This window comes from Hydra vulgaris, chromosome 08, assembly GCF_038396675.1.
Source record: "Hydra vulgaris chromosome 08, alternate assembly HydraT2T_AEP".
Lineage (NCBI taxonomy): Eukaryota > Metazoa > Cnidaria > Hydrozoa > Anthoathecata > Hydridae > Hydra > Hydra vulgaris.
In genome coordinates this window covers 19,408,820-19,460,000 of record NC_088927.1, presented here as the reverse complement: position 1 = coordinate 19,460,000, position 51,181 = coordinate 19,408,820, and the positions used below count along the sequence as shown (strand labels likewise).

Here is a 51,181-nt window from a genome sequence, read left to right as displayed (position 1 = left end):
AGCAGCTAATGTCTAACATTGATAAACTTTGTGACGTTTTTACAGTGATTATTTGCGTACTTTTATTCAACGTTGAATAAACGGGATTTTTTGAGAAGATAATATACGTTGAAATTTATACGCTTATTTAACGTTGAAAATGTGACGTTTAAAAGGAAGTTTATTTTTAACGTTGATAAAGCGTAGATTTTGAATCGTCTTTAAAGTGGCTTTTTGCGTAAGTTGATTCCGCGTTGAATAAACGTTTTTTTTTGAGACGCTTAAAATACGTTACAATTTCAACGCTTATTCAACGTTTAAATTTACCGCGATATAGTATACAAAAACAAACATTGATTCAACGTTGAAAGCGCGTTGTTTTTGTGACTGCAACGCTTTTTCTACGCTGCGACCGGTTTTCAACGTTGATTCAACGCTGGCATGTTTGCTGGGTAGTGAAGTAGTTGCAATTGTTTCGCCAATAGTTCGACCTTTAGCGTGGTATGCTTTCTCTGAATCCATTACACAGACCATGCTCTGCTCAGAAAATATAGAGGAAAGACAGAACGGTATAGAGTTAATTGACGAAAAACTTCTAACTGATAAAAATGTAAGAGCTGGAGTAACTTTATAAATAAAACCTGGTGCAAAAACACTAATAGAACTAATCAACTGGACTATCTCCTATGAGATAGTCCAGTTGATGTCTAGTAATCGGTCAGAGAGATATTTGATCATAATGACAAAAATAAAAAAAAGTGTAAATTTTACTTTTTTAAAACAATTCCAGCAAACATGATAACGTTGAATTAACGTTGAAAACTTGTATACTACTATTTTGCATTTGCTTTCAGACTACTAATGGTACAAAACTTGTACCATAAGTAGTCTGAAAGCAAATGCAAAAAAAAAATGTTATTAAATTGGTATAATTATTAATAAAATTTAAAAAATAAAATAAATATATATATATATATATATATATATATATATATATATATATACATATACTTATACATATATATATATATATATATATATATATATATATATATATATATATATATATATATATATATATATATATATATATATATATAAATATATATATATATATATATACACATTTGTATATATATATAACTTATTTATATATAAATTATAATTATGTTATCCAGGTTATCCCATCACAGTTATTTATTTACCCATGTTATTATGTCTCACCTTTCATCTATCACCAAATCACTGCCAGATCTTGACACTTAATCATGTAATACAAAATGTATTTATTTTTATATATATAAAAACATACATAAATAAATTACATATATATATATATATATATATATATATATATATATATATATTTATATATATATATATATATATATATATATATATATATATATATATATATATATATATATATATATATATATATAAATTATATATAAGGTAAGTATGGGTATTAAGGCCCGGCGGGTAATAAGGCCCACTAATCCAAACTTAGGAAAAAAATAAATTGTGAAACTTTTTTTCGACATTAAAATATTAAAGTTATCTGGTTTTATCACTGGCAGCAAAAAAAAAGTCTGCCTTGGTGGACTTTATCATCAGACTTGGTGGGCCTTAATACCCATACTTACCTTATATATATATAAATTATATATATATATAAATTATATATATATATATATTAATATATATATATAAATTATATATATATATATATATAAATTATATATATATATATATAAATTATATATATATATATATATATATATATATATATATATATATATATATATAAATATTTATTTATTTATTATACAGTAAACTCCCGGTTATTCGAAAAGGCACTTATTAAAATTTTCTCCTTATTCGAAGCAATTTTCATTTCCTGTGAATTTTTTTTAACAAACTCATGCAAATGCTGTTATGAAAAAATGCAGTTATTCGAACCTGCAGTTGTTCGAAATTTTGGTTATTTGAAACAATTTTTGCTTCCCTTGAAGATAAAAAAACACATTTTAGGATCGAAAAAAAAATAAAAAATGGACTATATTTTCAATGAATTGTAAAATATTTATTATTTTACAAGGATAAAACTAAAGTAGAACCAAATTCCAAGGGTCCTTTCCTTTTTTTACTTTCTAGTTGTATTAAAATTTGAAAGAAACTTAAAGTAGGTCATTTTAAAGAGCATATTCAGTTATTTGAGTTTTGGGTTACTCGAAATAAATTCTTATACCCCTTGGAGGTTCGAATAATCGGGAGTTTACTGTATATATATATATATATATATATATATATATATATATATATATATATATATATATATATATATATATATATATATAAATATATATAAATATATATATATATATATATATATATATATATATATATATATATAAATATATATATATATAAATATATTTATATATATATATATATATAAATATATATATATATATATATATATATATATATATATATATATATATATATATATATATATATATATATATATATATATATATATATATATATATATATATATATATATATATATATATATATATATATATATATATATATATATATATATATATATATATATATATATATATATATATATATATATATATATATATATATATATATGTATGTATATACAGTCACAGGCAAAATTAAGTAACATTAATGATGAAATCGAAACTCATACAATAGAAACAAAATTATTTACGTCAGAATCTATATAACTGCAAAAATTGAAAAGAGAAAAAAAAACATATATAAATCTTTTTAACTCAATGCAAAAGTAACTCTATTAAATGAACTTTGCTAACTTGCAGTTTTTCTGTCTAAAATAAATGTGACAAAAGTAAGAAACATCTACATTTTTTATATGAAATATAATGCTTTGTCAAAAACTATTTACTTAAAACTACTAACATCAAAAATATTGTGTTAAAGTTATTAACAATAAGCATTTTAAACTATATTTTTTGGAATTTATTTTTAAAAAAAGTTAAAATAATAATAATGGTTTATCATCAAAATTATTCATTGGACTTCAGATCTCGGGCATTTTTGATTGAAAAAAGGGCCTAACCTACAAGCAATGTGATGAAAAATATCAATTATCAGTAATTGGTGTTAGGAAGATGTGTATAAAGTATGAAACAACTGGTTCTGCTGAAAATCAGAAAAGACTTGGTTGCCCAATTAAGACTTCAATAATAACCGATATCCTAATTGCACTGATAAAAAAAAAAAATTCAACAGTAACCTAAAGGCAGATTTGTTGAAAATCTTAAATTAAATGTTTCCCATCGAACTGTACAGAGAAGACTTAATTTTAGTGGTTTGATAATTTAGGTGATTTAAATAAACCTTCTCCAGGAAAGAAAACCCCTCATTAGTCGTAAAAACAAAAAAAAACTTTTAGCATTTGCAAAACTGCATTTTAACAAGTGTGAGGCATTTTGGAACTTAGTGTTATGGTCTGATAAGAATAAATGCCGAATACTTGGCTTAAAAAACGACAAAGAGTTTGGCGCAGACCTTGTGATGCACACTTAGATAGAAATCTTACAAAAACAGTCGATGTATTGACAGAGATGTTTTAATTCAAATAGTGTGGGGCGACTGGTGAATGTTGAATAAAAAATGACAGGGAAAAAAATAAAACGGATTGACATAAATTTCAAAAAATTTATGTCAATCCGTTTAAGAATTGATCGCAAATTTTTTTTTCACCCTGACAACGACCCTAAACACACATGCAAAGCGGCACAACAGTTCCTCAAAAAAAAGTAAAGCTAACATCCTTAAATGGCTGCCGCAAAGCCCAGACCTTAACCCTGTTGAAAATATATGGGCTATTTTGAAATCTAAAATAATTGTAAGATAGCTCATTTCATTTAATAGAGTTACTTTTACAATGATTTAAAAAAAATTGATAATATTTTTTTTCTTTGTTTACAATCAAATTGTAGAAAAACATCAAATTTTTGCAGTTATGTGGATTCCAACGTAAATAATTTTGTTTTTATTGTTAGAGATCTGAATTTATTAACAATGTTAATGCTATACATGTATATATATATATATATATATATATATATATATATATATATATATATATATATATATATATATATATATATATATATATATCTAAATATATATATATACAAATATCTAAATATATATATATACATATACCTAAATATATATATATATACATATATCTAAATATATATATATATATATATATATATATGTATATATCTATATACATATCTATCTATCTTTATATATATATATATATATATATATATATATATATATATATATATATATACATATATATATATATATATTATATATACATATATATATGTATATATTTATATATATATATTATGATATATGAATGTTGGAAAAAAGTTTTACGAGTTCAGTATATTTTTTTTACGAGTTCAGTATGCTTTTTCTGGTTGTCGAGCAGGGATAAAGAAAAATAAAAAATGGTTTAGGTGTAAAAAAATTTATTTGTAATAAATAATTCGTATAAAAAATTTTTATTCATATAAATAATTAGAAGTCTAATTTAAAAGCTGAAGCGTTACACAACCATTCTTCTTCAGCTTCTTTTTTTGCCTTCTTCTCTTTTGTTTCTTTTATTTCATATAAATAATTAGAGTCTAATTCAAAAGGTGGAGCGTTACACAACCACTCTTCTTCAGCTTCTTTTTCTTCTTCTGCTTTTTCTTTTGTTTCTTTTATTTCTTTTATTTCTAGTTGTAAACATTTTTTAAAGTCTAAGCCTCGGAGAGGTCTTTTTAATTTCAAATTCTGCTTGTTGAAATTCAAATGGAGGACTGTCGAGTTCCATCTCCCAGTTGTTATTATTCATTTTTTATAACTAAAAAAAAGATAAAATATTAGTATAAAGTTGTATACAAATTTTGTTAAATAAAGTAAAAAAGATGGAATAAAAAAGAGTCAAAAAAATGTAATAAAAAATATATATTTCTGAAAATAAAAATACAAAAAAGTTATTATTTTTGTAGCTCGCAGCTTTGACATAATCCGCATTTCTTTGCACAAAAATATCGTTTGTTGAATAATTGTGATTGTAACAGCGCTTGTTTTTTCATTTTGAAAAAATAAGGGTACATAGCTGAAAAAAAGAGAATAAAAATAAGTTAAATAAAAAATTTTTTTTTAATTTATAAAAATAAAAGAATATACCTTTCATTTGTTGTCGTATTTTTTTTGGTGTTTTTGTTTTTTTAGCGTAACCATATTTTTTCATTTCTTCATTATTCTAGCTATAAATATAAAATAACATCATTTTTATGTACAGTTTGATGAGAATTAATATAATAATATTGCTTTAAAGCCCAATGAATATATTTTTTTAATAAAATATAAAAATGATCATTATTGTGTATTATTTAAAAAAGGTTGAATATAATGCGAGTTAAAAATTTCAACGGTTATATATATAAAAAAAGCTTGATCAAAAAAAAATTCTAAATGTTTTCTGTATAAAAATCGAGGTCCAATTTCAGTTGTCTTGTAAAAAGTTTGAGTCCAAATAATATATTTATCGGAATCGTAATATTCAATAGGAATGACTTTGGCAAGTTCTTTTAAAAATATGTCCATTTCAACTTGTATTCTTGCTATCCCATTTTTCTTTTGCATATTTGTTCTAACGTTGGCACTTTTTCGTATTTATACTTCAGTCTTGTTTGTGGACAAAACCATACCCATTCGTGATAATGCATGTTGTATTCTTCAAAACTTTTTCTTATTAGTTGCATTTTTTATTAGTTTAGCTATAAATATAAAACAAAATCTTTTACATGTATAAAATCAACATTAGTAATAAAATAATATTGATCTTGTGCCCATTGCACATATTTTAAAATACAATTATAAAAAAAATCAAGTTGACTATCATTAATACAAGGATTATTATAATGAAATATTAACATGTTGAATAAATAATGTATAATTTTACTTTGAATCCAAAAAAATTGAGTATGATTTGAAAAAATTTCACAAGTATAAAAAAAATCATCAGTACTATTGTCTGGATAATAATAATATAAAAATCCAAGTTCGTCTTTCAACAATTCGAGTTTGATTGCAATTTTTCTGATGGCTAATTTTCTTTTTATTAGTTCTTTTAACGATTTCATATCTCGTCCAATGTTGTTTTTTGATTCTTGCATAAACCAATAGACAATGTGAATAATAATGCCATATGATGTGTGAAAGTCTTTGTTTCTTTTGATATTATATTTTTGCATTTTTTATTTATCTAAAAAGAATATTAAAAAAATTGTTTTACAATAGTATTATGAATAAAACAGTGCTCTGTAATATGAAAATATTGATTTTTTGCCCAATTTACATATTCTAATATTACGTAATATAACTCTTTTATTAAATGTATTTCTAATTGTTTTTTTGGATCTGCTAAATACGAAATTTCTGTAAAAAGTAAATGAAAAAGACTATGTAGATAACGTCTTTGAAGATGATAAAATAATAAATGTTTATTTTTTTCGACTATCCATTCGTAAAAGATGTATTTTTTATAATTCTGAAATAATACTCTAATAAAAACTCCATTTGTCCATTTTGTGTTTCGCATTTTGGTTCCAACAAATATAGAGATGATTTTATTTTGTAATTGCTCAAATTCATAAATGATTCTTTGATGAGCCAAGGTTCTTTTACATAAATCTTTCAAGGTAAGTTGTGATTGAATTTCATTGGTAAATTTGTTCATGTTATCTAATGTTTCATCGTCATAATGAAATAGATAATAGGAAAAATGTCGTTCATCTGGAAAAAACCAAATTAGAGTTTCTTGTTCAAAGTTTTCAATACGAGAATAAATGTTTTCCAAATATTCAAACTTTTCTTCCTCGTCTGACATTTTAATTCTTTTTGCTCGTTTCTGTTTTTTTACACGATTGTGTACAAGGTAATGTAATGATGTAAATTCAAAATCTATTAATCTGCTAATATTGCCCCAGTTGCTTCCCATTTTTTTTTAATTACTAATCTAAAAAAATTACAAATATAAAAAAAATACAAAAAAATAAAGTAAATGTTTTGGAAATAAATCATACTTTTACTATACAAGTAAAAAAGTATGACTTATTCCCAAAAAAGTTTTTAGTAGAAATCAGGTTCTTGAACACATTCAGGTGCTTCTGGTGCTTCAGGTAAAGGATTGTAAAAATTGAAAAGTTCTTGTTGCTTGGCTTCAATGACATCACTTGGATATACTGCGTTTGGTGGAGAATAAATAGGTGGTAAATGTTTAACTAGGCTTTCTTCGTACGTTGGCAAACTCTATTTTATTTTTATATTTAGTGATAATATCCATTCGATGAATCGTTTTACACAATACAAGTAAATATTCTAATTTGCTTTCTAATGATTCGTAAGTATGTCCTTGTTCGTCTTGTATAATATTATCTTTGAAGTACTCTATAATATCCAATCCGTTTTTTAAATTTTCTTTGATTCCAAACGGTATTCTGAGCACTAATTTGATAGATTTTACGTTGGCAATGGTTAGTTCTAGACTGATTTGACTGAAAATGTCTATTGCATTCATTTTATTAGTTAATCTAAAAAAATATTTCAATGTATAAAAAAAGTTACATAAAATTACATAAAAAATCATTAGATAAAATTAAAAAAAAATGACAAAAAGTTTTTTATAAAAAAATATATTATTGAATAGTAATTGTTATATATAAGTTATTGTTAATAATAAATTGTTTTAGTTCTTGGTGTGAAATGAAATTAGGAAATCCAACTGCTACATTAAATTCTTCAGTAGGTTTATCAAAAGAACTCGCGTTTAAACTTTGAATATAATTTTCTGGCATGATAGTATGAGCGAAAAATTTTTCATTATTTCTCAGAGTAAAAATTATTTTTTTACTAAAGGGCCATTTCAAAGCATCATCTAGTTCTCCTCGAATAAGTTGAAAGAAAATGGCTACATTCTTTTCATTGGTGCTGCGAGTATAAATTTTTATTCGATAATAATATCCTTCGGGTGAGTAAACAGCTTCAAAATATAAGCTTCGTCAGAAAGTAATCTTAGATTCATTTGATCAAGTTTGATGATGTGTTTGTCTTTAAAGAGGTGTTGCATAACTTGTGGTTGTTGAGTTGTTTTTTTTAAAGCCAAGAACTCTGTAGCGTTTTCTTCAACAACTTGATTGAGTTTTATAATTTCTTTATTGAGATTTTGTATTTCCTCTTGATTTGCTAAAGCTGTTATGTTTTCATATACAACATTTTTCAATTCTGTTATTTCTTTGTTCATGTCTTCCAAGGTTTGTTGTAGTTTAGTATTTTCTTGTTTTAGTTTTTTAATTTCTTGTTTGTCTTCTTTTTGATTGAACATCATTTCTTTACTATCTGTAATTAGTTTTATTATAATTTCGTTGCAATTTTTTGCTCCAGCTAAGATATGGTTAACAGAAAGATTCAAATAATTTAAATTTTTCTTTTCATCTTGTACAATTTGATCAAAATATTTATTTTGTCGATCTTTATAATCTTGAAAACATATTACAGAGTGCTCATCATAATCTTCGTTGTTTACAGCAGTATTGCAAAAATAGCATGTTTTTTGAAATTCATATTCACATTCGTGGTTTAATAAATCTGCTACCTTTTTCTTACATGTAAAACATTCGTAAGATAATTGATTTGTAGAGCATTCCATTTAGTGTTTCATGAGTTGTTCCATAGTAAATTCCATATCACAAAAACAGCATAGATATGTTGTCTGCCATTTTTTATTAGTTGCTAAAAAAACATTTATTTATATAAAAAATTGTTAATAAAAAAATACACTCGTTCTTTTTTAACATAAAACATTTAACAAATATAAAAAATTTATAATGACAACAAGAAAATTAAAGTATAAGAAAAAAAAAGTCTATTTCAATGTCCAATTCGTTTATATTTTCGTCGAATGTAGCATGAAATGTAATATTTTTTATTTCTTCAAATACGTCCTCAAAACCAGGAAATATATCATCGTAATTTTCGTTGAATGCATCATGAAATGTAATATTTTCTACTTCTTCAAATACGTCCCCAAAACCAGTAAACATATCATCGTAGTTTTCATTATTATTAGTCATTATTATGTTTGCTAAAACAAAATGTATATTTAATTAATAAAAAAATTTATAAATACAGTTCAGGTAATTCGTCCATTTTTTTAATAACTTCATTGATATATTGTTCAATGTCCATTTCATTAAACAACTCGTCTATGTCGTTTTGTATTTCTTTTTCCATTTCTTCTTCCATCATTTGATTTTTTAATTCTTCAATATATTCATTTTCATCTGTTTCATCATTTTCAACTGTTTCATCTGTTGCAAGTAAATCTTCCAAGTATTTTTCGTAATCTTCTTCTGACATTTCTTCATCGTCCATTATTTCTTTGATAAAGATCTCTTCTTTTTCAGTTAAACATAAATCATGATAGCAAAATTCTTCATGACATTTGCAAGTTTTGATATATTGTTTCATTTTTTTTATATTAGTTAGCTAAAAAAATAAAATAAATTTACAAAAAAATGTTATTGTAATATAAAATTTTGTATCATTTCCATACTCTCTTTTATGTTGTTTATAAGGTCGGGATTGCTTGCTTTTTGTTGAAATGTCTAATGACCAACACCATAATGCATCATATAGAGCACGTGCTGCATCGATTTCTGTTCCTTTTTTTTGGTATATTAAAGTTAAAACTCTCATCATTCTTTCGTTAGTGTTGTGGTAATCGTATTGTATGCATTCAATTTCTCGTTTTTTGTAGCCAAGGTATTCTGCTAAAGTTTCCCATTGTGTTTGTAAAAGTGATGTTATTTTGAGTTTAATTCGTATAAAATTCATTTTTTTATTTGCTAAAAAAATTACAAAAAAAATTTAATAATTTATTATAACAAATTTACATTGTAATAATTTAAATAAAAGTTCTTTATTATCTGTTTTGTTTTGCCATTTTGATATTATCGAATATATATGATTTATCAATCTTTTTTTATTTAAGTGTTGCAATATGTAGATAAATAAAATTATTTTTATTTTATCATAGTTTTTTTTGTAATTTTTATCGATTTTTTAATATGATTTCTTGTGAAATTTAAATATATAGCTAATTGTTTCCAATGATAATTAAGTTCTTTTGCAATATTATTTATTATTTTATTCATTTTTTCTATTATATATTAAAAAAAGTAAAAAATATAAAAAAAGATAATATAAAATTCAAATAAACAAACAAAAAAAATAAATATATAAAAAGACTAAAAAATGATTTTTTCTTTAAAAAAATATATTTACAAAAAAATTTTTTTTATGAATCTTGCGGTTCTGGGTCTGGCTCTCAAAAAGGGAAAAGAAAAATATTAAAAAATATTTTATATTACTTTATTAATAAAAAAAGTAGTAAAGTTAAAACTTACGTGGCGAGTAGTCCCAGTGAGAGGGACCGACTTCTCTAGTTGTGGCTAGTGGATAAGGATTATCTAAAAAAAGGGAGAATATTAAAAAATGTATTTATTTTTTATTACTAAAAAAGTAGTAAAGTTAAACTTACGACGGGTCTGGGAATGTCTTGCTTTTCTAATCTCATGTACATAGTTTTCTACAAAGTTTCTAAAATTTCGCAGTCTTAATATTTCTTCATCTATAAGAAAAAATAGTATTATAAAAAATAATTTTTTTTATTTTATATGCAAACCATAAATTAATTACCTTTTTTTGGATTGTACGCAAACACTTGATTGATGGGGCGTTTTTTACCATCTTGAATAATATAAAGCTGGTCACTCAGACTGTCATTGAAAATTTCATATTGAGTTTTATTTATGGTAATATATCTCATTGTTATAACTAGTAAAATAAATAGGTTTATTTAAATATTAATACTGTATTATTTTTGTAATAAATAAAATATATATAAATAAAAAATATCATTTTTTATAAAATGCCTAAAATAAAGGTATACTCCTAGATCATTAAACACTGTAAACATGGCACGTACAAAAACAACTGTTCCTAGAACAAAAAAAGCAGTTCAAACACAAACGAGTACAAAACAGAGTTCAACATCGACACAGACTGAAAGTCAGTATTTACCGAGTAATTGTAAAAGAATATTATCATGTTTACGAAGAACAAATAATAGATATAAAGATAATAAAACAAATCGCAAACTTGGAAGAGTCGGTAAAAGAATAAAACGTTGGGTTCATACTGCTGAATCATATGTCGATGTTAAACATCAATTAAAAGAAGCAAATATAAGACGAAAAAATAGAACCAAATAATAATGTATTTTATAAATTTAAATAAAAAACTCTCTTTATATCATATTTTAATTTACGAATTTGTTTTCTTCTCAAATGGTATTCGCTTTTTTTTTTCTAAAATTTAAAAAAATAAAATTCTTAAAAAAAATTTATTACTTTTTAAAAAATTTTTTTTTTAAAAAACAACTTACTTTTTTTTTCAAAATAATGTTTTCTTGCAGCGGTTGAGTGTTTTGTTGGTTAGTTGGTATTTCTTGGTTAGTTGGTATTTCTTGGTTAGTTGGTATTTCTTGGTTAGTTGGTATTTCTTGATTAGTTGGGAGTTGTTTAGTTGGTATTTCTTGTTTAGTTGGGAGTTGGTTAGTTGGTATTTCTTGTGTATTTACTTTCGGTGTTTTTTTGTTTTTATTAATTGTAAAGTCTATATCTGTGTTTGTTTCGTTAAAAATTTCATAGTCGATATCGATATCTTCGTAATCATCTATGACGATGATTTCTTTCATCGTCTATTTCATCGTCGCTTATAACAGTTATATCATTATCGCTAAATTCTAGTTCTTGTTCGGCTTATTCTATATTACCTGAAATAATTTCATCATTCTTCATAATTTTAGTCATTGTAAGTGTTAGCTTAGTAAAGCGTGCTTTTGCCATTTGGTTTTGATAATAAAAAACGCGCTTTTTATGTATAAAATTTAATCTCTACAGATTAGTTTGTATAAAAGACAAAGTGATGCAACTTTATTCAATGAAAAGAAAATGCTGTGTCATGATAGTTAAATTTAGAAAGTTTTAATAAGGCTTTTATGAAACAAGATTAAAACAGATTAAAAAACGAAGTAAACAACTTTTTAAAAAAAAACTCTACGAAGAAAAAACTCTGCGATAAGTGTTAAAACAACATGTTAAATAAATTCAAAACATTATGAACCAACACGTCGACGTAGCATAGTGCATTCGCTCGCCGCACTATGTTTCAATCGTCATGTCATTAGACCGTTGTGGGTTCGACTCTCGGTGAAGGTAGTAGAAAGTTTAGAAAGTTTAGAAAGTTTAGAAAGTTATATGTAAAAGCGTTGGGTAGAAATACCTGATGAGTGATGTCTAGAAAGTTATATGTAAAAGCGTTGGGTAGAAATACCTGATGAGTGATGTCTAGAAAGTTATATGTAAAAGCGTTGGGTAGAAATACCTGATGAGTGATGTCTAGAAAGTTATATGTAAAAGCGTTGGGTAGAAATACCTGATGAGTGATGTCTAGAAAGTTATATGTAAAAGCGTTGGGTAGAAATACCTGATGAGTGATGTCTAGAAAGTTATATGTAAAAGCGTTGGGTAGAAATACCTGATGAGTGATGTCTAGAAAGTTATATGTAAAAGCGTTGGGTAGAAATACCTGATGAGTGATGTCTAGAAAGTTATATGTAAAAGCGTTGGGTAGAAATACCTGATGAGTGATGTCTAGAAAGTTATATGTAAAAGCGTTGGGTAGAAATACCTGATGAGTGATGTCTGAGCGTGTGAGAACGAGTGAGCGCACGAGTGTGTGAGTAAGCAGGGTTAGGAAAACAGGCAGGACTAAGTAAGTTAAGTAAGGAATAAGTAAGTAAGTAAGTAAGTAAGATAAAAAACGGCCGTAAAAAATAAACACTATAAGAAAAATATAAGTAAGTAGGCCTACTAAGATAAAATAAAGACAGAATAAGTAAGGCAGTGTCAGGGTGACACAAAGTTTTTTAAGTTGTAAAAAAACATATAAAAAAAAAAACGAAGTCAAAAAAAAAAAGTTGAAAAAAATACAAGTCAAAAAAAAAAGTTTTAAAAAAAATACAAGTCCGAAAAAAAAATGGCTGCAGATGATGTTGATTTTTCGCGCATGATTGTAAGACGAATTTTATTTTCAAAACCGTCACTTCATAAAAGTAATTTAAGACCGAAATATTCGACTAAATTACCAAAATTTACAGTAGATGGGAAATATCCTTTTCATAGAGATGCTTTTTTTGAATTTTTTGATAGAAAATCTTTTGATGAAAATGAGTTAACAGATCCTAATAATACGGAATTAAGAACTTTAAGACGTAGAAGAAATAAAAAAAATTTAAAAAAATAAAGCGTCAAATTTGTAGAAAAGCACTGATGTGTTATCGAAAAACAAAAAGCAAGTATATAAATAATAAACAAAATCGAGAAATGAATCGAGTAGGAAAACCGATATATCGTTTTGTTATAACAAAAGTTGATCAAAATAAACAAAGAAACGAAATATTTTAAAAAAAATGAGACATAAAAAACCTAGGAGACATAGAACGGCTAAAAGATATATTTTTATTCATCGAAAACATTTACTTCATCCTAGACCTTATCATTCTTTAGTTGGTAGAGGGCGAAAACGTATATTGAGAAAACGTGGTAAAGGTCTCTTTGGTAACTTATTAGGCGGTATACCCATACTTGGTGATGTTTTTAAAACTGTATTTTAAGCGGATTAAAAAATAACTATAAAAAAGCAAAAACTTTGTAAACGTTTATTTCAAAAAATGAATTCACTGCAAGCGTGCAAACATGTACATAGAAGAACGCACAATAAAAAGTATTGTAAAAGATGTTTTATGAAAACGTTTCATAAACACGTAAAAGAGAATTTGAAAGATTATCTTCTAATATTAACAGAAGTAAAAAAGACAAAGAGAAACGTAGTTCAAAATTTAAGAACAGATACAAGTGATTATGGCGATTACATTTTAACTTTACAATATAAAGATGGAACGGCTGAAATTATTAGCGGTGAAAAGAAAAAAGGACATACAAAAATATCTACTTTTTTAGGTGGATTAGTTTTGGATTATGATGTTTTAAATAATTTATATACAATTTCACATGTAAAAAACGGTGTATTTTATGTTGGTAAAGAAATACCAAAAATAAAATGTTAAAAAATTTAATTTAACAGTGTTTTTTTTCTGTTGTTTTTTTAAAAAAACTATAAATTTAGTTTTTTTAATTTTTTTATTTAGTATTTTTTTTCATTCTAAAAAAATGGAGTTTAAAACTTGTTTACAAGAATTTTATAAATCAATTGTTAATCTAGAAACTTCTAGTTTAACAGGGAATGATAGTTTAAAACAAGTTCATGGAAATTTTAAATTATTTTTTCGTTTGGATGGTAGTAAACAAATCAAAATAACTCGAGTTGATAATAAAGCCCATATTGATTTTATTTATGATGAAAAGAAACACGAATTTGAAATGGTATATGAGGACTTTATTGAAGTTAACAAAGAATCATTTGATATTTGGCTACTCGAAGAAGAGGTCGTAAAAAATTGAATCTTTGTAAAGATTATCTAGAAAGTTTTTATTTTGCTATCTAAAAATGGATTTTGAAACTTATGTGACAGATTTTTATACTTATGCGCAATTGAATAAATTTTATGGTGTTGTGTTTAACGCTTGTAACTCAAAGGAGGATTTTTCAATATTATGCGCTTCAAAACATGGTTATTTTATTAAAGTAACACGATCAAATAATAAACTCAATATAGTTTTTATATATGAAGACGGTCAAGAAGATAGTTTTGAAATAACCGAAAAAAAGTTTCTAAAATTTGTTATTAAATCTTGGGGAGGATGGCTTATCGACGAAGAAGGACAAGACGTTATAGACGTAAGATACGACGAAAAGTTCGACGAGGAAGAGGATTAGCTGATTTTATTACTCCTAAAAATGTGACCAACGCATTACAAGTGGGTTCATTGTTATACAGTATAAGAAAAGCGTGGAAAGGCAAAAAAACAAAAACTGTTGTTCCAAATCCTGTTGTTATAAAACCCGTTAACCCTTATATGGCGTCAGACAAAGTGTTTGAAGTATATTAAAAAAGACATTTTTTGTAAAAAAAATATTATTTAAAATCTTCTAAAGAATAAACATGTATAAATCAAATATTGTGTTGTTTTTCTTCCATTTTTTTCTTTTTAAAACGTTTTATGATAATTGATTTTTTTCCTTTACAAGTTAAGCATGTCGTTTTGTGTAAGAAACTTTTTACACCTTTTTTTGTCGTTTTGTTGAATATCCAAACTTCTTTATTTGCAACATGTAAAGTGCAGTCTTTTAACATCGATATGTTTTTTTTATCTCTGAAAATCATAAAATATAATTCTCCGTATCCATTGCAAGTCGCACATTTTTCTTCAACGATTTCTTCAAGTAGTGTGTGTGTTGATCTCTTCATGATTTTGTTTATATTAAATTCAGAGCTAGCTGCCTTTTTATTTCGTTTTTAGTCATGATGTCATCGATAGGATTATCTAAAAATAGATTAGCAGTCTTTAAACGAGTATAATTGTTTGCATAAATTTTATCCCTTTCATCTTGTATCATATAATAAATATTTTCCTCGTTCATTACAGATGGAACAGCTTTAATATCTAATATGGACAATTTATCCCATGTAGCTTCGTAATTGGTTCTCAAGAACCCAGAGTCTTTTAAAAATCTTTTAATAGCATTTTGAGCTAATAATTGTTTTTCGTAAATATCATGATTCAAAGGAAATTGTTTTGTTTTCATAGACAATAGTTCAGGTTCCAGATTTTCCTGTTTTCTCATATATAAATGTAATTTCATGTCTTTTTCAAACAGTTGTTTAGCAGTAACGTCAAGATATTGAAAAAGCTCTTTTTTGATAAATTGAAAAAATGGATGAAGATTTAGTTGAATTAGTTGGGATGTATGAAGAGTTGTTACTTCGGAAAAATAATAATTTAACAATCTGCACAGTAAAGGTAAATAAATTTGATCAGTTAATAAAACATTTTCGTTGCGAAATACTAAAGCTACAAAATAAGCAGCAAACGCACCACACAAACTGCTATCATTCCATTGAAAAGGAAATTTGTTGTATGAAAAAAATACGTTTTGATTATTAGTCATTTCGCTATATTTTAAAATAAATTTTGTAAACCAATAAAATTCATGATTATCTGCTGTCCATTCTGTAGGAAAATGATTTGTTTGTCGTATATAAGAATTGATATCCATTTCGTTATAGTTAATATTAATAGTATTGATTTGTATATTGCTGCTTATTTCTTCTACTGCTTCAAACAAATGTGTATTAAATCTTAAATATTTTGGAATTTGTTGTAATACGCTTTCTTCTCCTAAACTATCAAAACAAAAAAAATGAGCTTTGTCTATTTTCATCAATACTCTCCAATGTTGACCTGCTTCTTTTGTGGTTTCATTGTTGTAAATAATAAAAGAACCATTTTTTTTCATATTATTAATAATATGAATATGAGTGCGAGTTTGACTCAATTGATCAAAAGCATAAATTCCTATAAAATAATCTTTAAATTCAGAATTTTTAAAAAAACGAAATAAAGAATCATCAGTAGCCATTTTGTTTATTCTTCTTTTTCTAAACTAAAAAACTCGTAATAAATATAGTTACAATAGCGTGTAATATATTAACAAATAAAGTTTTTTTATCGCTGGTTCCTTCTTTTATAATTCCTTCAATGTTTCTTTTAACAGATTTCTTTTTTAACGCTCCATCTAGTTTTTCTATCAAAGAAGAGACAGTAGGTAATATTTTCGTAGTAAACGTATCTACAAAACCATCTGTTTGATCGCCATCTGTTTGATCTAAAGTAGGTTTGATATCTTTTTCAACCAACAAAATAGTGAGTTTAGATTTATAATATTCAGTTATTTTGTTATCACCAAGAGGTTGTTCTTTCAAATTATCAAAGCGTTCGAGATGTTTTGAACAAAGTTGTGGATTTTCGAGCAAATGTTTAAATTCACTATTTTTAAAACATTTTTCAATACTGTAGGAATTTAATGTTATTCTTTTAGAATCGAGTACATTTTGTAAAAAATCGAATGATTTTTTATCTGTATAATGTTCTTCTTCTTGAATATCAGACGAGGGTGAAGAGTTTCCAGATTTGATTTCTTGATATCTTTTAGATACTTCATCAAGAGCGCACACTGCGCAATTGTTATGAATTTTTTTAATAATGCTATCAACGCGATTCATTTTTTTAATAAAAATGTATAAATTTTTTTAAAAAACTTTTTTTTATACTTTTTATTCATTTTATTAAAATAATACGCTTATTTTTTAATAAAAAAAGCTATTTTTTTAGTTATGGATGTTAGATTTTGAATTTATTGGCAATCAAGAGATTCATATATGGGGAAAAAATTGTATTAGAGAGTTATGTCTACGCTCAATTAGCGATAAGCAGTTTTATCACACGCAAGTAATACCTTGTGTAAAGTTTGAAGAGTTGGAAGAAAAAGATAGAAAAGTATATTTATATTGTCTAAATAATATTCATGGATTAGAATATTATCCTACTTTTAAACACACTGACGAAATCATATTTTGTAGCTCTGTTTTAGATTATTTAAAAGCAATATTTTCAAAATTTGAATATAATCTCGTTTTTTATAAAGGTGGCAATATGGAGAAAGATGTGTTATGTGGAATAAAAGAGCAAAAAATATTTAAGTTTGATTTAAATAGATTGTTATTCCCAAAAATAAGTAAATTACCTACATATTTTAACAACGAAAGTTTGTGCTTAGAACATTACCAACACAATCAGACAAAAGAACATACACACGAACATTGTCCAAAATATGAAACATTTATGTTCGCTCTTTATTTAGAAGATTTTGTAAATGGTTTTATAAAACATGATGATATACAACAGTATACAGAATTTAATGTTCAAGAATATTCGAATTTTATTAAATTAATAAAAGACAATATCATTTGTATTTACATATTAAAAAAAGAGAAATGTGAATGTTTTAATAATATATTTCAACTAAACAAACTTGTGTATCAACTTTTCGAAATGGAAAAAAAAATAAAAAATAAAAAGTGTCTTGTTTAAAATCCTTCCTTCGCAGTCACATAATATTTGGTGTAGTGAATGTTTGCGTGAATAGGTTGTTTTGATACTATTTTGTTGTTTTCGTAATTATAAACATCGTCTTCTTTTCTGTATAAAATCTTTGAAATGTTAAAATTTCTTTTAAAGAAAAAAAACCATTGAGCTGTAGGAAACATTTCTATCAAACTTTTATCGTGAAAATTGCAGCGATCAAAAGCTTTATAAATATAAACTTTATCATCTTCTATACGGACTTTTTCAAATATAAAATATTTATAAATAGGAACAGGTGTATAAATGCTGTAATAACCATTTTGAAAAACTTTATCGTTGTATGAATAATAAAGTGGTTTTTCTATGCAAGCAGGATACTCATTTTGTAATATTTTACAATTTTTCTTCAATTCGTCATATTCCCATTTGTTAGTTATATAAGGAAATAAAAAATAATATTTTAAGGTTTGTTTAAGTTTACTTTTCCACGAAGTGCATTTCTTTTCTGTATTTTTTGTTTTGCAATAAAGTTTATATACTTTAATAAATTCATCCAATTTTTTTCTTTGTTCTTCGTATTGCTTTTCTACTGTTGTTTTTGTTATATTTAAAAAATCATCGTTAATCAGACGACAAACTTCAAACATACTAATTCTCCATGATGGTGATTGTTCTTCAAAAGTCATATCGCAACGAGAAGCTTTTTCAAATAAATGTAGAGAATTTTCATAGTCTTTTGCTATGAAAATGTAGTATAAATCAATCCATTTTTCTTCTTCCAAATTTAATTCCAAATTAAATTTTTTTAAATATGATAATATAATATCCTGCCATTCTTCATACGTGTTATTTAAATGATGAAATTCAAATAACAAAGGATGTAATTCATTATCAGGATAAAAAAGTAAAACAGCTTTGATTAGATTTTCGTCTAGTTGTTTGCTAGTCATTTTCTCTTTCAAAAATGAACTAGAATATTATTTTTTCAACCTTTTATATAGGAAAAAGAATAAGAAAAAACAAGTTTTTTGATTATAAAACAGGTTTTTTTAATTCAATTAAAAAATTACAAAAAAATAATTATTCTTCATCTTCTTCTGGTACTTCAGTTTCGGCTTTTACTTTTTTTGCAGGCGTTTCGTTTGTTTCTTTTTCAGCTAACTCAGCGCAGACTTTTTTCAAATTTTGATTTAAATTTCTAGGAACACCATTTTTATTTATTGTGTTGTGAAAAGAAGGTTCTATAGCCATTAATCTTTCATATTCAGTAATATAAATTTGATCGTCTTCTTTTCCTAATCGTATCGAATAATTGGTAAAATCAGCTGTTTTTAATACGTGAGTTTTAGGGTAAGCTATTGACACATAAGCTTTGTGTTGAGCAGCTTGCATATTATCCATTAAACTTTCCAATACTTTTTTGGTCATTTTGTTGTGATTAAATTTAAAAATTGCATTATAAGTAACTTCGCCATTGGGCAATTTAAAATTGTTGTCGTCTTTTGATAATTTCAATAAATCTGAATAAATAATTTGTTTTGTTGAGATCACACAGATCTCTGTATTTCCATGGTAATAAAATTTCACAGCCTTCATTTTTTGGTTTGTAGATTAATTCTTTTTTATGATAGATAAATTGAGCCAACGGTTTAAGAGGAACAGTTGAATATTGTTTATCTTTTATATTTTTTTCTTCTTTAAAATCAATAAGCCACAAAGTAGCTGCGGCTAAATCTGCAAATTTAACATAGGCGTTATCGTTGCAATAAACAATTTCAAACTCTGACATTTTTTGTTTAGTTGTGTTTTGAATAAATTTTTAAATGAAAATGAGCTCCTTTTATACTGTTTGAGTTGAAAAGAGAGATTAAAAAAACAAGAACTAAACAAGTTTTTTAAAGAATGTAAAATATGTTACAAAAGTTCAAAGTTTAAAGTGTGGTGTGATAAAAAACTTTAAACTCTGTACTTTGATACTTTAATTCTATTTTAATCGATTAGATTAAGTTGTCATGACTCCATTTTTATATAAAAAGGGGAAAAAATATCTTGTTCAAACATCTTCTGTCAAAGTAAGCACTAGTGTAAAAAAAAGATGGATAAATGCGATCAATGGTCTTCTGATGAAGTAAAAAAGATTGAAATAAATGATACTATAGAATGGTCTTTTTATGAAACAAAAAATAGTGCTTGTTTTGATCTAAGAAGTAAACTTGAATATACACTTCAATCTAATCAACGTGTTTTAGTACGTACTGGAGTATATATCGATACAATAGATTCAGATTTAGTAGGTTGCATATTTTCAAAATCAGGTATAGCTTTTAAATATGGTGTTGTTGTGTTGAACGCTCCAGGAATAATAGATCCTGATTATAGAGGTGAAATTAAAGTGATACTAATTAATCATTCAAATGAAGAATATATTGTTAAATCTGGAGATGCTATTGCTCAAATGGGATTTGTGAAAATGTATAAAGCTGTAAAAAAAGTAATAGAGTTTGATGGTTGTGCTTGTCGTCAAGTAACAATGCCAATGATTAAAAACGTTGAAAGAAAAGGCGGTTTTGGTTCTACTGGAAAATAATATTTTGTATATTTTTTTGTAAAAAATGATTAAATTTGATTCTTCATTTTCTACATGAGATGTAGAATATGTGGAACATATTTAAACATGAATTGTAAAATATTTTTTGTAATTTTTTTTAGATTAGTAAAAAAATTATGGAAGATAGAATTGAATTTGATGGTATTTACGTAAAAGAAAATACACAAAAAGAAAATGTATCACCTGCTTTTACAGTTTTTACTAACAATTCGAATTTTTTAATGAATGGATTTTGTAATAAAATAAATGATTTAGAAATTCGTCTGTCCATTTTAGAAGAAATGCACAACAATGATGGTCATGGTAACAAGATATGGATTTTTGAAAATTTTTATAAACAATTTAAAAACGAGAGCAAAGATTATTACAGTGTACCATTTTATTTTAAAAATTATCAATTTTTAATGAAATTATCACTTAATATAAAATGTGATCATCATAATAAAGAAGAAATAGGTTTGTATATCATATTGAGATCTACACCTTATGATGCTGTTTTAAAATGGCCTTTTTTAAATCACAAAGTATCATTGAAATTATGTGGTCCAAATGGTAAACAAATTAAAAAATTTTTTCTTACAGAAAACAATATAGCTTTTCAAAGACCTCCAAAAGATGGACAGAATTGCGGTTATGGTTTTTGTGACTTTGTAAAAAAATCAGATATTGATGAATATTTAGTAGAAAATAATTTGTATATCAAGTGTAAAATTCGATAATTTTTTTATTATAATAATTTTTATATCAAGTGTATAATTTGTAAATTTTTTTAGACAACTAATTAAAATGATTCAACATCATTGGGATACTCTTCTTGAACAACTCGTAAAGAAAATAAAATCAAACAAGATTTGGATAATGCTTGGGAAAGTATTTTTAAACTTGATTATAAACAACATTCTCGTTTACAAAAGATAGTTGGATATGTAGAAAATAAACCAATTATTTCATTTAATGACGCTCACGATAAACTCGATAATGTGAAAATGATTTTTAAACAAACTATTGGTAATATTTCGTTGGATAATCTAAATGCGTATTTGATTGTTTTTGTTTGTATTCGAGAACAATGTGAATGTTCAAAAAAATATGCAAAAGAAATTTTTGACAATGAATATATGGATCAAAACTTAAGTTTTTTTGAAGAAAATTTTTTAGAATTATTAAGTTTTGCTTATAAGTTTATTGTAGAAAAACATTTAGAAGATCATTTTAAAAATTTATCCATTTTTAACTGTTTTTAATAAATGTTCTGTTTAATTTGTAAATATTTTTTAGATCAATTAAAAAAACATGGAAACTGTTGTTAAAAAAAATAGTTGGGACAAATATGAAATCGAACACATTAACAAATTTGGAGCAATACATCATTCTGAAAAAGAATTATGGGATTCTTTGAAAAAATTATCTCAAGAATTTTATTTTCATTTTGTTATCTTGCATGATTTTATAACTATTGATGTACATCAAGACGGAATATTGAAGGAGATTGAAAAAATAATAGAAGCAATAAATGAAAACATCACATTTATAAAAGAAAATGTAAATTTGAGAAATTTGTTAACAGAAGTGTTATGTTATATGATTGCAATTTCCAATGTTGGAATTGAAGAAGATAATTTTATTGTATCAAGAGAAAGAGAAGAATTTAACAGACGAGATCAAGCTATGTTTTCACATATAAAAACTAATATTGATATGAAAGATTTTAATTATTTATCCATTCACGAAGAACGATTATTGTTAAAAAAAACAATTCAAAATTATTTTATCACTACTTTTATAAACGTTATTAAAGAGTAAAATTTTTTTGTATATGTAAACTTTGTCTTTTTAAAACTTTGTACTTTAAATTTTTTTGTATTTTTTAGATTAACTAAAAAACTTGGATTTAATTGAAAAATATAGATTTATATCTGGAAAATACAACAGTGATAAATATAGAAAGATGGATAAACTGAATGCTGATGTTGCTGTTCAATATAAAATAGTAAAATATTTTGTTGATTATGGTGAAGATTTTAAACACTTTGTTAATAATTTCCATGACGACATTTTAAATGAAGCTATAGATGAAATGAATAAATTAATACGAGAAGATGCTGATAAAGATTGTTTTATAAACAGATTGAAAACTTTACAAGTGTATATGCAAACCATGTACAAATTATTTACGACAAATCGAGAACATATTGAATGGCTTAAAAGTGAAATAGAAGAAGATAAAGAAAAACAAGAAGAAAGAGAAACGGCTATGATTGAGTATATTGAAAAAAATGTTCCTGAATTTCGCAAAGAAATAATGAATCATTTTTCTTTTGAACATAAGAATGAAAAAATAATACGAATTCGCGAAGAATTACAACGTTTATTTATAAAAACAATGGAATATTTGAGCACTTTTTTTGCAGAATAAGTAAGTTTTTTTTAATTTGTTAGATTAAATAAAATTTTTTTATTGTTTTTTTAGATTATATAATAAAAAATGGAAAATGAAATAATTACAAAAGAAATTGAAAATGTGAAGATATCTGAAAATAATTGCAAATGTGAAGCTCTTTGTACAGAATGTCAAAAACGAATTCGGGAAATAATTGACGTGATATCAGATGTTAAAACACTAACCAACTCTTCTTCCTAAATTTTTTTTATTGTAATTTTTTTATATTAAATTTTTTTTTCAGATTACATAATAAAAAATGGTAAAAATAACAATACGAGCAAACAATAGTTTAATGACACCTGCTGTAATAACATCTCGAAATATAGAACTATGTCCAAATTGTGAAAAGACAATTGTTTATGCAACAAATAAACATTCCAAGACTAAAATTGATTATGCAATGAATGAACATTCGAAGAAATTTTTTCATAAATAAAAATATTTTTTAATTAATTTTTATTGTAATTTTTTTTAGTTTTCATAATAAAATGTCATTTAAATATCATGTTGAAAATTTAATTACAAAGCTTTTGATAGACGTGGCTGTTCTTCACGATGATAGTCCAACGATAAAAGAAATGAGAGAAAGTGTGGATTCTTGTAACGAAGAAAATTGTTCTGGTTTAAAACCTTGTGATTTTTGTAAAAGAAATTTGGATTTAATTCGACAATATATCGAAGAAGAAAAAATTAAACAATACGTACTTAAAATATTTAAAAAATATACTAAAAAATATAAAGAAGTATTGGGAGTTAATAGAGATTTAAATAGTAAAGAAATGTCTCAAGAAGAATTTGATAATTTTGTAAAACAAGTGCGACAAATCAAACCGAAAAAACTACGAGTGAAAAAATATTCAGAATATTCTTTAAAACTTTTATTACAAGGTTTTGCGGAATTGTCACTTTCAGGATGGTGTTTAGGTCAACGTGATTCGGAAATATGTGAAAAAGTTTCAAAAAAAATAAACTGTATGGAAACATTGCTCCATGTTATTTGTAAACAACGTGATTTTGTATACGAAGCTCTATGTAAAATTGCACAATGTGATTGTTCTCCTATTTGTGTATTTTGTAATTTGAATGCTTGTCATATTTATGTTAGATTAAGAAGTATTTTTGGATATAGTTTTTTTGGTAGAATTTTTTAAATACATATTTTTTTTAGATTACATAATAAAAAAATGGAAATGGAAATGGAAGAAACGATATTGAAAGCTTTGAATAAAATCAATTTAACTAAAGAACAACTTTTGGAAATTTATAATAATCAAAAGAAAAAGATTGATTTTTTGGTCGACTGTGAATGTAAAGAATATGACGAATATAACAATCTTTGTTTAAGTTGTGATTATTTAGTGGATACAGTGAAAGAATATTATGATATGATATTAAAAGTTTCTAACAAGAGTGGTTTTTCAAAGTATTTTTTGAACATGGCTTTTCCTATTCATAAATATGAAATAAAAGAAATGTTTAAATGTAAATGTCTAGAGCAATTATGTTTTGAATGTGCAAATAAAAAGAATTTTATTTATAAAAATAAAGAAAGTTTTTATAATGTCAATTATGAATATTATTGATTTATTTTGTATTTTTTTTAGATTACATAATAAAAAATGCCTCAAACAAGTTTTGCAGACTTTGATGTATATAAAGAAATAAGGGATGCAGATATTGATTTTGATGACTTTTTGGATTATGTCGCGAAATCGGATACAAGTGGTCAAATAGAAAAACTTATGTTAACTATGGATGCATGTGAAAATAAGTGTAATGCTGAAAAACCGTGTGAATCTTGTTTTGATATTTTTAATAAAGTAAATATGTATATATACGAAAACGAACTCGCAAAAAAATTTCAAATGGAATGCTTACAATCTTCAGACTAATCATCAAACTAATTTTTTTGTATTTTTTAATTTTGTAATTTTTAATTTTTGAATAAATTTTTTTTAGATTACATAGTAAAAAAATGTCTAAAACGAGCTTTGAAGATTTTGATTTATATGCAGAAGTATTCAAGAAACATCTTGATTTTGATGATTTTTTAGAATTTGTTGCAAAATCAGATGCGGGTGGTGAATTAGAAAAAAGTATATTTTCTATAAAAGATTGTGAATTTTGTAGTCTCATTCAATGTGGTATCGAACGATATTTTTGCAAGACTTGTCAAGAAATTATTTTAAAACTAAAAAAATATATATACGACAATAAACTGGTGAACAAATATCAAATGGAAACAAAAAAATAAAAATTTTTTTATATTTTTTTTTAATATAATTTTTTTTAGATTACATAAAAAAAATGGAAAGTAATATTAAATTGAGTGCTAAAAAAATTGGTTTATCAGAAGATTTGCTACGGAAAACTTATAAATATCATAAAGACGAAATTCTTTGTTTGGGTTCTTGTACATGTTTAGTGAACAATATATGTTGTAATTGTGAAAAAAACGAGTTAAAGATTCTACGTTCAGAATATAATAATTCCAAAAAGAAAGACTATAAATTAGTGAATGGATTATATATGGAATAATTTTTTTTTACTTTATTGTAATTTTATATTTTAATAAAATTTTTTTTAGATTACATAATAAAATGGAACTAACAGAAAATGATTTGGATTTTTTGATGGAAAGCATATACAAATTCAATCAAATTTGTCCAGCAACTTTGGAAGAGATTCGAGAGAACGCGATTGCTTCAAGACAAATTTTATGTCGTCGTTGTAAATGGTATTTGAAATACAAGTGGGATGGGTTTTTCAATGAAGAAATGAAAAGAATACCTTCTATATTGATTTTGATGGTGTTTCAATATATTAAAATTCATCATCATGTTTATTTGAATTTGAATTTTGAAAGTTTTTATAATTTTTTTAAAATGTTATCTAAAGAAGATTTATTAAATCATGTAAAAGAAAAATGTTTAGAAATTGATAAATGTAAACATTATTTGAACGAATGTGAAGATTGTGATGAATATAGATGCTCTGATGGAGAAAGTTGTTCATTTATATATTGTGAAAAATGTTTTGATCAAGTGTATTAAAAATTTTTTTTTAGATGAATAAAATAAATGATATTAAAAAGTTGGAGTTGTTAAACGAACAAAAAAATGTATTGAATGACGACGAAGTATTAGCTATGAAATTTTTATTACTTGTTAATGGCAACAAAAACAATTTTTCAAATCAAGTGGAAAAAGTCATTGATAGGAACATTATATATATGATGTTTTTTGTAAAATATGCTGTAATGTATTTATATTCAAAATAAATTTTTTTTAGCAAAATAATAAAATGTTATCTTTACAACAACAAAAAGCGCTTCAATGGCTTGATGATGGAATCAATTTTTTTATTACTGGTGGTGCTGGTTGTGGAAAAAGTTATATTGTCAAAGAAATTGCTCAAAGTATACAAATTTATAAAACAATACATGTTACTGCAAGTACAGGAAAAGCAGCTCATTTGTTAAATGGTGTCACTATACATGCTTTTGCTGGTATAGAAACTGGTGTTAAAAGTGTAGCTTATTATAAACGACATATGCATCCAGATATTAAAAAAATGTGGTTGGAAACTGATGTTTTAATCATTGATGAAATTTCGATGATTAATGCTCAAACCTTTGATTTGTTGCATTTAATTGCTTGTGAAATTAAACAATGTTATGATGAATTATTTGGTGGTATACAAGTTATTGCTTGTGGTGATTTTTTTCAATTGCCACCTATTAAAGGAGAATTTGTTTTTAAATCTAAAATATGGCTACAATACATGACAGAAGTTTTGGTTTTAACTGAATGCTTTAGACAAAAAGAAGATGCGCAATTTTTTGCAGCTTTAAATGAAATACGTTTTGGTCGAGTTTCAGAACAAACTATTGATTATTTTATGACACGTTGTTTTGAAAAAGATGAAAATTTGAATAATAAATATACAAGATTATTTTTTAAAAATGTGGAAGTTGATTTTTATGATAATGATAAAATGAATAGTATAAAGAACGAAGGTTATTGGTTTTACGCAAAAGATGTAATTAAAAATCAAAATATTCAATATTCCTTTCAAATACCAGCTGCCGTTTATCTTAAAATTGGTGCTATTGTTATGCTGGTAAAAAATATCAACGTTGAAGAAGGCTTGTGTAATGGCACTGTTGGAACAGTTATTTTAATTGAAAATAATGCTGTTTGGGTTAATATGAATGGAAAAGAAGTTAAAATTGAATGTGTTAAAGAAGAAATTTTAGATTGTTCTCATGCTGTTGTAGGCTCAAGATTGGGTTTACCTTTAAAATTGGCTTTTTCTTTTACTGTTCATAAAGCGCAAGGATCTACAATGAATAAAGCAGTTGTTAATTTTAATTCAAAGGCTTTTAATAATAGTCTATATTACGTTTCTTTGTCACGTGTTTGTAATATTAATGATATTTTTATAATTATTAATAATAAATTAGAATTACGAAAAATATTTGAAAGTTTAACTGTTGATTCAGATGTATTGGAATTTTATAAAAAATACATGTAATTTTTTTTAGATATAAAAAATGAAATTTGAATATCAAACTGAGGAAAGTAAATTTAGTAACAACAGTATATACACTGAACATTTGTTTTACATTAAAGATGATTATAAAGATGAAGATATTGTAGAAGAATCACAACTTTATTCAGAAACTCAAACTCCAGATGAAATTGTTTATGATATAGAACAAAAAACAATGGAAGGCTTTGAAACGCAAATGAAAAATAGTATTCTTTTTGCTGATTTGTTTCAAAATTTTTTAATTGGTTATAATATTGTTACTTTGTGTTGCAAATCTATTGAAAATGTTTATTGTAAAATAATGAAACGATGTTACAATTCGCCTGTTTATTTTATAAAACCTTTAGAAGGATCAACTAATTTACGTTTTATTCAAGATGCCAATGTACGAGCTGTTTTTAATATTTTAGAAAACGATAGCGGATAGAAATTAATACGTTTATGTAATTTTAAAATTAAAACTCTATCCAATTTAACAGAAAGGTCAATGATGAAATTACGAGATTTTGAATTGTCAGGTTTTAAAAGAAAATTGCTCACGACAGATGAACATAATCAAAAAAAGAAAAAACATAATAAAGTATATTACGAAAAAAATAAAAAAAATCTTTTGGCTAAAAAAAAAGAAGCAAATAAAATAAAAAAGAGAGAAAAACACGACAAAATTTATTACGAAAAAAACAAAAAAAGAATTTTATATAAAAGTCTACAAAAGAGGAATAAAGAAATTGATGCAAAGGAATGGTTTGGTGAGTGGTATAGACCTCATTCTATAACACAATGGCAAAAATCGCTAAAAGCACAAACTTTTACAAAACTCTCTTATGACCAAAAAAGAAAAATGTTTTTAGATTACAGTATTTTATTTGAACCAGGTTTATGTTTTTATTCTGCTTTTTTAATCTCTTTGTTAATTCGTCAATGGAATGTGAGCACAATTAAAGAATGGAATAAAAAAGTTTTGGAAAAAAATACAACTGACTTGTATTCAGAAGAAAATATTTTTCAACTCCTTTTTGAAGATCAAGATGAACAAAATATTTTGGCTTGGAAAAATGTTTTACAAAATTTAAAACAAAAATCTAAAAATATGTCATTTCAAACTTTGATTGATTTGTGTCACTGTTTTGCTTATGAAAATACTTTTGATCGTATTAACATTAAAATTTTCGCTGTTAACAAAAGTAATACCAAAATTCGTTTGTTACATTCTAAATTAAAATCTCAATATAAAAGCACTCTAACAGAATTATTAAAAGTGGTCTACGAAAGCGCAAACATTACCAAAGACGATCAAGATTCTCAAAGAGTTTTTATTAATGACGAGGAAAAAAATATAGCTAATCAACGGAAAAAAACAAAAAACACTATAAAAATTTGTATTTTTCAAAAAAACAATTCTTTTCATGCTATAAGTATGTTGAATTAAAAATTTTCTACTCTACATTTTTCTTCTAACAAGCCACGTGTTCTTTTTCAATGTTCAGAATGTGGAAAAAAATTTACTACAGAGACACACGAATGTGAAGGTTTTTATAAACCTGACAAATTTACATACAACGATTGCATTAGTCACTATCGTCCACAAAATTCATTCATGTGTACAAGTAGAAACTTATTTCCTTTTTTAATGACGTTTGACTGCGAAACAAATATTACAAAGTCTGAAGAAAATTCCACTTCAAAAGTTAAACCTTTATCTGAGTTGAGTTATCATTGTCATTCCATCGTTATTCAATGCATTCATGAAACATTAGCAAGAGAATGTTTTGGTTTGGATGAAAAAGGACACGTGATTACTCAATGGATTTTTTATTATGAAAATACTATTGAAAGTTTAGAAAGAAATCCTTTAATGTGTTTACCTGTCTATTTTCAACCGGGAGTTTCTTTACTTCACAAAACACACAGACGTATATTATGGGAAAAGTTAAATTCAACTCAAGAAAATACTGAAAATTTAAAAATGGAATTACGAGTTTATGATTTGATAGCTTTAGCAGACACTTTGGTTCGATGTGCTTACAAAATATGTTTACCGCGTTTTCAAAACTTAAATATAACATCTGAAGAAAGAAATTTAATATGGCAAGAAGAAAATCTTTTATGTTCTATTTGTAGATATCCTGTAGATAAAATACATCAATCTGATATTTATAAAAATAAATTTTTTCACATGACTCCCCAAGAAATAGAAAGATTAAATCATAACGAATTTCGTATTTACAACGACAAACGAATTCAAGTTGTTAATATCATGTTTCAAAGAGTAGGTCGTTTAGAATTGTTCATGTTACCTTTAAATGTTCAAAATTATTTAATCAATAACGATGCAGAAAAAATAAAACAAGATTTATTTCAAGTATCGAGTTTGTTTTATATTTGTTGTAGATGGTGGGAAAAATTTCAATACCTACCTGCCACTAACGGTTTGTTAAGTGATTATGTGAGAATAACCACTGAAGAACTTGTAGATTATATGAAACAACTGGCTTCCCTCATCATGACAGATCATCAGCTGGAAATCTATTTTGATCAAGAGTATATGGAGTTGTTAGATGATCCCTACTTTTTAATCAAAATCTTTCGCAAATGTATCAACGAAATAGGTGGTCAAAATACAGATAATCTCTATTTTTTGTTTCTTATAAGAAAGTTAAAACAACCCGTCTACGAATTATGGTATCATTGCATGTTGGTTTCTTTTAATAATCAATTTGAAAAAAAATTTAGTTTATCTGATTTTATTCAAGATGAAAAAAATAGAGAAAAAGTTTTAAATAAATGCAATTTTTTTCTCAACGCTTTTGAAGATTATCTTGTTGTTGATCACGATCATTTTTCAGGACAAGTTTACGGATTGGCTCACGATTATTGCAACAAAAATTTAGGCAGATATAATCCACATTTATCTTGTCCTATTTTTGCTCACAATGCTTCTTTTGATAACCGTATTATGATTGTAGAAGGTTTAAAAAAAATATTGGATATTCCTTTATACGGTCATTTGGCAGAATCTGAAACATCACCTTTTAACGCTTTTATCAAATATAGCAACATGGAAGATGTTTTTGTTATATCGAAAAATGTGAGCAAAGTCAATATTATTTGCATTGGTAAACATATTAAAATTGTGGACAGTTTGAAAATTTTAAATTGTTCCTTAGAACAAGCCAGTAGTATGTTATCACAAAAAGCTCAAAATCAAATTATCAACACTATGTTGCATTATTTACGTCCTTTTCATCCTGAAATTAATCATTTAACTGACAATATAGAGTTTAAAAACTGTTTTATTAAAAAAACATTATTTCCTTATTCACAAATAACTGATGAACTATTAAACATTGAATATAAAACAATACCACCTATTGAATTATTTGCTCAAAACGATTTGATGAAATCTAAAAATTTAGAAGAAGAAATTAAAAAAATCAAAGAAGCTTATGAAAGTGTTAAAAAATTATGGAAATTTTTAAATTTAAAAAATTTAAAATCTTTATTACATATATATACTATACTCGACACAGTAGTATTGGGTTCTGTTATGATTGACTTTGATGAAAGAACATTTGAATTTACAAAATTTCATATACTTAATCACGTTAGTATTTTTAGTTATACAAGCAAATTAAATTCTACAATCAGTTTAATTCCTATTCAATTTCCTCCAACCAACGAACATCAAAAAATGATTGAAAAGAGTATTCGGGGCGGCATGTCAACTAACGGCACACAAAAATTCGCCATTGATACTGATCATTTTGAACCTAAAATAAAAGAACTCAAATTAAATAGTGTATTAAGAGGTTGCTTAATTTTTATGGACTAAAATGGACAATATAGAGGAGCTCAATTAAAACCCTTACCTTTTCACATGAAATATTCTTTCGATTTGGAATGTGTTACTTTAGAGGATGTGATTCAAAAATATCATCGTGTTAATTTAAACGGATTTTCAACTAGTGCTTTAGTCCATTGTCAAATTGCTATGAAACCAGAGTATCAAGATCAAGTAGGAGGTTTTTCGCCTATGGTAGAAAAGGAAATTATATCGTTACAAGATTATTCTCCAACTGAAATTGTATCTAAACGCTATCTCAAAAACAATGGAAAATATACTATAGAAAAAGACAAAACTATTAAATTAGTCATGAAATTAAGTTCACATGAAACGTGTGAATTTTTAGACACTTTAATATGGTTGACTACGTGTTGTGGATGTGTTGTTGAAAAAATTTACAAAGTACTCCCTTTATGGCGTTATCCTTTAGCACAAAAAATGGTAAAAAGAAATATGGAAAAAAGAAAAGAAGCCATTAAAAAGGGTGACAAAGTAGTCGACGCTTCTTGTAAATTACAGATTAACGGACATTACGGGACATTAAGTCAACAAATTGCGCAAAAATTAAATACGACTTTTATCAATCACGAAGAAAAAGCATTTCAAAATATCATTGAAAATTTTCAAAACATTCGTCGCGTTTTAATTAGAGAAGGTCAAACGGATGAAAATATTAGGTTGTTATTTCCTTTTCACTTTCAAAATTTATTATATAACGAATCAGTGTTTATTGGTGTTGAATCTGAAAGATATAAATTGGACGTTTTTGAAAAAAAAGTTTGTTTAGATTATTATGATACTAGAGATTTTAATTACGACGATTATTTTAAAGAAATGCTTCTCAATTTGATTAGTGATGTCAAAACAAAGAGTATTTTATTTCATGATGAAAACAATCATTACGAAATGAAAGATGTTTTTGAACTTTTAAAAATAAAAGATCATAAAAATGCTCTCATTTTAACAACCAGCGAAAAATGCAAACTCGTTAATAAATCTTTACGTATTGTAGCTTCACAAATTTTATCATATGCTAAACTTAACGTAGGACGTTTTAGTTGGGAATTGGGACAAGTATTAAGAAATCATGGAGCTGAAAAACATTTAGTAGTAACAGATACTGATTCTGGTTGTTTTTTCATTACTCAAAAGAAAAAGAAAAACAATATGCTTACTTCAACATTTCGCGAAAAAGTAGATGAATGGATTTATTTTTCAAAATTTGGTGATCGTTGGATGGATTATTCCAATTATAAAAAAACTCATCCTTTTTACTCCACTCTTTATGCTAAAGAAACAGATCATTTTCAAAACGAAATACCTCCTTCTTATTATATTGCTCAAGCTTTTGCTATGGGACCTAAATGTTATAGCGTTCACAGCTTCAATGGAGACGAAGAAAAAAACTATTTCTACCCAACGCTTTTACATATAACTTTCTAAACTTTCTAAACTTTCTAAACTTTCTACTACCTTCACCGAGAGTCGAACCCACAACGGTCTAATGACATGACGATTGAAACATAGTGCGGCGAGCGAATGCACTATGCTACGTCGACGTGTTGGTTCATAATGTTTTGAATTTATTTAACATGTTGTTTTAACACTTATCGCAGAGTTTTTTCTTCGTAGAGTTTTTAAAAAGTTGTTTACTTCGTTTTTTAATCTGTTTTAATCTTGTTCATAAAAGCCTTATTAAAACTTTCTAAATTTAACTATCATGACACAGCATTTTCTTTTCATTGAATAAAGTTGCATCACTTTGTCTTTTATACAAACTAATCTGTAGAGATTAAATTTTATACATAAAAAGCGCGTTTTTTATTATCAAAACCAAATGGCAAAAGCACGCTTTACTAAGCTAACACTTACAATGACTAAAATTATGAAGAATGATGAAATTATTTCAGGTAATATGGAATTAAGCGAACAAGAACTAGAATTTAGCGATAATGATATAACTGTTATAAGCGACGATGAAATAGACGATGAAAAAGAAATCATCGTCATAGATGATTACGAAGATATCGATATCGACTATGAAATTTTTAACGAAACAAACACAGATATAGACTTTACAATTAATAAAAACAAAAAAACACCGAAAGTAAATACACAAGAAATACCAACTAACCAACTCCCAACTAAACAAGAAATACCAACTAAACAACTCCCAACTAATCAAGAAATACCAACTAACCAAGAAATACCAACTAACCAAGAAATACCAACTAACCAAGAAATACCAACTAACCAACAAAACACTCAACCGCTGCAAGAAAACATTATTTTGAAAAAAAAAGTAAGTTGTTTTTTAAAAAAAAAATTTTTTAAAAAGTAATAAATTTTTTTTAAGAATTTTATTTTTTTAAATTTTAGAAAAAAAAAAGCGAATACCATTTGAGAAGAAAACAAATTCGTAAATTAAAATATGATATAAAGAGAGTTTTTTATTTAAATTTATAAAATACATTATTATTTGGTTCTATTTTTTCGTCTTATATTTGCTTCTTTTAATTGATGTTTAACATCGACATATGATTCAGCAGTATGAACCCAACGTTTTATTCTTTTACCGACTCTTCCAAGTTTGCGATTTGTTTTATTATCTTTATATCTATTATTTGTTCTTCGTAAACATGATAATATTCTTTTACAATTACTCGGTAAATACTGACTTTCAGTCTGTGTCGATGTTGAACTCTGTTTTGTACTCGTTTGTGTTTGAACTGCTTTTTTTGTTCTAGGAACAGTTGTTTTTGTACGTGCCATGTTTACAGTGTTTAATGATCTAGGAGTATACCTTATTTTAGGCATTTTATAAAAAATGATATTTTTTATTTATATATATTTTATTTATTACAAAAATAATACAGTATTAATATTTAAATAAACCTATTTATTTTACTAGTTATAACAATGAGATATATTACCATAAATAAAATTCAATATGAAATTTTCAATGACAGTCTGAGTGACCAGCTTTATATTATTCAAGATGGTAAAAAACGCCCCATCAATCAAGTGTTTGCGTACAATCCAAAAAAAGGTAATTAATTTATGGTTTGCATATAAAATAAAAAAAATTATTTTTTATAATACTATTTTTTCTTATAGATGAAGAAATATTAAGACTGCGAAATTTTAGAAACTTTGTAGAAAACTATGTACATGAGATTAGAAAAGCAAGACATTCCCAGACCCGTCGTAAGTTTAACTTTACTACTTTTTTAGTAATAAAAAATAAATACATTTTTTAATATTCTCCCTTTTTTTAGATAATCCTTATCCACTAGCCACAACTAGAGAAGTCGGTCCCTCTCACTGGGACTACTCGCCACGTAAGTTTAACTTTACTACTTTTTTTATTAATAAAGTAATATAAAATATTTTTTAATATTTTTCTTTCCCTTTTTTAGAGAGCCCAGACCCAGAACCGCAAGATTCATAAAAAAAATTTTTTTGTAAATATATTTTTTTAAAGAAAAAATCATTTTTTAGTCTTTTTATATATTTCTTTTTTTTGTTTGTTTATTTGAATTTTATATTATCTTTTTTTATATTTTTTACTTTTTTTAATATATAATAGAAAAAATGAATAAAATAATAAATAATATTGCAAAAGAACTTCATTATCATTGGAAACAATTAGCTATATATTTAAATTTCACAAGAAATCATATTAAAAAAATCGATAAAAATTACAAAAAAAACTATGATAAAATAAAAAAAATTTTAGTTATCTACATATTGCAACACGTAAATAAAAAAAGAGTGATAAATCATATATATTCGATAATATCAAAATGGCAAAACAAAACAGATAATAAAGAACTTTTATTTAAATTATTACAATGTAAATTTGTTATAATAAATTATTAAATTTTTTTTGTAATTTTTTTAGCAAATAAAAAAATGAATTTTATACGAATTAAACTCAAAATAACATCACTTTTACAAACACAATGGGAAACTTTAGCAGAATACCTTGGCTACAAAAAACGAGAAATTGAATGCATACAATACGATTACCACAACACTAACGAAAGAATGATGAGAGTTTTAACTTTAATATACCAAAAAAAAGGAACAGAAATCGATGCAGCACGTGCTCTATATGATGCATTATGGTGTTGGTCATTAGACATTTCAACAAAAGCAAGCAATCCCGACCTTATAAACAACATAAAAGAGAGTATGGAAATGATACAAAATTTTATATTACAATAACATTTTTTTGTAAATTTATTTTATTTTTTTAGCTAACTAATATAAAAAAAATGAAACAATATATCAAAACTTGCAAATGTCATGAAGAATTTTGCTATCATGATTTATGTTTAACTGAAAAAGAAGAGATCTTTATCAAAGAAATAATGGACGATGAAGAAATGTCAGAAGAAGATTACGAAAAATACTTGGAAGATTTACTTGCAACAGATGAAACAGTTGAAAATGATGAAACAGATGAAAATGAATATATTGAAGAATTAAAAAATCAAATGATGGAAGAAGAAATGGAAAAAGAAATACAAAACGACATAGACGAGTTGTTTAATGAAATGGACATTGAACAATATATCAATGAAGTTATTAAAAAAATGGACGAATTACCTGAACTGTATTTATAAATTTTTTTATTAATTAAATATACATTTTGTTTTAGCAAACATAATAATGACTAATAATAATGAAAACTACGATGATATGTTTACTGGTTTTGGGGACGTATTTGAAGAAGTAGAAAATATTACATTTCATGATGCATTCAACGAAAATTACGATGATATATTTCCTGGTTTTGAGGACGTATTTGAAGAAATAAAAAATATTACATTTCATGCTACATTCGACGAAAATATAAACGAATTGGACATTGAAATAGACTTTTTTTTTCTTATACTTAATTTTCTTGTTGTCATTATAAATTTTTTATATTTGTTAAATGTTTTATGTTAAAAAAGAACGAGTGTATTTTTTTATTAACAATTTTTTATATAAATAAATGTTTTTTTAGCAACTAATAAAAAATGGCAGACAACATATATCTATGCTGTTTTTGTGATATGGAATTTACTATGGAACAACTCATGAAACACTAAATGGAATGCTCTACAAATCAATTATCTTACGAATGTTTTACATGTAAGAAAAAGGTAGCAGATTTATTAAACCACGAATGTGAATATGAATTTCAAAAAACATGCTATTTTTGCAATACTGCTGTAAACAACGAAGATTATGATGAGCACTCTGTAATATGTTTTCAAGATTATAAAGATCGACAAAATAAATATTTTGATCAAATTGTACAAGATGAAAAGAAAAATTTAAATTATTTGAATCTTTCTGTTAACCATATCTTAGCTGGAGCAAAAAATTGCAACGAAATTATAATAAAACTAATTACAGATAGTAAAGAAATGATGTTCAATCAAAAAGAAGACAAACAAGAAATTAAAAAACTAAAACAAGAAAATACTAAACTACAACAAACCTTGGAAGACATGAACAAAGAAATAACAGAATTGAAAAATGTTGTATATGAAAACATAACAGCTTTAGCAAATCAAGAGGAAATACAAAATCTCAATAAAGAAATTATAAAACTCAATCAAGTTGTTGAAGAAAACGCTACAGAGTTCTTGGCTTTAAAAAAAACAACTCAACAACCACAAGTTATGCAACACCTCTTTAAAGACAAACACATCATCAAACTTGATCAAATGAATCTAAGATTACTTTCTGACGAAGCTTATTATTCTGAAGCTGTTTACTCACCCGAAGGATATTATTATCGAATAAAAATTTATACTCGCAGCACCAATGAAAAGAATGTAGCCATTTTCTTTCAACTTATTCGAGGAGAACTAGATGATGCTTTGAAATGGCCCTTTAGTAAAAAAATAATTTTTACTCTGAGAAATAATGAAAAATTTTTCGCTCATACTATCATGCCAGAAAATTATATTCAAAGTTTAAACGCGAGTTCTTTTGATAAACCTACTGAAGAATTTAATGTAGCAGTTGGATTTCCTAATTTCATTTCACACCAAGAACTAAAACAATTTATTATTAACAATAACTTATATATAACAATTACTATTCAATAATATATTTTTTTATAAAAAACTTTTTGTCATTTTTTTTTAATTTTATCTAATGATTTTTTATGTAATTTTATGTAACTTTTTTTATACATTGAAATATTTTTTTAGATTAACTAATAAAATGAATGCAATAGACATTTTCAGTCAAATCAGTCTAGAACTAACCATTGCCAACGTAAAATCTATCAAATTCATGCTCAGAATACCGTTTGGAATCAAAGAAAATTTAAAAAACGGATTGGATATTATAGAGTACTTCAAAGATAATATTATACAAGACGAACAAGGACATACTTACGAATCATTAGAAAGCAAATTAGAATATTTACTTGTATTGTGTAAAACGATTCATCGAATGGATATTATCACTAAATATAAAAATAAAATACCACGTTTGCCAACGTACGAAGAAAGCCTAGTTAAACATTTACCACCTATTTATTCTCCACCAAACGCAGTATATCCAAGTGATGTCATTGAAGCCAAGCAACAAGAACTTTTCAATTTTTACAATCCTTTACCTGAAGCACCAGAAGCACCTGAATGTGTTCAAGAACCTGATTTCTACTAAAAACTTTTTTGGGAATAAGTCATACTTTTTTACTTGTATAGTAAAAGTATGATTTATTTCCAAAACATTTACTTTATTTTTTTGTATTTTTTTTATATTTGTAATTTTTTTAGATTAGTAATTAAAAAAAAATGGGAAGCAACTGGGGCAATATTAGCAGATTAATAGATTTTGAATTTACATCATTACATTACCTTGTACACAATCGTGTAAAAAAACAGAAACGAGCAAAAAGAATTAAAATGTCAGACGAGGAAGAAAAGTTTGAATATTTGGAAAACATTTATTCTCGTATTGAAAACTTTGAACAAGAAACTCTAATTTGGTTTTGTCCAGATGAACGACATTTTTCCTATTATCTATTTCATTATGACGATGAAACATTAGATAACATGAACAAATTTACCAATGAAATTCAATCACAACTTACCTTGAAAGATTTATGTAAAAGAACCTTGGCTCATCAAAGAATCATTTATGAATTTGAGCAATTACAAAATAAAATCATCTCTATATTTGTTGGAACCAAAATGCGAAACACAAAATGGACAAATGGAGTTTTTATTAGAGTATTATTTCAGAATTATAAAAAATACATCTTTTACGAATGGATAGTCGAAAAAAATAAACATTTATTATTTTATCATCTTCAAAGACGTTATCTACATAGTCTTTTTCATTTACTTTTTACAGAAATTTCGTATTTAGCAGATCCAAAAAAACAATTAGAAATACATTTAATAAAAGAGTTATATTACGTAATATTAGAATATGTAAATTGGGCAAAAAATCAATATTTTTATATTACAGAGCACTGTTTTATTCATAATACTATTGTAAAACAATTTTTTTAATATTCTTTTTAGATAAATAAAAAATGCAAAAATATAATATCAAAAGAAACAAAGACTTTCACACATCATATGGCATTATTATTCACATTGTCTATTGGTTTATGCTAGAATCAAAAAACAACATTGGACGAGATATGGAATCGTTAAAAGAACTAATAAAAAGAAAATTAGCCATCAGAAAAATTGCAATCAAACTCGAATTGTTGAAAGACGAACTTGGATTTTTATATTATTATTATCCAGACAATAGTACTGATGATTTTTTTTATACTTGTGAAATTTTTTCAAATCATACTCAATTTTTTTGGATTCAAAGTAAAATTATACATTATTTATTCAACATGTTAATATTTCATTATAATAATCCTTGTATTAATGATAGTCAACTTGATTTTTTTTATAATTGTATTTTAAAATATGTGCAATGGGCACAAGATCAATATTATTTTATTACTAATGTTGATTTTATACATGTAAAAGATTTGGTTTTATATTTATAGCTAAACTAATAAAAAATGCAACTAATAAGAAAAAGTTTTGAAGAATACAACATGCATTATCACGAATGGGTATGGTTTTGTCCACAAACAAGACTGAAGTATAAATACGAAAAAGTGCCAACGTTAGAACAAATATGCAAAAGAAAAATGGGATAGCAAGAATACAAGTTGAAATGGACATATTTTTAAAAGAACTTGCCAAAGTCATTCCTATTGAATATTACGATTCCGATAAATATATTATTTGGACTCAAACTTTTTACAAGACAACTGAAATTGGACCTCGATTTTTATACAGAAAACATTTAGAATTTTTTTTTGATCAAGCTTTTTTTATATATATAACCGTTGAAATTTTTAACTCGCATTATATTCAACCTTTTTTAAATAATACACAATATGATCATTTTTATATTTTATTAAAAAAATATATTCATTGGGCTTTAAAGCAATATTATTATATTAATTCTCATCAAACTGTACATAAAAATGATGTTATTTTATATTTATAGCTAGAATAATGAAGAAATGAAAAAATATGGTTACGCTAAAAAAACAAAAACACCAAAAAAAATACGACAACAAATGAAAGGTATATTCTTTTATTTTTATAAATTAAAAAAAAATTTTTTATTTAACTTATTTTTATTCTCTTTTTTTTCAGCTATGTACCCTTATTTTTTCAAAATGAAAAAACAAGCGCTGTTACAATCACAATTATTCAACAAACGATATTTTTGTGCAAAGAAATGCGGATTATGTCAAAGCTGCGAGCTACAAAAATAATAACTTTTTTGTATTTTTATTTTCAGAAATATATATTTTTTATTACATTTTTTTGACTCTTTTTTATTCCATCTTTTTTACTTTATTTAACAAAATTTGTATACAACTTTATACTAATATTTTATCTTTTTTTTAGTTATAAAAAATGAATAATAACAACTGGGAGATGGAACTCGACAGTCCTCCATTTGAATTTCAACAAGCAAACTTGAAATTAAAAAGACCTCTCCGAGGCTTAGACTTTAAAAAATGTTTACAACTAGAAATAAAAGAAATAAAAGAAACAAAAGAAAAAGCAGAAGAAGAAAAAGAAGCTGAAGAAGAGTGGTTGTGTAACGCTCCACCTTTTGAATTAGACTCTAATTATTTATATGAAATAAAAGAAACAAAAGAAAAAGCAGAAGAAAAAAAAGAAGCTGAAGAAGAATGGTTGTGTAACGCTTCAGCTTTTGAATTAGACTCTAATTATTTATATGAATAAAAATTTTTTATACGAATTATTTACTACAAATAAATTTTTTTACACCTAAACCATTTTTTATTTTACTTATGCCCCCTCTCGACAACCAAAAAAAGCATACTGAACTCGTTAAAAAAATATACTGAACTCGTAAAACTTTTTTCCAACATTCATATATCATCATATATATATATATATATATATATATATATATGTAAATATAGATATATACATTTTATGGAAGTCAAATTTTACAATTAAAAATAGTCACAATTCCATACATAGATTAACTATAATTAACTAACTTGAATAGTTGTACCTATAAACCATCAATTTAAATCATATAATGTACTTCGTTAATAAGATGGAAACCAGTTAAAACCATATCGTTCCTCTATCTTTGATCCACCAGAACTTTACTAAATAAACTTACACCTAAGATTAAATTATCACATGTCAAGAAAATTTAATCAGTATTATTAAAATCAGATATGACTAATAGTTATTATTAAGTTTTATTTATTCTTCACCATATAAAAAGTTAAATGCAAAGAGAAACACAATCATTTACTTACATAATTACTTTCATTCTTTTTCGGAGTCCTCTGTATTCGTAAAATTAAATCCTTCGCCTACTTCTCTATCTAATAATAGATACTTATAAGTAATTATTTAGTAAACAATTATAAACAAAAAATAAACCCAGTGCAAACAGATTACAATATATACCTAGGCAATCATAATACACTAAACGGATTCAAAATTTTAATTATCCCAAAAAAAAAATAAGATTTATTAGATGTTTATTTGATATAGTACTTCACCATTAATTATAAAAGTTTATTTCATATAGTACTTCACCATTAATATAAAACTATAACAGTTTTTTTTATTCATATAAAACAATTAAAATAGCAATGAGTATTGTAAAATTTAATGACCTCCAGTAACTTTAATTCTTTTAACTCTAAGCTTGTTTCATGATTAATCAATTGGAAACCTATTATAGGCAGCTTTCATTGCATGAACACCAGTTTACAAAAATAACCAACCATCTTCTACCCAACAACATAGAGCAACTGCCTCTGCTTCAATCTGTTTTTAAAATAAACAACCTAAGCCCAAGATTGTGAAGTGATTGTAATAGATCATCTAAAAAAAAGGCATCATTTATTTTATTTAAATATATATATATATATATATATATATATATATATATATATATATATATATTATATATATATATATATATATATATATATATTTATATATACATGTATGTTTATATTATATATATATATATATATATATATATATTTATATATATATATATATATATATATATATATATATATATATATATACATATATACATTTATAAACAAATATATATGTATATATATATATATTTGTATATATATATATATGTATATTTACATATACATATATATATATATATATATATATATATATATATATATATATATATATATATATATACATATACACAAATATATATATACATATATATATATATATATATACATATATATATATATATATATATAAATATATATATATATGTATATATATATATATATATAATGTATGTATATATATGTATATATATACATATATATATATATATATATATATATATATATATATATATATATATATATATATATATAATATCTATATATATATATATATACACTTATAAACAATTATATATGTTTATATGTATATATATAATGTATGTATATATATGTATATATATACATATATATATTTTTATATATATATATATATACATTTATAAACAAATATATATGTTTATATGTATATATATATATATATATATATATATATATATATATATATAAGTAACACATATATATAAAATGTATGTATATATATGTATATATATATATGTATATATGTATGCAAAATGTATATATTTTTTATATATATATATATTCATAAGTACATGCATTAATACATAATATTAAAATAAATAAAAATATATATCAAAGATATGTGATAACAAATGTTAGAATTAAATATACAACACCTACTCTAAAATTAGGACTAGAAATATAGACATTTTATATAAATATATAAAATGTATATATTGTTTTTATATATATTCATAAATTTACCCATATATACATGCATAAATACATATTATTAAAATAAATAAAAATATATGATAAAGAATAAATGTTAGATGTAAATATACAACACCAATTCTATAATTAGGAATTAATACTTTTCCTAACAAAATTAGAAGTTTTTCAAAAAAATAGAAATAAAATTTCTTATCCAAACGTGTTTTTATATAAAAAAAATTTAATAATGCATACTTTCATTATTGGTCGAAGATTTTATACTGAAGTATTTGCTTGATAATTAGGGAAAGGTGTTTAAAGTTTTTCAAATAAATAAAAAAATTAGTCTTTTAACAGACTAAATTTAGTCTGACTTATAATGTTTTATTAATTTTGATATTACTTAAAACATCTGAATCTTATCAAAATTAGGTGCTATTTCTAACTTAGAAATAACATGTTTAATACAACTTTGCAATTTATTAAAATGTTCATTTTAAAATAAATAAATCATCAACAAAAATAACCTGAATAAACCGAATATACTCTGAGATTTATGTATATTATATACAATTTGATGCAAAATCTAAAAGTTTTAAAATAGCCGCAATAAAAAAAAGTTATGAAACATAACTTTATTAAAATAATTTTTTTATACCATCTGCATGTATTCTATTAAGTTTTCATTGCCTTTTCTTTACGGCAAATTATTTTTGTAATGGCTAGTTAATGAGACAATAATTTTCAATGTGTCACTTCCTCAACGTTGTCAAAACAACGTTTAATGAACGTTGGCAAAATAACACTTTTTCAACGTTTTTTAACTGCCACATTTTCAACGTTGGTATATGTAACGTTGAATAAGCGTTGTTTCATAAATAGCTTAAATACGTTGAAAAAGCAGCTAATGTCTAAAGTTGATAAACCTTCTACTTTGCGACGTTTTTACAGTGATTATTTGCATACTTTTATTCAACGTTGAATAAACGCGAATTTCTGAGAAGATAATATAAGTTGATATTTATACGCTTATTTAACGTTGTAAATGTGACGTTTAAAAAGCGGTTTAGTTTTAACGTTGATGAAGCATAGATTTTGAATCGTCTTTAAAGTGGCTTTTTGCGTAAGTTGATTCCACGTTGAATAAACGTCTTTTTTTGAGATGCTAAATTACGTTACAATTTCAACGCTTATTCAACGTTTAAATTTACCGCGATTTAGTATTTAAAAACAAACATTGATTCAACGTTGAAAACGCGTTGTTTTTGTGACTGCAACGCTTTTTCTACGCTGCGACCGGTTTTCAACGTTGATTCAACGCTGACATGTTTGCTGGGATTGTATAATAATTATAATGAAAAGAGTTCTTATATATTTGAATAATAATATCTAAATAATGGATAAATGAATATAGAAACTATTATAAACGTTTTAATAATAATAGATAAAAAAAAAAAAGATTAACAAAAAAGTTTAGGCCGTCAAAAGTATACAATCACAAGAAAAAATTTGCTATTCTTGAAAGAAATTTTCCGCGACTTCAAATGTATCTAAATCATAAATTATGCCTTAGGATTCATTTAAGTTCGCGGAAAAATTATGATTATCATAATATTCGGTAGCTTAAGCGGCTGATTGCAAAGTGCAATTAATGAATTAATTGCAAATTAATTCATTAATTGCACTTTGCAATCAGCCGCTTAATTAAAACTTTAATTTTTTATCTTAAACCTTCTCAAATTAAAACTTTTTTTACGTGACAAATTTGTAATAAAAAAAAATTAGTACTAATATTTTGTGTAGTGTTATAAGTTAAAAAAAAAACAACGACATGTTTTTTTTTAAACTTAAAAAGTGTAAACTTAGACGTAACTTAACGTTAAAAAAAGCCATATTTTAAATACAGTTACAATTACGTTTTATTTAGTTCTACTTTATAAATTTAAAAGCTTAAAAAAAAATCTTTTTTAAATGAAACTCAAAACCAATCTAATTTAATTATAATAAAGCTATAAATTGTTTTCTTTATCATATTAATCCAGGAGCTTAGTCTCTCTTTGTAGCCCATTTAAAGGGGTTATTTATAGCTGCATTACCGAAACTAGGCAGCGCATACTAAAAAATTGTTTTTTGTTATACTTTTTAATATAATTTTATATTTTTTATTTTGTTTTTGTGAACTATCTTAATTTGGTTACTTGTTTTTATTTTTTAGTGGTTTTAAAACTTTTATTGTTTATTTAACTTTTTTAATTAGCCCCTATAACATTTTAAAGTTACGTTACGTCTTTACGGTTACAATTGGTAACAAGGTTACATTCTCTAACTTCTAATTAAATATTAAGTATATAAACTTGATAATGCAGTAAATGTTTGTTTTATATTGCCGTATTGCTAAAAATCATCTTTTATTTTATTTTTATTGTAAAATAGCTTCGTCTCAATTGGTTACTTTGTCACGAAAAAAAAAAAAAATTCTCAATTCACAACGTTACGTCTCAATTAGTTTTCTTTTTAACTTTATAAAGTGTAACCAAATAAGACGTAACGTAACGTTACTAAATATAGATTCAAGACGTAACTAAACTACGTGACGTAAATGGATTTTTATAACGTAACATTATGTCTTAATTGGTTACACTCTAACAAGTATCAAGATTGACGTAAGGTAACGTAAAATAAATTAAATTTGTGAAGCGTTAAATTTTTTTTTTTTTCAATCAACTAGGGATACCTGTAGCTGATACCAGGCTTACACAGGTTCGTAGAAGAAAGGTTTTTTTTTTTTGTTTCTTTAGAAAGTTGATTTTCTTTTATTGCCTAATTAAAGGTGTTTAATATAGCTACAAAGCCGAAACTAAGACGCATTAATTTTAAAGATATATATATTTTTTAAGATATATAAAGATATTTGTTTGGTTTTTAGTATAGTTTTATAATTTTTGTTATAGTTTTTTGAATTTATTTTTAAAATTTTAACAGTTTTTTTATTTTTTATTATTTTTTTTCTGAGACATTTTTCTATAACCATTCGTCTCGGTTATTTATTAAAGTTTTTGGCTTCTGATTTTGTATAAGCTTAGCCTCCTCCATTGCCTTTCGTCTAGCTGTTTTTTCTTCTTCGTATAATTTTCGTTTTGCTTGTTTTTGTTCTTCGTGCTCTTGTCTTTGTTCCATTTTTTGTTTTTCATACTCAGCTCTTCTATACCGAACATACGTTTTTAGATCTTCTTCGCTGCAATCATTTTTGTTAAAACCGTGAAAATAATTTGCGTTGTAACACCATATATCTTGGTAACTCATGGTTTCAAATTCTTTTGGTAGTTCAACTCCGGATACATCAATTTCTTTTCTTTTGTGTTTATTATCATAGTAATTGTTTTCTATCGCTTGTTCTCTATTTATTTCTTCGGTTGGTATGTTAACTACTTGCTCTGTTTCTTCATCGATGCTAGTTTTTAGTATGTTTTGTTTATGTGTGGTGGTTTCGGTATTTTTTGATAGTTTGACTTTCTTGGTACTTGTTGGTGTGCATACTTCTTCTGTTTCCTTCGTTACTTTAGGAATATCTTTTGTTACTATTTCTGTACACTCTTGTGTCTTACACTTTAAAATTAAACACTCTATGGGTGATTCACTTATACTTTGGACTATAACCATATCTTCAGGTTATTCCTCTACTTCTTTGATTGTCTCTTTACTTGGTTTTGCTTCTTCATTTGTTTCTTCGATAGGTTTCTATTCCCTTGGTACACTTCCTGCTTCCTCCTGTCCAGTGTATGTTGCTCTTACATTGTACCCTTTCAGTTTTATTTGCTTTGGTATTGGCTGCTCAAGATTGTCCATGACTGCCACTATTATCCCTGAATAATATGGAGTCTTATGTTTAGGCGTATGTCTAAACACCGGTCTAGTATGTATGTGTTTTCCATAGCCTAATTCTTCTAACACTGTCCCGACGGGAAAGAACTTCTTTTCAAGTGGAAGGCCTATCACAGACACAGCCACTCGCTTACTAATATTCCTAGTAGGAGTAGAATTATAAAAACGGTGGTGTAGACCATTAATAGTAAGCCCCTTCTCTTGAAGGAAATGTTTTGCTTTCTCTGTTCTAATTACTATTTCCATCATAGTCCCATTTCGAATTATTTGAAACCCTTCAAGATCCTTGTCGAGTCCGACATCTTCAATTGCTGAAAGAATGTCGTCTTGAGCTATATTTTTCTCTAAGTTACTCAGCAGGGTATTTTTTAAGCTACTGAACTCATTCGTTTTAGAAGCTGTTGCTTGAGCATAGCTTTTAATTTGGACATTACTGTCCGGTAAGTTTATAGTTGATGGACTTTTTAAAGCCATGATTAGTTTATACTAAATGTATAAATAAACTCTCTGTCACTCTAAAGGCCAATAGACCTCTTATCACTCATAAAACACTCAAATCTCACTAAAAATCAATCTCTCCTAAACCTCTACAAGCTAAAGTTGCCGTACCGGCAACCCGTTGAAAGGGTAAGGTAAACCCTTAGCAATCACTAATGAGGCACGTAGACCTCACTAAAGATGATCACTAGCTCAGTTGTATGCCTAAGATCAAGAATCAAGAGTAGACTTTTTTTTTTTTTTTTTTATTGTAATTACATATATTTCATTAATAAAAATTTACAACAGGGGACAACTTACAATGAGGGGGGAAAGATTTATTTTGATATCATCAACTTTTCCTTTATTTTTTAGACAGTACTTTGTTTCTCAAATTTTTATTTATGAGAATATATAATTTTTTTTTTTTTTTTTTTTTTTTATTAATTTATTTATTTAAAACTGTTGTGGTTATAGAAAACAAAACAAAAATCGAAAAGTCGAAAAACGAAAAAGTAAATCGAAATGAAACCACAACAGGTTTTTAATAAAAGTAAATAGAACAAAATTTTTACAAGTTTAAAATAAATATGCCTGGCTATTACCCCAGACTGTTATAAAAAATACACACATCCATCATTGCCACCGGGCTTTGCAGGACATGTTCGTGTTTTTTCCGTCATGTTTAAAATATATAGTGCTGGCCATTAAGCCTCGCATTTATAAAATATACGCATGTCCGTCGCACCCACAGGGGCTGCTGGGGACATGCTTTTCGTTTATAAATAAAAATAATGTTAATTGTTTGGTTGAAAACCGTTAATTATAAGAGAAGAGTTAGATTCGGATTATTTTTATCGCTAATTGCATGGTTTATAGAAAACATGTTGTGGAATTTTTCCACGTTGTTTTCTCTTAAGTATTTGTTATAGTTTATTTTCCATATATTTCTAATATCTTTTTTGATCCTCTCTGCGATTTTTGCCGAGGGTATATTTTTGTTTTCCTTAAGTTTCATGTTTCTGGCCCACCATAACCGCGACGTTATCTAGTGAGCCAGAGTCATTGCTATTTTCGAAGTGTAGTCTTTCTTTGACAAGTGCTCGATATTTGTTAGAAAGACCGCATGGACAGTATTAAATTTTTTTGTTGGTAAAAGTCTTTCGTACGTTGGTATAAAGGTCTTCCACACAGACCTAGCCTTTTTGCAGTTGATAAAAGGGTGCATTGTTTTTTTCACTGCTCCGCATGATTTACAAGTGTTGTTTCGGCGGCCTCTGCTTTTCCTCCAACTCCGAATTTTTTCAAGAGTCGGAAGTGAGTTAGTTAAGGCTCTCCAGAGGGTGTTTTTGCTGGGACCGATGGCGTGAGATACAAAGCTTTTCTCCCATATTTTTTGCCATGGAAGATTTTTTTGTAGCATTGTATCCCATGCCCTTTGTATTTTTATTAAATTGAAGTTTTCGTCAGCTTTGGTGAGAAACGCGCGGTTATTTTTTGCGCTTTTAGGTTTAATTTCTAAAATTTTGTCATCGCACTTAATGTTCTTAATGACGTCTTTATAGTAAAATGGGAGTTCGTTTAAAGATTTGGGGAAGTTGTTTTTTGTAAGAAACAACCATTGCGGGTAGTTTGTTCGCGCGTGTTTAGCTAGATGGTGCGCCAAATAATAGTTTTGAATAAAGCATGACTCGTGATTGTTTTCTTGTTCATTTATTTGGAGTATATGTTTTGTTCGGAGGGCTAAACCTTGCTTTTTTGTGTCAAGAATGCCAAGTCCTCCTTTATTTATTGGTAGATTTAAGATATCGCTTTTTATGGGCTGCGCGTATTCGCTCTGCCATAGGTACGCTGATATTTCTTTTTTAATTTGCTTGGCGGTAAATTCGTTAATTGGAAAGCCGTTGGCCACGAACCACACCTTAGAGAGTGCAAGAGTATTAACAAAAATACCCTTGCACCTCAGAGATATGTTTCTGTATCTGAAACTTTTGATTTTTTTTCTAAAGTTTTCAACGGCTCTCATCCAATTTGCGCTAGCGGTGTAGGCTAGATCGGTGTGGAAGGTAATACCTAAAATTTTAATGCCTGAGGCGTTGCACCAGTTAATATTAAACAGCTTTTGGTTTAGTATTCTGGTCGCGTTTTTATAGTGGATGTGGTTAAATCCACCTAACGCCAGACCTTTGGTTTTGCTTTTGTTAATATTTGATCATGAGGCTTCCTCGAAAATGTCTAGCGTTTTGAAAACGCATTCGATCAATTTCGGGTTCCTCAGGAATATTGTGGTGTCGTTAGCGTACTGCATTAATTTTAAATTGTTTTTTGTGCCAGGCAGGAGAATGCCGTCTATGTCAGGGTTGTTTCTGACGTTTAGAGCGAGGGTTTCCACTGCCAGGCAATAAAGCATGAGTGAAATAGGGTCGCCTTAACGAAAACCTCTGTTTATATTAAAAGATTCACTCATGTATCCGTTGTTAATTATTATCGATTTAGAATTTTTCATTGTTTGCATAATTGCTGTTATAAATTTTTCACCTAAGTTGAATTTTTTAGTGTTTCAAACAAGAAATTTCTGTCAATTTTATCAAATGCTTTTTCCTGGTTGATTGTAATCAGTACACTATCTATGTTTTTTTCGTTAGTGTACTGTATTAGGTCTCTGACCAGGAAAATGTTGGAGAAAATATTTCTTTCCGGTACCGAGCAAGTTTGCAACGGTCCGAGAATTTTATCTAGTACCTTTGACAACCTCAATGCGAGGGCTTTAGTGATTATTTTATAATCCGCGCACAGCAGGGATATTGGTCTCCAGTTTTGCAGAGCCGTCAGGTCACCCTCTTTTGGATGGAGACTAATCAGCGCCGTTCTCTGTGACAACGACAGCTCGTTATTTGCATCGAAGACATTACCGTTCATAAGATCGGTAAGTTCTTCTCCGTAAATATCCCAGCATTCTTGATAGAATTCTGCCGGGAGGCCGTCTATCCCTGGTGTTTTGCCTTTGTTTAGGGACATTGCAGCGTTAAAAAGCTCCTCGCTGCTAAAGGGTATATTTAAAGATGCGTTTTGGTCATTCGTGAGGGATGTTTTTATATTTGCTAAAAATTTGCTTTGTTTTTCTTTATTGAGACTTTTTGTTTCGTAAAGGTTTTTATAGAAATTTCGAATTGTTTTTAATATTTTGACGGTGTCCGTGTGAACGGTGTCACCGTCTCTTATTTCTCTTATAACTTTTTTCTTTTGGTTATTCTTTTCCATATGAAAGAGAGCCTTGGAAGGTTTTTCGCCCTCCTCTGCAAGGGTTTGTTTAGTTCTTACGAACACGCCCCCATCGCAAAGAAGTTCTTGAAGCTCTGATCTTAGATCCTCAAGCTTTTCCAAGTCTCTCTTTTGTTTTTGGTTTTCCTCATCGATTTGTTTTTGTAAAGATTTTTGTTTTAGATTTATTTCGCGCTTTTTGGATTTTGACGCCTCAATAGCAATCAATTTTATGCGGGATTTTGTGATGTCCCACCATTGATTGCTACTGGAGTAACTATGTTTGTTAGTTTTTGCCAATTCAAAATCCTTTTTTAGTTTCGCTTTAAAAGCGCAATCGCTTATTAGACTAACATTTAAGTGCCAGTAGCCTGGGCCCCCATCGCATAGAAGTTCTTGAAGCTCTGATCTTAGATCCTTAAGCTTTTCC

General features: G+C 25.9%; 2 protein-coding genes across 2 annotated transcripts; both read left to right on the top strand.

Annotated features, from left to right (window-relative positions):
• The first annotated feature begins 20,385 nt into the window (after positions 1–20,385).
• Positions 20,386–20,877, top strand: LOC136083103 (deoxyuridine 5'-triphosphate nucleotidohydrolase-like). The gene has a single exon (XM_065802512.1). The coding sequence runs from the start codon at positions 20,386–20,388 to the stop codon at positions 20,875–20,877; it is 492 nt and encodes a 163-aa protein (XP_065658584.1).
• Positions 20,878–36,841: 15,964 nt separating this feature from the next.
• Positions 36,842–37,852, top strand: LOC136083102 (TNF receptor-associated factor 5-like). The gene has a single exon (XM_065802511.1). The coding sequence runs from the start codon at positions 36,842–36,844 to the stop codon at positions 37,850–37,852; it is 1,011 nt and encodes a 336-aa protein (XP_065658583.1).
• The last annotated feature ends 13,329 nt before the right edge of the window (positions 37,853–51,181 follow it).

Coding starts and splice junctions, on each gene's coding strand:
- LOC136083103 (XM_065802512.1), top strand. CDS start 20,386: ATGGATAAATGCGATCAATGGTCTTCTGATGAAGTAAAAAAGATTGAA.
- LOC136083102 (XM_065802511.1), top strand. CDS start 36,842: ATGGAATGCTCTACAAATCAATTATCTTACGAATGTTTTACATGTAAG.